General features: G+C 34.9%; 2 protein-coding genes across 3 annotated transcripts; one reads left to right on the forward strand and one right to left on the reverse strand.

Annotated features, from left to right (window-relative positions):
* The first annotated feature begins 16851 nt into the window (after positions 1-16851).
* Positions 16852-46692, forward strand: CHMP2B (charged multivesicular body protein 2B). Its single transcript, XM_027102749.1, has 6 exons — positions 16852-17118; positions 32472-32563; positions 37433-37627; positions 41350-41452; positions 44683-44789; positions 44994-46692. The coding sequence occupies exons 1-6, from the start codon at positions 17085-17087 to the stop codon at positions 45102-45104; spliced, it is 642 nt and encodes a 213-aa protein (XP_026958550.1). The 5' UTR covers positions 16852-17084; the 3' UTR covers positions 45105-46692.
* Positions 46693-50638: 3946 nt separating this feature from the next.
* On the reverse strand, positions 50639-66089 carry POU1F1 (POU class 1 homeobox 1). Of its 2 annotated transcripts, none has more exons than XM_027102497.1 (6): positions 65780-66089; positions 62840-62911; positions 55401-55625; positions 53183-53347; positions 52388-52448; positions 50639-51299 (listed from the first exon to the last, which is right to left on the reverse strand). In XM_027102497.1, exons 1-6 carry the CDS (start codon positions 65919-65921, stop codon positions 51089-51091), a joined length of 876 nt encoding a protein of 291 aa, XP_026958298.1. In that variant the 5' UTR covers positions 65922-66089; the 3' UTR covers positions 50639-51088. The 2 variants fall into 2 exon arrangements, with proteins under 2 accessions (XP_026958298.1, XP_026958223.1); XM_027102422.1 differs by having other exon boundaries at positions 50848-51299; positions 62840-62989.
* Between the last annotated feature and the right edge of the window lie 6000 nt (positions 66090-72089).

The raw sequence follows: 72089 nt of genomic DNA on the forward strand, positions 1-72089 counted from the left end.
TACTTACTTTTGTAAACATCCTAAGTTTCTATTTACTCCTTGTCAATGGTATATAAAGTAGTATAAACCTGGCTTTTGCCTTTATAGAAGGCTATAGAAATCTATATGTCCTTGTGAGTTATGTAACTTTTTTAAGTCTATAAAATTTTAATACCTACTGTGAAAATTTGGTAGGGCAATTACATGTCATAATGTTACATAAGACTTGCACAGTACCCAGCACTTTGTAAGTGCTCCATAAATATTATCTGCCATTACTCTTATTCTTTCATAGTCTTATTATTCCTACTATTGTTCTTCAACTCACTATAATCCACTTTTGCCCATGACCTCATCCCCAGTTATCCTATAGAACTGCCCTTTCTAGACTCACCAATGACCTCCTAATTGTCAAATCCAATGAACTATTTTAAAAGCTTTATCCTGTTTGAGTATTAATATTTGATACCGTTAGATGCTCTTGTCACTTGAAATACTTTCCTTTCTTGATGCTAACATTGTCTGTCTCTCTTTCTTTTTTTTTTTTTTTGCGGTACGCGGGCCTCTCACTGTTGTGGCCTCTCCCGTTGCGGAGCACAGGCTCTGGACGTGCAGGCTCAGCGGCCATGGCTCACGGGCCCAGCCGTTCCGCGGCATGTGGGATCTTCCCGGACCGGGGCACGAACCCGTGTCCCCTGCATCGGCAGGCGGACTCTCAACCATTGCGCCACCAGGGAAGCCCCTCAATTCATTCTTTATCTAGTGGCTTTGCACTCCAGTTTACCTGCCACAAAATTACTGTCTCAAAAATCCAATGTTAGCACTACAACGTGAATGTACTTAATACTATGGAACTGTACACTTAAAATGGTAAATTTTATGTCATGTATACTTTACCAAAATAAAAATAAATTTGAAAATAAAATGCATCGGGAATTCCCTGGTGGTCCAGTGGTAAAGAATCCGCCTTCCTATGCAGGGGATGCGGGTTCGATCCCGGGTCGGGGAACTAAGATCCCACATGCTGTGGGGCAACTAAGCCCACGCCACAACTACTGAGCTCTCGCGCCTCAACTAGAGCCCACGTGCCACAAACTACAGAGCCCACGCGCTCCGGACCCCGTACCATAACTAGAGAGAGAAAACTCGCACTCCACAACCAGAGAGAAATCCGGGCGCCACAACGAAGAGCCCTCGCCTCAACGAAAAGATCCCGTCTGCTGCAACGAAGACCCGACGCAGCCAAAAAAAAAACCCAAAAACAAAAAAACCAAATAAATAAATAATAAATAAATCTTTAAAAAAATCAAATGCTGGAAAAAAAGTCTTCAGTGATTCCAATTACTACAATCTTCTCACTGCAAACAAAATACTTCAAAATCTGGTTCCAATTTATCCCTCTAAGTTCCTCTGATACTGGTGTTTCTGTCACTCTGACCTTCGCACTATTTGTTGAATATTCTCAGACACTTCACTACCAATGGATCTTTGCATATTTTGTTCCCTCTACTCAAAATGTGTTCCTTTTGTTGTCGAATAAAACTTATCCATGATTTAATCCCTAGTCTCTCTTCTGTTTTCTCAGAATCTCCAAGGCAGAGCCAGTGACTTCTTCATAGTTACTCCAATAATAGCATTCTTTGTAATACTTTAATATAGTGCTTATAGCATTATATTACAGTTATTTACTTCTACTTTTCTCCCCAACTAGACTATGAAGACATTAATCACAAGACTTTTTATCCCTAGTTTTTATAGAATTCCTAGAACAAAATTGCTACTTATTATGGGTTGCACAAATGGATGAATGAGTGAGAATACATAGAAAAAGTGACAAATAACATTGTAAAAATCCCTATTATAATCCTTTATTTAATCTAAGATGCCATCAGTTCTCAGAAGTACCATTTTTTATGTGCAACTGAGAAGGAAAAAATTCAGTCAATTAAAATATGACATGCTTTCTTGAAACTTATGTATTTTTTTTTATTTTACACATGTTGAAAGAGCTCTTTTAGACTTATTTAGATGTAAATTTTTTTTAAATATAATTTTATGCATGCATTTAAAGAAAAGTATAATAAACTATATCACTTTGGGGAGGACACATAATTTTCTAAGTCTCAATTTCAATTGGTATGGAATTCCTGAAATGTTCACTTTCAGAGCCTACTCTTTTGAATCTCTTTTTTGACTCCTTCATCAATGAGCATTTTTTCATATTAATTATCATCTTCCATCCTGCTAACTGTGTTTTTGATGCATGGTTATGTCTTACATCTTCACTATTTTCTTCAAGATTTTCATCTAAATTCTTGACTCTCATTCGGCAGTTTTTGATATCTGACACTTCAGTAATCTTGCTAGCAGGTGTTAATAGTTTTCTTTCAGAAACAAGGGCTCATGCCCTTTTTTAAATAGTCCTTAAATAGTTAATTGATTGAAAAATCATGAGGTTGCAGTTGTCCACTCATACTGGTAGCAATAACAACTGAGTCATTATAGTTTGGGGTAAGTTTATGTTTAAGCTATTTCAGTGCATGTCCACTAAATAAATCAAGAAGTAAAATATTGATACTCATTAGGAAAGGTTCCTAGGTGTCTCTTGCAGAAAACATATGCCCAGTCTAATAGCTGTCATTTTCCAACCATCTGTGTGTGTGTGCAGGTGCATGTGCACATGCATTTATGTATGTTCATGAAAATATAGAGTAACATTTTTGAGGAGATAGTTTTCAGAAATATTTTGAGGTTAAAATGCAACACGGAGGGAACATTTGGCCGTTGGCAATTATGCAGAGCTTCATGGTGATACATTGCCTTTCTTCATCCAGCCTCATGATCTTCATCTTCTTAGTGCTTTGGTATTTATTGTCTAATTTGGGGACATGTCAAAGAGCTGCAGGATTCACCAGTTTATCCTGTTTGATTCAACTGAATCACATGTTGTAAAAATAATCCTGTGTTACAGTTGCATTGGTCACACTAACTTCTCATTGATTTGAAAGTTCATTCATCTACGCTGAGGTACGTGGAAATTTCTCTTTCCTTCAGTTACATTGTCTGGTGTGTAATTGCCAATCTTTTTACAAACATCTCAGTAATAAAAATATGCATGTCTTATGTTCTTGGATTTCATTAAAACTTTTGGTTGTTCTTTGAAAGAAATTATAGAATTGTGTTCATTCCTCCTCTGATGAATATTTGCTTCATTAATATCAAATTCATGTCCCACTGCTCTGTTTCCATGCCTTTCTAAGTACAAAATAACTTATTGTTTCAATGCTGAATCACAGAGTAATCATCTTGATGACATTTTCAGCAATGCACATAACTCAATTTAAGTGACAATATGGATAGCCATGATAGAATTCTCATATGTGCTGGAAATAGGAATTACATTAAGACTTAGCCAGCACTGATTTTAAGTTGCCATCAATCATTAGAAAAATTATGCCTTATAAACAACAAAATATTGTTGATTCCTAGGGAGTTCAGCAAGGTGACCATTCCAAAACTTCTCTATTTTTTTGTCTACTCACAGTTCCACCCATTTACTTCTTTCTCAGTAGAGGACTTTACTTCCTCATCACTTAGAGAATCAAGATGTTATAAGTAAGCTATGTATGTGCTCACTTGTTCACTTTTCCTTAAAGCTCATCCAGCCTCTATTTTTTTTTTCTTAAATCTCAGAGGCAAAGATACTCCTTTTCCTTTCTAAAGATAAACCTTCCTTTGATCTTTCTAGCAAATCAGTGACATAGATAAACACCACAGATGATTGTGATGCAGGTAGTCTTCAGCTCAGTTTGACAAACAATGGTGCTACCATCTTTCATCTCTGTCTCCACAAGGAGCTCTCACATTGTTATAAATACACTCATTGGGGAATAGAAGTTTCCTGTTCCTTTTGTGCACTTCCTTCCTTTAAGATTGTCAATATTAGTAAAGAAATGTTTACCTCTTAGATGTTACACTGAAAAGAATCCAGATGCTCTAAACTATTCCAAACTCAGGACAGGATGAAACCCCAAAACCAAATTCATTGCCCTGACTTCAAGGTACATTCTTGACCTTGGTCCTTGGAAGGTGAGGAGATGAGAAGGATGAAAAACATAAGTTATGAATGATGAAAAAAAAAGTAAAAGTACTCATGGGCACCTATTCAAGGTTGATAGGGCTAGGACTACAGACAGCCACGTACAAAACAGGAAGGCATTTCTCACTTTTTCCATAAATATGCTTGGGTCCACCAACTAAAAGAGTTTTCCCGGACCTACACACACACCCCACCAGATGCTGTGAGGTTATATTTCAAGAATCTTGAAAACAATCTACTTCCTTTTATTTAACTCTCAAAATTTTGAAGTGTATTCTTTATTCAATGACTCCACTTTTTTTCTCACAATCATTTGCTCTTTATCTCTAAGCATTTTGACCTTTTGTTCCTAAACTAGTGAAACTGCACTTCTGAAGGTCACCAATGATGATCACAAAATCAAATGGCCTTTTTCTCTGCCCCATACTTTCCATCTACTGTATGTGATTTTCACAGATTTGACTACCCATCCGTGAAATTCTCTTTCCTTCTGACTTCCCTAACACTAAACCACAGATCCTCAACTTATTTATTTGTGTTGTTTATTTTATTTTTCTTGGATGAAGCTCAAATTTCACAAAAGGAAGTTGAGGGAGAAGGGTAAAAAAAAAAGGTTTGTTGAGAGCAAAATCTTCCCAGAAAGTTATACAAAGAAAGGAATTGGAGACACACAACTTCCACCTCCACATTTCTAAGCTCTGATTTTCTTCCATGGAGGGTAAAGGAGTTAAGACAAAAAAGTGTTTATCAGGCAGCAGAGATAGGAAATGTTCTTTCAAGCATGAAGAGAAGAAAGTCAGCATGTTACCTTTCTCTCATATACCAAAGGATGCTAATTTGCTTTTAATAACATTTAGTAATATACATTTAGTAACATGCTTTTAGAAGTCAGCACCGGGGGTGATTCCTTGGTTCACAATGATTTTTCCTATATTTGCAAATAACCCACTAATAAGCAAAAATCGTGCTTAATGGCCATATGTATACTCTAACCTTTCTATTCTGAGTGTCTCTGAATATCTAGGGGTAAATATCTGCTCTAAATTGGAATATAGATTTGGTATCCTTGGAATTCAAAATTTAGAAGAAACACAAAGTCTTGCTGGGCATTTTGCCTGTGTCATGTTAATAAGTGCCAATACCTGGAATAAAAAGGCATTTCTTCAACTCCTAACAGTTTCCCTAGTCCCTGTTCTTCAACTAAAGTAGTTCAATCTTTCAATTAAAGATGTAGTTTGATATTAAATACTGCATAGACTTACAGGGAGAATGTACCATTAGCTGATCCCTCATGTAAGAGATATCAAAACAATGTAGGGTTGGGCTGTGTTTTTCTCTTTTGTTGTTCCTCACAGACTTTGGAATAAAATGCCAAAGTCCAAATCATGCATATTTTGTAGATAAAATTGAGCCATATAAAAATTTTGGTAGGTAAACACTGTTAGAATATATATTTGTTATCGGGTTAAATGTGACTCTCAGAGTTTTATTAGAAAGTTCAACTCACTTGCTTTGTATCTCTTAACCATTTATTTTCCTTATCATCTGGGCTCTGAGAATGGTTATATGTTCAGAGTTACTTTTTATTGTCTATTCTTTACAACACACTTGTGAGTTAGAGAAATATGATTATTCATACCATACAGATGGTGGGACTAAGGTATAATGCCATCTAAAACCTGAATAGCAGAGTCAGAACCAGAATTTATGATTCCCCAAACCTCATGTAGAGCAGTATTTCCTGTGATATCCCTGCCCTCTCTTCACTGTTTGTGAACAAAAGGCTGCATATAATTGTAATCTTTATAAATGCCAGCTACTTTTTCAGAATGGGTTTGGTTCTTTCACTGTGATGGCAATATATTGTTTATTAAAATGTAGATAATGGTTATCAGTAGTACTCAGAGATAAGTTTTAGCTGATTTTGGAAATCATTATCTTCTGTGTTAGGCATAAGTTTAATTATTTCCTCGTTTGATTTCTGTTTGGAGCATGTTCGTTAAAACAAGCAGTGATCTCTGGTGGGGGAAATGTGTTGTTGGAAATAACATGGAGCTAAGCATTTAACCCTATGTACCAGGTTTGGAAACCTGTCAGCTTAGTCACCCAAGGCAAATGATGTTTTGTGCCAGAAACATATGAAAATTCAGATTAAACTTATTTTACTACTGGTAAAGAAAAGGAGTACATAAGGAGGAAAATAATTTGGACTGATACATTTTTGGTCTTATTTATAAAGCAGCTATACATTAATATTAATAAAAAAGTTTTTTCCCCCTCTAAAAACTAGGTATGGGAAGAAAAGATATTGGCCTAATGTATGTATTTTTCCCATGCCTTTTTTTCTGGGGCCAATTTTGGAGTAACTAAATTAGAACATATAGAATAATATTACAGTTGATTTTCCATAAGGTAGAAATCAAAATACATCTTTGCTGTGCTTATCATCTATATAATACCCAAATTAAGATTTCTTAAAGGGTTTTCAAAGTGTAGTTTACCATCCATGTCATTCAGACTTTTTTTCTGTCAGTTAATGAAGCACAGGGGCTAACCTAATTCATATGATTCCCATCTGTCATCTCTGCAGCAGTGATGAAGCCCAAAATGAAATTCCATTCTTCATTTAATTCCTGTAGCTTGATATTAGTCAGGTAATCAAGCACAACTCCTGGGGTCTTGCTTTTTCAGATGAGGAAACTAAGGTCAAGTGACTTGCCCTGGGTCACACAGCAAGACATCATAAGAACAAGGAAAAGATCCAGCAACCTTGGACTTTCTCAGACGTTAACAAGACCACTGAACCATACTATCTTCTCAGGTAATTGCCTTCTCTGACATCAAGTGGGTCACATTTTATTACCTCTATTTTTTCTTTTGAAACAGAATCGTTTTTTTCTTTCTTCTTTCTCTGCTTATTTGAAACAGGCATTTAGAAATGCTATTCTCTGCTTAGTGTTTCTGGTAATTATCTTCAAGGAAACCAGAATACAAATTTAAAGTACTCATTAGCATGCTGATTAGAAATTTCTCTCAAAGACTCAGAAGGCTGGCAGAGACCCCCAGAGATCATCTGATCCAGCCCCCTGACTTCAGGCGTGCTTCCCCTAAACAGTTTCCAGCAGATGGAAAACTATATTTATGACCCTCAAAGGGAGGGTCCCCAACCTCCCTTAGTAACACAACCCTGTGCTTAGATCTGCTTTATTACGTAATGGGTTATGAGCAAAATGCAGAAAAAGAAACTGCCCTCTCTTGTAATGTCAGATATTACTAAAATGACTAAGATTAAGCATAATTTATACTTGTATTCATATAAGTTATCTGACCAACATTTCTGACTTGATTTTGGAAAAGTCTTCCTTGTCATTTGGCATTCTTTTGACATAAAACTTTTTGTTTTATGTCAGACCATATTCTGGAAGAACCTTCGTAATTTTAAACCATATTCTGGAAGAACCTTCGTAATTTTAATTGAGGTAAAATTAAAAATTTTTAATTTTTATTAAATTAAATAATTTAATTAAATAAAATTATTTAATTTAATAAATAAATTAAAGCCTTTTTATTTTTGTGCCTTTTGCTGCTTCTATGAAGAATGTGTCCCACAGAAATACTAGTACTTTCTCCCAATCTCTATTTCACCACCCTAACCTGGATAACCTTACCTTGGGTTTGAGGGAACTGTGAGACTTAAGAACTGTTTCTGACGGCTTAGAAATTAAAAGATGAGCTGGGTACCTGTGTACATCCTGACTTGTTCATGGGAATTGCCTACATCACTTTCTAATTTCTTTAGCAGATTGTAGATAGGGCTTCAGAAAATCCCATTTCCATAATCACAATCCTATTTTGGCATCATTCCTTTCAGGGACTGATCGATCTCAAATTTGACATTTATGCTTCTGATCTAAAATACTTTTGTCTTCATTAAAATCAGAATATACTTATAAAAATATTTACGAGTGCTCTCCTGAATCTCAGTTTTGAATGGCAGAAATAATTTGCTGAAAGAGAAAATTCCTAGCTCAAATGTACCTAAGAGAATGGGGAGCTTATCCAAAGGGCTGGTCTCTCATATTTACACAACCTGTTTCAATGAGCTACATGAATTATATCGTGGGCACTGAAAGTGGTGGGAACATTCTGTTATTTCTTCATAAGCCAAAATGTGTAAATGTATCAACAATGCCTGCAGATTTCTCAGAGACTGCCTTCCAGATTGTCTCTTTTTTCTTCTTCTTTTTGCGGTACGCGCGCCTCTCACTGTTGTGGCCTCTCCCGTTGCGGAGCACAGGCTCCAGACGCGCAGGCCCAGCGGCCATGGCTCACGGGTCCAGCCGCTCCGCGGCATGTGGGATCTTCCCGGACCGGGGTCTGAACCCGTGTCCCCTGCATCGGCAGGCGGACTCTCGACCACTGCGCCACTAGGGAAGTCCTTACTGCTCCTTTATTAAGACATATCTATAGGACAGGACAAGCATTGACTTGAGATCTGAGTCATTGGGGTTCCTTGTAGAACTCCCACTGACGAACTGTGAGCTTCAGCAATTCCTTGTTATGGGGTCCTGATATCTATTTGTAAAATGAAGAGCTTGTAATGGATGACTTTTAAGATCACTCTCACCTCTAAAAGTCTAGCATAAGTGAATGAACAAATGAACAAATAAATGACTGAATAAATTATTGAGCATTCTGGTCTAGTTCTACCTAATTTGTCTTTCTTACAATAAAATTGAGTGTCATTACTCCAATATGCATTTTTGAAATGTATTTAAATTATATGCTAAATGTTGATTGAATATTGTTGACTTGATGTAATACATGTTTATTGAAACCTTTTTTGCCAGACATATGTGGAAGATAAAAGGAAAAGGCTATCAGTCATTTAAATATGTTGATTGTCAACACTATAAATGCAGCTTGAGACCAAAATTAAATATCAATTAAATAAAATTTGATTAAATACACATGCACTATATCCATAAGGAAGAATTTGGAACAAAGTATTAAACCAAGTCCGTTCCAATGAAAAATCCCATGTCAGGATTTGTCCAAATGTCTTTTACTCCCTTTCCTAGAAATCTGCTACAGTTGATGTGAGAAAGCACCAAGAATACTCCCACCAATATATACATATGCTGTGTTGTGCTAGGGGGCACAAATCCTGTCTTGATTTACTCATGTGCAACTCCATTAACACTGTGAGAAATTCAGGGCAAAGTTTAGTTTATTTTTCAAAAAGGATCATGTTTTTACATATTCTAAATAACACACGAACTCTTTTTGACTGTAAAACCAATGATGTGCGGCCATTCACATTTAGGCTACTCATTTAGCTTTTCATTGACTGAATGTCTGACTTGTTTGACTCATTCTCTATGGCAGATATTTTTAAAAGCAAGATTTGACAAAGAGAAAAATGAGGTGAATTTCTAGAACCATAAAAGCATGGAGGCAGAAATTATAGGAAAAATTTGAAATTTTAATGCCAAAACATGGTGAACATGCTAAAATACGGGAAAATGTTGCATACATTATTTGGTTTGAAATGGACAAAAATTATCTATGTGTTTGAGATAATCTCATTTGAATGGTGTCCTTTGTTTAGTCAGATGGAGTAAGTGCTGCCTCTTCTGCACTGAATTTGGAGAAGTTGATAGAGGGGGATCCACGTGTAGATGTTGAGCCCTGACAAGAGATTGGAACCAGGAAGTAAAGGTAAAACAGGAGGTCCTTCTCTAACTTTCCTTGCCCTGAAATCAAACCTTGTATTTCTCTGTGAGCAAATGTGGGAAGTAGCAACCTTAGACAGTCCACACTCTTTGATGTCCTGCCCCCTGAGCACACAAAACCTACTCAGTCACAGTCACATGGTAATTGACAAACAGAGTCAGCATCATTGACTATGAACTCACCAAAGGAGTCTGTCCTCACATTTTCTGACTCAACACCTTGTTACCTATATGACTTTGAAAAGCCTTTTAATTTCTCTCAACTGTTTACATCTCTTAAGAAATAAGAGATTTTTTAACTTTGCCAATGACTCTTTCTGTCCTAAGTTTCTGTCTCTAAAATAATTTTTAATGCTACGTAAGTTGACATGTTATTTTTCCATAGCATTATTAAGTATAAGGCAAGATATAGTGTGTAAGAATATAGTGTGTATATTCTGTACTGTAGCATTATTAAATATAAGGCAGAATGTATTGTGTAAGGTAGTTAGTGAAATAGCAAAACAGCTTATTGTCTGCTCAAATTTGAACCTAAGTGAAACAGGAAACAAAAAAGGGGTTATCCACATTAATCCTTGGGTTATTTATTGACTCAGAACCAGGCTGTCTAGATCTATGTTGTTTATGGGGATGGATAATGTTGGTTGCTTTCAGATATATATAAAGCCTCGACACTGAGTATGTCAAGTTAATACAAATGTACTAAATACACATTATGTCCCTTTGGCATTAAAAATACAGAAACACAGGTAATAGAAGATGCTACTGCATTATTAAGTTTTGACTAAATATTGATATATTTATATTCCAACAGGAAATGATTGAAGCATATGACAAGATAGTCTCTCTGAATCCAAGGAGCTTAGGATGGGATGCTGGTGAGAAGAGACGAACACAAACAAACCTGTAATGGATCCTCCCAATATAATAAATACCAATGTTAGACACATATTCCTATAACAAGTCAACGTCTATAAATAGAATCAAAGACAAGAAAAACAGATTTTTTTTAATTAAGGAGAAGGAAATTGGCTAATTGGGGGATAAGTAAGTTGTGGTGACTGACAGAGTGAAGGTAACCAGAATCAGAATTATTAAACACAAATCGAAGATTTATATTTTCTCTATTACAGATTAGTGAATTTCAGAGTGAAGTGATTACTCTTGAGGAAACATGGAAAGGTAAGATGTAGGAATATTAACACAGAGACCTAATATCTTATAGTGCTTAATATGTGTTTGGCACTACTCTGAGTATTTACATATATTAGCTCATTTAATTCTTTCAACAGCCATTTGAAGGTAGTACTAATATTATCCCTATTTTACATGTGATGAAATGGACATGGAGAGGTTCAATGACTTGCCCCATGTCTGATAGCTAGAAAGTGTCTGAGCTGGTTATAGACCTGGGCAGTCTATGTCCAAAGTCAGCACTCTCAACCGTGATGTTGTATAACAGCCAAACGAGTAAAAGAGGGTGTCCATTAAAATTATAGGCTATGACAGCAAAAGACTGGAGAATGGCAAATATTCTGGTTCTCAAAGAGGAAACTATGTTATAAAATACTTCAGAAAACACTCTTAAATAGATTATTAAATTATGTTTTATTAATACTCGAAAAACAAATTGTTGAGCATGTGGAGTGAATGTTGTTTCCTCTGGAATAAATTACGCCAAACTCAACTCATCTTTTTTATCTTTATGGTTGTTATAACTGATAAAATGTGATATAACAGGCATATTGTACCTTGATATCAGCAGAAGTTTTTCTGTCTTAATAAAGATTACAAAAATCTTCAAAATGATCTTAAAAATGAAAATTAAATAAAATCTTGATGATTTTGTATAAATAGATTCATAGATAGCTACAATGCCTCAGAAGTACTTATAAATGAATCAATACAAAGATGAATGGATGTCTCTAGTGATGCATGAAAACTTTTGTATTTGGGTTAATATTATCCATAATCCAGAATAGGATGAGTGGACTGAGTAGGAATTTATATTTTTAAAAAATGCTAAAAGTTTTACTTGACTAAAAGTTTGACGCATTTCAAAGAACATGATAGTCAAAAATGGTAATGCAGTCGAAGAGAGTGCTATCAGAAATTCCATGTACAGAAAAAGGAAGGTAATAGATGACATAATTTTAGGATCGCATGTAAACAATTATGTTCCATGTGAGTGACTCATGATGAAGGGAAATAATTAGGAGGGCAACCTGGATGGTAAAATTTTGAACATATAATGAATGAATAACAGTTCAATCTGTAAAACGTGTGTGTGTGTGTGTGTGTGTGTGTGTGTGTGTGTGTGTAGGTACACATTCACATATGTATGTGTGGTCCAGACATAAGTATTGAGGTTATGTTGATCTCTTTCTGAGAAACAGATAAGCATCATCAGGATGCTCTGATTCACATTTTAACAGGACCACTCTGTCTCTATATTGTGACAAAAGAAGAGTGAGGTAAGGATGGAAACAGAAAAATAACATAGATCAGCAGTTGCCAACCTTTTTGGCACCAGGGATCGGTTTTGTGGAAGATAACTTTTCCATGGACGGGGGCGGGTTGGGGGGATGGTTCGGGATCGCGATGGGGGAGCAGCAGATGAAGCTTTGCTTGCTCGCCAGCCGCTCACCTCCTGCTGTGTGGCCTGGTTCCTAACAGTCTGTGGACTGGTATCCCAGGGGTTGGGGAACCTTGACATAGATGGTAATGATCTAGAAGAAAGATGAAGGTTACTTGGATTGGGATGATTCAGAATGGTAAAATGCTATCTTTTTTTAAACAACTTTATTGGGTTATAATTGCTTTACAGTGGTGTGTTAGTTTCTGCTCTATAACAAAGTTAATCAGCTATACATTTATCCCCATATCTCCTCTCTCTTGCATCTCCCTCCCACCCTCCCTATCCCACCCCTCTAGGTGGACACAAAGCACCGAGCTGATCTCCCTGTGCTATGCGGCTGCTTCCCACTAGCTATTTTACATTTGGTAGTGTATATATGTCCATGCCACTCTCTCACTTCGTCCCAACTTACCCTTCCCCCTCCGCTTGTCCTCAAGTCCATTCTCTACGTCTGTGTCTTTATTCCTGTCCTGCCCCTAGGTTCTTCAGAACGATTTTTTTTTTCTTTTTAGATTCCATATATATGTGTTAGCATATGGTATTTATTTTTCTCTTTCTGACTTACTTCACTCTGTATGAGTCTCAGGTCCATCCACCTCACTACAAATAACTCAATTTCATTTCTTTTAATGGCTGAGTAGTATTCCATTGTATATGTGTGCCACATCTTCTTTATCCATTCATCTGTCAATGGACATGCAGGTTGCTTCCATGTCCTGGCTATTGTAAACAGAGCTGCAGTGAACATTGTGGTACATGACTCGTTTTGAATTATGGTTTTCTCAGGGTATATGCCCAGTAGTGGGATTGCTGGGTCATATGGTAATTCTATTTTTAGTTCTTTTGAGGAACCTCCATAGTGGCTGTATCAATTTACATTCTCACCAACAGTGCAAGAGGATTCCCTTTTCTTCACACCCTCTCCAGCATAAAATGCTATATTTTTTTGGCTTCCCATATCTTTAAAGGTGAAGCCAATAAGATTTGATGGTATTACCTGTAGGATATGGGACACCATACGCCAAGATATTTGTCCTGAGCTATATTTTATTCATAATAAAATTCCAAAATTTAAAGGAACCTTAGAAACCTTCTAATCAAACCTTTGATTCTTCAAAGGAATTCTTTCTACAATAACCTGCTCCCGCTTGAACACTTCTGTGACAAGGAACTCACTGTCTCACACGGCACCCATCCTATTTTAGAGAAGCTCTGCTTTTAAAAGCTCTTTTTCTTATACCGAGCTAACGTCTGTTCCTCTGTGATGGACAAGTGTGCTATTATGATTTATAAAAAAGAAATATATATTTGGTCTCCCTCCTCATTTCTCGCACAAAACTTCTAAAACTCTTGGGAATTCATAAATGATAAGAGCAATAAATGTATGTTGACATTCATAACAAACACCTTTCAAACACACCTGAGTTTATGTTAATAAGGTGATTTTGGAAAGCCTCTAAGGATGGGGGCTGGTCATGAAGGGAAACAACCATGTGAATAAAGGGTTGGAACTTCCAGTCTCCTTCCTCCAACCTCTGGAGGGGAGAAAGGGGCTAGAGATTGAGTTCAGTCACCATGGGTCAATGATTTAATCAACCATGCCTATGTAAGGAAGTCTCCATAAAAACCCAAAAGGTCTGGGTTTAGGGAGCTTCCAGGTTGGTGAACCAGAACACATCCACATGCCACTGTGCCTGGGTCCCAAACTCCATGGAGACAAAAGAACCTGCATTCAGGACCTGGCCCTATGTATCTCTTCATCTGGCTGTGGATTCCTTTAATATCCTTTGTAATAAACTGGTAGTCTAGTGAATAAACTGGTTTCCTGAGTTCTGTGAGATAATCTAACAAATTAATTAAACCCAAGGAGGGGGGTCATAGGAACCTCTGATTTACGGATGCTTGGTCAGAAGCACAGGTAACAACCTGGACTTGCAACTGGCACCTGAAGTGAGGATGATCTTTTGGGACTGAGCCCTTATGCTGTGGATCTGATGCTATATCTCTGAGTAGATGGTGTCGGAATTGAGTTGAGTCGTAGGACACCCAGCTGGTGTTGGAGAATGGCTTCGTGTGGGGAAAAAAATCCCACATGTCGGAATTCGTGTCAGAGAGTAACAAGTAAATGATAAAAGATGAAAAACCTGGTAGGAAGGCGGGTAAGAGAAAATGATGGAGGAACTGTATTTGTTTCTTCACACAAAACATGGTATGTGTCATTAGGTATTTAACAAATATATTTTTCACTGCCTGAGCAGTTTGGAAGACTATTATTGGGTCATAATGACCATAGGATATTAGTTCATTATTTCTTAATGAGGTTTAAAAAGAATAACATTAAAACATCTTCTCTATCCACTATGCTTATATATATGTCTTGTTGATTCAGTGAGTTTGTATGCGATGATGGTGGTTTTGAACAAATGAAAAATACCATTGTATTCTAATTTATGGTACCTTGGTGTCCTAAGTCTCAGTTATATTTAAGTGTACATGCCCTTCCATAAGGAGTGATCTACAAAATATAAACCAGTAGTTTGGCCAGCAACTAATCAGAATGGATGCCAGTTTGCTTATCAGCTGCATATCAGCCTGCTTCAAACCAGGGGAGAATTAAACTATTTGAGTGCTGAGCTTAAATACTGCATATTTCTATTTTGTCTTTATTGTAACGAGGAAGCCCTGCCTTTAGCTCCTGCTGTGCACTTTTGGAGGGTCTTCCATATGGTTGCTAAGTATTTTGGCATTTTCCCAACTGTTACAATTGGGTCAGTGGGGGGGATTGTGTGGGAGTAATAAAACAAGGGTGACTGCATCAGGGAGGAATACGATCACTAAACACATCACAGTTTATTGCCTCTCAGGCACTCAAGCACAGCTCAATGCTATTCATTACAACAGGCAGCCAGGGCAAACCGCCTTTTTGCTATAGAGCTTACCCCAAGAAAGGCCGGGACTTGGGGGCAGAGGCTGTTTACTGCTTATGGTTTTTTTTTTTTTTTCCTGTTTCCATACTTCTTCACCTTCCCACAATATCTCAAATAACTTGAGAAGGAGTAAGATAATTATACCTTGCATACAACTATGTTATTCTGAGAAAGTTTTCATGAGCAGACTCTTAGCTAAATTTTAGCAGCAACAGCGGGATGATCAGTGGCTCTGAGGGCTTTGATGTCTCAAGAGGCGGAAAAATGGGGAAGGAAAGTCTGACTACCCCAAATACTTAAAAATCCTTGAGACATGATTCTTAAAGACAGAGGTGACTAATAATACTGATACTATTATTGAGGTGTCTTCCTATCATAAATCACATCTTTGTAAAAAAGGTACTATGATTTTCATCCTGTGGAAGGCAGTGCTGCTTAAAGCACTAATAGATTGGGAGAAAAAAGTTCAAAGCAAAATTAAGATTCCAAATAGCAAAATAATATATTAAACAGAGGTGTGTAAACACAGAAAGAGAGACACACACACTCACAAAATGAACGATGAACTCAAGGTCTTGATCCAGAGACAGTATTTCCCATATTTACACTTATACACAGGATTCTTGAAATAATTCATTATGCTTTTCCTTCTACATAATATGGAGCTTTTTTCCACAGTGAATACCAATGTACAGGTATGTAGCATTCTAATAGGTTCACAGTGTAGCCATAAATTTTCCTTGAGCAATTACAAGAAATTGAGATATTAAAGAAATAGAGTTGGAGACATTTAAACCAGTATACAACAAATGTGTATGGATTTTTTTCATGTTTCCAGCCAAGAACATTAAATAAAAAATGTTGCCTTAAGGAAGCTGCTCCCCATTCCCTTCCTCCCCCGCCACTCCCAAGCCTAGAAACCTGATCCCCGGAGACCCACACCTGGTGGTCAGAGCCTCGGGCTCAGGGCCGCAGTGAGCGCCTCGGGTCCGGCAGGGGGCTGCGTGGGTGGCGTCGGAGAGACCGCTGAGCAAGTCAGGGCCCCAAAGAGCGTGAACTCCCGAGACAAACACCACCGGGGCTCGGACCTCAGCATTAACACCAGCCCCTGCACTTATGAATGCCTTGATACAGACAGCAAGGGGATGGTCGTAAATCAACTTGTTCCAGGACGACCCACGCTTGTCCTAGGATTCTGGGGACCCCCTTACTTCCAGCTTCTCCGGGGCAAGAAGAGCGCTAAGTAAGGCTCATCTCTGTCAGCATTCAGCACGGAACCCGCACCTAGAAGCTACCTGACACAGCCCGCAGTCTCCTACGCACTGCTACTACCTCTAGCCTCGCATGATTCGCCACACTGGTACGCCGCAAGCAGGAGAGAGGGCAGCAGCTGAACTGAGGGCACCGGCTGCAGCTTCAGGCGCCGCAGTACGCAGGCGCGCGCGCATATCGCGCAGCCGCTTCCTGCAAGTGACTTCTCCAAAAAGTGTCTTAGTTCGCGGTCACCTGAGCTGAGGGCAACTCCGCTGCGGCAGGGTTCGTGGATACCCGCCCTCCGCGGGTCCTGTCTGGAGACCCCGCCCTCTTCTCTTGCCCATCCGCTCCGCCATCCCGAGCCCTCCAAAGGCCTGTCCTTTCCCTCCGGTTCTTTCCCAGTCGCGGGCCGGACCGGGCCGAGCCGGGCTGCCCGGGCGCGGTCCCTGACCATGGCGTCCCTCTTCAAGAAGAAAACCGTGGATGGTGAGTTCCAGGCCGGGCCGAAGGGGCCCAGCTCTGTCTTTCCCCGGTGTATTTTGCGGGCTTCCGGCCGCGATTCTTTTTGCTGTCCCTGGGGGCGGGGCTGGATCAAGTGGCCCCACAGGTAACCACTTGACCTACCTCGTGCGTCACTTTTCTGTTACCCTATCTCTTCTGACTCGCCCCACCTCAACCTCACCTGGGCAGTCTAGCTTCCTCTCTCTGATAACATAGTCCTTAACAGCCCCGCCCCCAGGTTTCTCCTTTAGCGGGATCCTGAGCATACAAGGAGGCAGGATGCGGCTGACCCTTGAGTGTCATTAGATTTGGTGATTTGATGAATTTCATATTGGTTTCCCCTGCTTGGTTTACTGCTCCTTCAGTTTGGAGCCGTACTACTTCTGGGCATCCAAACCGGAAACCTGTGTTGAGGTGGGGGAGGGTGTAATAGGCTACTCTTACAAAATGAACTTGGGTACGGGCCGGTCTTGCCCTAGGAACACCCCATCAATAGAGACGTGAAAAAAATGCTTCTTGACTGACACCGGTAGAAAAATTAAAGAAATCCAGGGGAAGTGCCTGGATTTAGTTTTCATAGTAGATTTTTCTCCCTTATGATTATCTTTTGCTATCTAAAGAGATATGGTATGCATTATCTGCATAGAAGTTTATATTTTAAGATACTTGCATTGCTTCAGACATTTAGCTCAATGTCATGTTAAGGGGGAAAGAAGTGAATGTACAGGAATATACAAATGGGTATTTATAAGGAATGACTGTAATATGTGTTTATATAACTGTTTAATTAGTCTTGATACTTTCATTGACTCTACTAGGAATCAAATTCATTCAAGTTATTTAAAAATCGTGTTTCTCATTACATGTTGAATCTAGGTTGTTGTTGGTTCAGTCGAAGAATCACTTCTTTGTAAGGGTCTAACTCTGCCACAAAAGGAGCAGTGGTAGCTAGACAGTGATTGGTACAAACAGGGTGCTCAGTCCAGACCTGGGGTAACTCCTTCATTCCTTTGTAGTGACTTTTCCAATGCCAGCACAATTATTTTGTGGAGGATGACAAAAACATCATCTTTACCCTGCCACCCTACCCTTTACTTCAACACATAATGTCATTTTACCCCTAATTTATCACAGAGCATAATAATATTTTTGCTTATTCTGAGTGGGTGAAATTGACCTTTTATTAACTGAGAAATACCACTTACAACACCTGAAATAACTACCAAGTTGGAATAGGAAGTAATACAATTATGTGAAATGAGTTTTATGTGTGTTTTACCTGAGAATCCTATTTAATTTTTAGCATGGCACTTTAGTTTTTCAGTGTTTCAGTACCAGTAATATGATTTTCAGTCATTGTATAGTACTCCAGGGGAAAAAAAGGTTCATTTTTTTTGTTTCAGTTTTATAGAGTGAGAATTTACTAAACAGAGGAAAAGGGTTGCATCTTTCTTACTGTGATGTTACAAATTAAATTTTAAAAATTAACGTTATAAGCCAAACAGCCTAGCTTTAATTGCTTGATATCTGTAAAATATTTACAAAGACATAAATATCAGTTCTATATTTTTAGTGCTGTGCTTTCTGGTGCTTTTGGCAATCTAGGGATTATTGTACTTGAAGTATAGAGCAGAAAAAATAAAGACAATGAGGATGTGCAGTGAGGGTGTTTAACTGTATATTTATTTGAAGTTGGGTTAATTCATCCAAGAAATAATGTTTTTGCTAAATACACTTATTTGCGAGAAAAAGATCCTAAGGACTTTTGGCACGAACTATACTACTGTCTTAAAGATCTGTGTATGAAATTTCTGAATATAAATTTGGCTACTGTGTACATTTACTATAACTACCAAACTGCATACTTGATGTTTTCTTAAATTATCATGTCAGTTCAGATCACTTAATGACATCTTAACTGTCGACCTGTACTTTCATTATTTTGATCTAGATATTTACTGATGTTTTTATTCTTTGTTTTATCAAAAATCAGGTGTTTTGTTTAAAAGGTGACAGCATTCTTCTTAGCAATAATGAGGCTATATATTATGAAATTAAATGTATTCTTATGCATTTCTCCCAGATCCTTAGACTCGTTGATTATTGATCACAAGATCTTTTACTGTATGCTGTCTTTTTATCTGTTTTCAGCAATAATGAATTCTGATATAAAAGAAAATATGTAACTGCTTATAGAGCTGGAGAATAATTGAATCTTTTTGTCTCTTTGGATTGGCTAGAAGAGTTGCATACTATATCATTAAAGAATACTGCACATGTAAATTAAAAAGGGAGACAACATTAGAGCACTTATTACTATCCAGAGTTATGTTTAATTCATTTTTGACATAAAGATGAACAAGTCTCTGCAGTGTATACTTTGTTACAAAAATTAATGAGAATTGTACCTCAGTGCTAAAGAAGAGATTCTTTTGAATTTGAAATTACAGTTGAGTACTTTTACTGATTTATAAGTTATACACACATATATATATATAAGGCGTATATATGGCAATGTGTTTATCTACAGTGTTTTTTTGTTTTTTGTTTTTCTTTTGTTTTTTTCCTAAGTGGACTAATGGTGACCTATTTATTGAAGCTAATTATGAACCTGTGAATCAGGATGCCATGAGGACTTGTCATGAATGCACAACTAAATATGCCTCTTAAAAAGTGAAGTTCTTTAGGCACTATATACTTTTTGTCTGTTATCCTGACCAAAGACAAATTTGAGGTATTACTCTAAGCCAGCACTGTTAGCATTTTGTATCAGTATCTTATTTAATTCTTACAAAACCTATAAGTACTATTATTATCCCCACTTTATAGATGAGGAAACTGAGAGGCAAAGGACTAAGTAACTTGCCCAAGATCACACAGCTACTAAATTCACTTGGGTACGGGCCTACAGCAGAGCCAGGACCTCATCTCTTTGGGTATTATCATTGTTATTTCTTCTTATTGGAGGGCCTGTGGCACAGTTTAATTTTGCTGTTCTTGCTAAGTACATGGAATTCTCAGCTTTTGGTAGGTACCATGTACACCTACCTTTTGTCTGTGAGGCAGACTCTTTTCTCTCAGAGTTAGTATTAGAACTTTAATTTCTAATGGTGGTAGAACTGGAAACAACCCTCCTTTTCCTGACTCTCCCTTAACCCAGCATTTTCTTAGGAAGTATTTTCCAGTCTCTTTTTGCTCTTCATCGAAACCTCTCGAAGGAGTGGTGGTGTCTCCTATCTTCACTTCTTTACTTCTCTGATGCCCCCCATTGTACAGCAGTTTGTTTTACATCTCATGTAATGAATGAGATCTTGCTAAGATCATCAATGACTTCTAGATCACCAAATCCAGTGGTCATTTTTTAGTGATCGTCTCTTGGGCTTATGCTTTGCATTTGATTTTGACAATAATTTCTTCCTTGAAATTTTCTTTCAGCTCGCATGACGTAACACTGTCTTAATTTTCCTCAAATTTTTCTGACTACTCTTTTTCTTTTTCCTTTTATGTTTTTCTTTCATTTTTCCTTTCTTTCTTCCTTCCTTCTTTCCTCCCTCCTTTCTTCCTTTTCTCTCCTCCTTTCTTCCTTTCTTATTTGAACCTGCCCTTTAAATGTTAGTATTTTTCTTGGTTCCATCTTGAACTACCACTATTCTAATTGTACATTCTCTCCCTACATGATCTTATCTAAACTCTTATTATTTTAGATATAACCCAAGTGCTGATGGATCCCAATTGTGTATCTCTAGATATATTTTTCTGAGTTTCAGACCAATATATCCAATAGTTTGCTAAGTATCTCCACCTTGATGTCCCAAATACCTCAAATTAAAACAGATCCCAAACAGAATTCATCACCATCTCCTTCAAGTCAGTTCCTTTACTGGGTTCTCCTCTTCTAGTGTTTGGCACTTCTTGATTTTGCCCTGTACCTTCAATTAATTACCAAGTCCTGTCCCTTATGCCTCTTAAATGTTTGGCACATATGATCTTCCTTGCTCTTATTCAGATCCCATTTATCTTACACTTTACTACATCACTTTTCTGTGTTTCTTTCCTGTAACTTCATAGCCTTTAAATCATTCATCTGTTGGGTTGGCCAAAAGGTTTGTTTGTCTTTTTCTGTAAGATGGCTCTAGTAGCACTTAGTTGTCTTTAACTTCATTCAAAACAATTTTGTTAGATTGTGTGTAATGGCTGTCATATCAGCGTGCATTTAAAAAAAAGACTTACTTTTTACTTTTACTTACTTACTTTTTACTTACTTACTTTTACTTACTTACAACTCAAAGTTGGTGAATTTTTGTGTAGCCATTTTAATATTGAAGATGGAAGAAAAAACATTTTCGGCATATTATGTTTTATTATTTCAAGAAAGGTAAAAACGCAACTGAAATGCAAAAAATGATTTGTGCAGTGTATAGAGAAGGTGCTGTGACTGATCGAACGTGTCAAAAGTGGTTTGCAAAGTTTCCTGCTGGAGATTTCTTGCTGGACGGTGCTCCACGGTCCGGTAGACCAGTTGAAGTTGATAGGGATCAAATTGAGACATTAATTGAGAACAATCAATGTTATACCACTTGTGAGTTAGCCAACGTACTCAAAATATCCAAATCAAGAGTTGAAAATCCATTGCCCCAGCTTAGTTATGTGAATCACGTTGATGTTTGGGTTCCACATAAGTTTAATGAAAAAAAACTTCTTGACTGTATTTCTGCATGTGATTGGCTACTGGAACGGAAGAGATCATGGGGCAAGCGAAATGAACCACCACCAACCACACCAAAGGTCGGTCTTCATCGAAGAAGGTGATGTGTATATGGTGGGATTGGAAGGGAGTCCTCTGTTATGAGCTCCTTCCAGAAAACCAAACGATTAATCCCCACAAGTGCTGCTCCCAATTAGACTTAACTGAAAGCAGCACTCCACAAAAAGCATCCAGAATTAGTCAACAGAAAACGCATAATCTTCTATCAAGATAACGCTAGACTACATGTTACTTTGATGACCAGGCAAAAACTGTTACAGCTTGGCTGGGAAGTTCTGATTCATCCGCCGTATTCACCAGACATTTCACCTTCGGATTTCCATTTATTTCGGTCTTTACAAAATTCTCTTAATGGAAAAAATTTCAACTCCCTGGAAGACTGTAAAAGGCACCTGGAACAGTTCTTTTCTCAAAAAAATAAAAAGTTTTGGGAAGATAGAATTATGAAGTTGCCTGAAAAAATGGCAGAAGGTAGTGGAACAAAATGGTGAATATGTTATTCAATAAAGTTCTCAGTGAAAATGAAAAATGTGTCTTTTATTTTTACTGAAAAACCAAAGACACTTTTTGGCCAACTCAATACAAAGTTGCCTGTGTGATTGATATATATGAAATCCAAATCTTACTATGCTACTCCTAGGTATATATCCATTTATTGAGTCTCTAGCACTAAAAGGATCAAGTGAATGCTCTTTAATAAGGTATGTATGGCCCTGCTTGATCTGGTCCTTGTCTTCCTTTCTAGCCATGTCATTTTACTCTCCAAGAACACTTCTCATATTCATCTGCATATACCATACTCTTTCTCACGCTGACATATTTTAAATTATGATGACTTTTTGCATAGAATTCCCATCTGCTTCCCGATTTGCATTCGCCAGAATCAAAGTAGATCCTCACGCACTTCCAAAGTTGGATTATGCTTTTTCTAAGTTTTTCCTTCATTCCACATTTGCAAGGTTGCAGAGAGTCTTCAGCATAAATGAAAATAGCTGCAGCAGTTTAGAATTTAGAAAGTAAATTCCAAAATAGTAGCATTTACTAACCAAAAGTTGTGTTTCCAGTATCCAGAGCTTACTATAATCTACATCCATATTATCGCCACTCACCTCGAACCTTAGTACAAGTTTAGAGATAATTTGAGTAATGTTACTGACAGTAGAGGAACAAAGCTTCTTGGGTTTTGCCTCATTGGGGTGGTATCCATGTATGCTAGTTTTCCAGAGTTCAGAACCTGAGAAGTTTTGACTAAGTTGGATAAATCTGTCAAGAGTCAGTTGTGATGCCACATTTTTTATAGCTCAAGAAGGAATAAAATTTACCATCTATATAAATTAGATCCCCTTCAGAAACATTCTGCTTTCTTCCAAGTAAAATACAAAATTCTTATGGTGCTACCTACAGTAAGTACCCAGATCTTTCCTAGCGTGTTCTGTGTTCCCAGAGTGATTATTATTATGAATATTTAAAAACTCAAATTACTTTCTGTTTGGTCCCTAAATTCTTGGCACACCAAAGAAAAATAATTGAATAAGGAATTCAGGAGCACCATTCTCTCTTCTGAGCATTTTTCTGAGCAAAAATTGTTCATACTTTTATTTATTTATTTGTTTATTTTTAGGAATGTAGACTATTCTCTTTTTATTTTGAACAATTTCAAATCTACAGAAAAGTTGAAGTGACAGTATTCAATGAACACCCATTTTCGCATTGCCTAAATGCACCAGTTATTAACATTATGCCACATTTGCTCTCTCTCTCCCTCCTCTATGTTTGTATGTCTTTATATGTACTTATATACACACATGTGGGTTCTTGTTGAACTATTTAGGGTAAGTTATAGACATAATGAAACTATCTCTGAATAGTCCACCAAATATTTTCCAAGAATAGGATGTTCACCTGTATAACCACATGCCATGATGACTCTCAAAAAATGTAATAGTATACAATAACATTATTTAATATGGAATGTAATTCAAAATTTCCTCTATTGCCCCCCCCCAAATCCATTATTGCTGTTTTTGTTGTTGTTGTTTGTGTGTGTGGGAGAGTGGTTACCTGAGTGATGAAAAAAGATTTCCCTACTTATGTGGCATTTGAGGGAAAAACAATGTTGAGAAGAAATAGTCATGTGATGATCTGGTACGTGAACCTCCTAGGCATAGAGAACAGCAAGGCAGGAGGTCCTTTCAGAAGCCTAGGAACAGATATTTCTGTAGGAAAATATCTTTCCTCTGTATTTCTCCATCCCAAGCATGATACCAAAGACTGGTATTTCTTTTCATGCTACCATTTTTCTACCTTCAAGTCCATCCATATATCTGTGAGACTGTTCTTTCAAAGGGTCATTCCCTCATTCCCTTACTTATCTAAGCTGAAAACTGCCCTTTGACGGTTTTCTGAAGCTGTTATTGATGATGATGCCAAAGGCTGTGTCTTTGAGAACCACATAAGACCCAAAGATGTGCCAACAGCTGACATCTCAAAACCTTCCTTCAGCTCTTGAAAACACTGATATTTTAATAATAATGAACAAATTCATTTCAATGAATTCCTCAGGGCTTGAGTGACTTTTGAGACTTTACTGGTGGGGGGAAAAACATTCCTTATTGCTTCCTTTTATCCTACCTTAGGGCTGGACTCCTATTCTCTTCTTAGTGTTCTACCTCTTCCTCCCAAGTGAGTCCTGCTGAGTTTTTCAACTTCAACCTTGTTCTTAAGTGGATCTATGTATAGAGTAAAGCTGTTGGCATGATTCTCTACTGTCTTTTCTGTTTCCTATAGTTTATTTATTTTTGTTTTTATTTTTTCTTTTTCATGTGTTTAAAACTGGTTAATTAAGCTGATACCTTTTCTCCCTGATTTCTCATATATCATGTCCAAAGCCTGAGAAACAAGTTTGCTTTGCATATCAAATTCTGATTTCTCCTCACCCACTCTCTCATTGTCATTGTCCTTCTGCCTCTGAGTAAATTTGGCTTTTAGAGCTGGTATTTTCTGGTTACTGGCCTTTAGTATTTGTTTCTTACCCCTTAACCTTTGAGTTTGGAGCATTTTTGCAGTTTTTTTCTCCTCATCAACCTAAGAAAATAGTATAGCCCCAAATGGCCAGGACCCCCATCCCCCTTTATTGTTCATTGGTGAGCTCCACCATGACTGCTTTAGCTGAACTCACACTCCCAGCTCTTCTGTTCATAGCCACGATCAGGGTTTATCTAATATCCATTGTCCCACTATACCAGTGCCAGAGTACCCACTATTTCCATTGATACTAGCTTGCAGAGCTTGCACATGAAATCTGAAGAGGAAGCTCACTTTCCTCTTGGATCTTGATTTCCAAAACCCAGTTAATGGAGGTGGTAAAGCAGGATGTGGGAGCATTTTGTGCTCCTTTCTCAACCCATGTGATCATTAGATTCAGGGTAATTGGTAGGCAATAAAGTTGCATAAATCAAAATGATTTTTCTCTGAAGAAATACATTTAAAAGCAGAAAAAATATATTAGATTAAAAAGTCCATCATGACCTTATAGTAAAGTGGCAAACCCAGTACATGGTACGCGGATGCTGTCTAAGAGAGCAGCTTGAATCCAGCTGAGTGGTACAGTCGGTGAGTTGTGCCTTAGCGCTCATGGGGCAGTAATCCTGAACTATCCGGAAAGCTTGAGACAGGCCCCCTCCCTTTTCTCAAACGATAGGCACTTTAGAGGATATTACTCACAAATTAATGAATGTCTGTATTTGCAGTCGGTAACCACTTTTTGCTTTAAGCCTCAGATGTGCAAATAGCATGTAAATGAGCAGGGTCTAGAAGGACAGCCATAGTTCAAGTTGGGCCTTGGCCTCAAATCCCAGTAGAGAATTCTAATGAGCTAGACCACATGAGAGGCTCTTTTAGATTTTATTTTTTGGCTTTTTTCTTTCTTTTTTCTGTAAGCAGATAGGCCTTATTGGCTCAGAACCAAAGAGTACAGAATGAGCTTTTCTGTCTGTATCTTCTTAAGTCCAAAATTTACATCAGTGATCTTATCACTCTAATGTATACATGCCTTCTTTTGTTCAGTTAAAAAGAGCCTGAAAGGCTTGAGACAGGCTTTAGCTCCCAGAGTGGAGCGGGCCTGAGTGGCTTTTTCTCAGTGTTGTGCTGGGTGTGGGTGAGGAGAGGGTGGTGGGTGGGGGAGTTCCCAGACCCTTTGGATCTCACCAAATGGTAACAGAGAGAGCACGCCACAGGCACTCCCATGTATTTTCACATTGTGCAAGTTCCCTATAGCCACCTGTTACGAAACACTTCACAGTGCCCCACGAGGTAGAAGAAGTGCTGGCATATGAGAGTTCAGGGAGTGATCTTTACTAGAGGAGGAAATGGGATGGACAGGGAAGCACAGGTTAGGCAGGGCCAAGCACTCTGTCTCTCCTAGGTCAGCAGTACCTGCACATATTTCTGTCGTGGTCATAACTCAGAAGGAGAAAAGGGGACAGCAAAAAATTAGAAACATCTGATTATTTCAGTGTTACATTTTTCCATCGTAGAAAGGTATCTATTGTAGTTCAGATCTTACTATGATAATTTGTTAAATTATCAGCCATCTTTCTTGATAACCAATAGATTTTATTATACATTTTTAAAGAAATGTGTTAAATTATGACTATAAGGCAAATCCTTTTACATTTTGATATATATGTTTGTGCTGCCTTAGATTACCTAACTACTAGATTGGTATAGTTGTTGACACGAAGTAAAATGGGAATACAGATAGGTAAATAAAATAAAATGCATTCCTTGCTTTTAAAGAGCTTGTAATCTTAGGAATCAATCAGACCTACTAAGAAATAAATATGATTGGAAATAAACTTGGCCTTAAAAACATTAAAATTGTCTCAGAATCTTTCTCATGTTATTCCTTCTGAATTATCTAGAAGACCAACTGGGGGTTTAGTGTAGGGATTGTTTTTAAAGAAAATTAAAGAGTAATTTGTTTTATAAGATATACCTGTCATCTCATATGAAAAAATATTTTACTGTCTTTTCCTACTTACCTTAATATGTTTTAAAGTGTTATGACTCTGTTTTAGTATAACATTAGATGCTCTTGGTTTATAGCCTAGAACTGTTTAAATATTAATAGGTCTATTAACAATAGGCTGTGGAATATGCAGTAGTTAATTTTCTTTATTTTCCTTCTCTTATATACAGTGACAGTTATGGTACACATAGTTCCATAAAATTAAGAAAAGTGAAGTCAAACTATTTAAATTATGTTTTGTTAAAATTTCATGTCCTACTTGTTTTTCAAGAAAGATGGCTATATCTGTTCTTTACTCTGATTCTCTGACACCAACTGGGTGTCTCCAGCAGTTCAGTTCAATATTAACACTAACTGTCTAGAGTTAGCACAGACCCCACACCACAGGTTAAGGGCTCTGTCCACAAGACTGTCCTCACTTAAGAGGCCAGTCACAGTCCTAGATTACCACCAGTACTTCTGACCGACCAGCTATAAATTCTAGTGTCACCACAACTCCCTCTTCAGGTTTGGTAATTCACTAGAACAACTCATAACTCAGGAAAGTGCTGTACTTAGTATTACCATTTTATTACAAGGATGCAACTCAGGAACAGCCAAACGGAAGCAAGTTATTATGCAGGGGGGGTGGGGTGAGGGGTGCAGCTCAGAGCTTCTCTGCCCTCTCTGGACATGTTACCTTCCCAGAACATCAATATGTTCACGAACCCAGAAGCTCTTCCAATCTCTTTGTTTAAGAGTTATTATAACCCAACCTCTGGCCCCACTCCCCTCCCCTGAGGGATGGGGCTGAAATTGCCCACCTTCTAATCAAATATTTGGACTTTCTGGTAACCAGCCCCATCCTGAAGCTATCTAGGTGTACCCCTCTCTGAGTCAAAAGATGTTTCTATCACTCAGGAAATTCTAAGGGTTTTAGGACCTTTGTGCCAGGAACTCAAGCCAAAGACCAAATAATGTATTTTTCATTATGCCACCCAACTAATGAAACAAATGTATGTGGATAACATTCTAGATCTTAGCAGTCAAGGCTTTCAGTAGTGTTTCACAGTGCTTTGCACTGTGCCAATTACCTGGTCACAATTCAACTTATCAATACAGTGACTTCTCTTTCAGCCCAGTACTTTTGTAACTTTAGGAGACCGTCATCATTATTTTAATATTTCATCTTATCCTAGTTGAGTTCAGGGAGTTTTTAGTATACAAAGGGGCTGTACTCTAAAAGTTCATTTGTAATTCCATAGTTTTAAATTTAGGGCATATTTTCTATTAAAATAGTAGGATAAGTGGTGAATGTTTTCATACCAATCTATTGCCTTGGGCAAAATAGGGAACTAAGACCAAAAGATAAAAATTTGGAGGGTTTAAATGTTGAGGATGAAAAGGCTAATGACTGTTTTGAAAGGGGAAATGAGCGCTTTCTTTGTTATTTTGTTTAGTATGAATCTGTAGATGTCAGAGGAAAAATATCATGTGTTGTGGACCTAATTATGTCCCCTTAAAATTGGTATGTTGAAGCCCCAACTCCTAATGTGACTGTATTTGGAGATAGGGTCTTTAGGGAGATTATTAAGGTTAAATGAGATCATGAGGGTGGAGCCCTAATCCAATAGGACTGATGTCCCTATAAGAAGAGGAAGAGATACCAGGGATGGGCACACACAGATAAAAGGCCATGTGAGGACACAGCAAGAAGGTGGACATCTGCATGCCAAGGAGAGAGGGCTCAGGAAAAACCAACCCAGCCAGCACCTTAATCTTGGATTTACAGCCTCCAGAACTAGGAGAAAACAAATTTCTGTTGTTTAAGCACTCAGTCTGTGGTGTTTGTTATGATAGCCCTAGCAAACTAATAAGGCATGTTATTTTAGAATAAGATCCCAACCAATGCTCCATGAAACATTTGTATCTGAGAAATTTTAATAGAGATTTCTCAAAAGGGATCCTTGGCTTAATAAATTTGGGAAACAATCTATCACATATTCTCCCCTTAAAGATTGACAGTGTATATTCTTATGTTAAATGTTCTTAGAAGCCTTGAAGCAAAGAAATCGGTTTATTTTTTTTTCCAACTTGAACATTTCCCAGATATATTTGTCTGTAGAATATCTCCTTCCCTCTTTTTTAAATGAAACATGTTTCCCATCCAGAAGAAAGTTGGTGGAGGGAGAGAGCTCCCTCTCTTTTCTCCTCCCATATAGATATTTTATGGTTTCATATTCTTATATTTAAGGAACATATAGAATGTGTTCTTAGTAAATCCTGAGCATGAGATGTCCACCAATATAACTTCATTGAGAGACAGAGTAAGAAAAGGAGGAGAAATAGATGTCTTGTATGTAGGATATAGGAGCTCTGGCATCTTATTTTAACTTTTATTCAGAAAGTCATTGTAGTTGATTAGTTATATTCTATATAATAACATGAAATGCTTTTCATTCTGTTTTAACAGTATTTTTATTGATATGGATCTATATTTATAAGGATTATGTCTCTGATAACTTTACTTTTTGTTTTCCTAAAAGCTTCACAGTGTAATAGCATATTTAAAATCAGAGGCCTTGGAATCAGAATGGCTGTATGTGAATCCTACCACCTTTTCTCCCTGGGGCAGATTACCTCACCAAATATCAATTACCCCCTCTGAAACAAGTGAGATAATAGTACCTACCTTCGGGGGTTGTTGTGAAGCACTTAGTATGGTGCCTATTACTCAGTGTAATTCGTTATTTGTATTCTGAGTAAAGTATCATTAAAACAGAAATGTATAGAATATAAGTTGTGATGCTCCATCACTAGAAAGGATAACGGTTGCTGGCTTTGCTGCTGTTTTAATTGAGATGAAAGTCCCATGACATTAATCATTTTAGAGTGAACAGGTCTGTAGCATTTAGTACATTCACAATGGTGTATAACCATGATCTCTAGTTCCAAACCATTTTCATCACTTTAGAATAAAACCTTATATCCATTAAGTAGTGACTCATCCATCCCCCCTCTCTCCAACTCCTGGCAACTATCAATCTGCTTTCTGTCTTTGTGGACCTATTCTGGATATTGCATATGAGTGTAATCATAAAAGACCATTTGTAACTGGCTTCTTTCACTTAGCACGCTTTTGAGGTTTATCCATGTTGCACTATGTATCAGTACTTCATTTTTTTAAATAACTGAACAATATTCCATTATATTATATGTATATACCACAGTTTGTTTATCAGTTCATCAGTTCACGGACATTTGGGTTGTTTCCACCTTTTGACTATTGTAAATAGTGCTGCATTTGTGTAGAGAGTATTTGTTTAGGTACTTGTTTCAGTTCTTTTGGGTGAATACCTACGAGGGGAATTGTGAGGTGATTTGGTAATTTTATGTTTAACTTTTTGAGGAACCACCCAACTGTTATCCACAGTGGCTGAAATAATTTACATTCCTACTGGCAGATAAACACTTATTTTCCTTTTACTGATTATAGCGATTTTGGCAGATGTGAAGTGGTATCTGGTTTTCCTAATGACTAATGATATTTTGCATCTTTTCCAAGTGTTTATTGGCCATTTGTGTATCTTTGGAGAAATGTCTATTCAAGGCCTTCACTCATTTATTGAGTTGTTTGTCTTTTGTTTTTGAGCTATCAGAGTTTTTTATATATTCTGGATACTAGACTCATATATAATTTACATATATTTCCTCCCATTTTCTTTCTTTCTTTTTTCTTTTTTTTTTTTTTTTTTTTTTTGTGCTACGCGGGCCTCTAACTGCTGTGGCCTCTCCCGTTGCGGAGCACAGGCTCCAGATGCACAGGCTCAGTGGCCATGGCTCACGGGCTCAGCCGCTCCGCAGCATGTGAGATCTTCCCGGACAAAGGCCCGAACCCGTGTCCCCTGCATTGGCAGGCAGACTCTCAACCACTGCGCCACCAGGGAAGCCCATATTTCCTCCCATTTTCTACACTGTCTTTTCATTTGGTAATGTCCTTTAATCACAGTTTTTAATTTTCATGAAGTCCAGTTTATCTATTTTTTTCTTTTGCTGCTTGTGCTTTTAGTGTCATATCTAAGAATCAGTTGCCAAATCGCAAATCATGTAGATTTTCTCCTGTGTTTTCTTCTGAGTTTTATGATTTTAGCTCTTATATTTGGGTCATTAATCTTTTATGAGTTAATTTTTAAATATGGCGTGAGGTAGGGGTCCAATTTCCTTGTGTGTGTGTGTGTCATGTGGATATCTAGTTTTCCCAGTGCCATTTGATGAAGAGACTATTCTTTCTATTGTGGTGGTGGTGGTTTTAAATCTACCTCTTTACTAAAAAGGTACTCTAGTGAAATGATTAAGATAACTGATTCAGGAGACAACACTTGGATTCCTTGGGCACATTATTTAAACTTACTAACACTTAGTTTTCTCATATATATAAAATAATAGAAAAAAACAACTCCATGGCATTATTGTGAACATTATACTGTATACTGTATGTAAGCACTTAGCAAGATTCCTGACAATGAGGGAACAGTTTTGGCAAGCATTACTATCCATATCTGTGATCCTTTGAAGAAATCACTATTTAGTAACAGTTAACCCAAATGATTGTCAGTCTCAGACTAATATTTTAATTCTTCAAAAGGTAAGGCTAGGACTTCCCTGGCAGTCCAGTGGTTAAGACTTCGCCTTCCAATGCAGGGGGTGTGGGTTCGACCCCTGCTCGGGGAGCTAAGATCCCATGTGCCTCACAGCCAAAAAACCAAAACATAAAACAGAAGCAATATTGTAACAAATTCAATAAAGACTTTAAAAATGGTCCACATCAAAAAACAATCTTTTAAACAAAAAGGTGAGACCGGTGGATCCAGATGAATTGAGATAAATGAGAAAGACATTAACAATGACTGGACACTTCCAATATATCAGGGCATTGTGTATGTTATTTACTCCTTAACAACAATCCTAATTTTGTAAGAAACCTGAGGTTTAGAGTGTTAACTAACTTTGCAAGGTATCATCATATAATTATCAAGTGGCAGAGGTGCGATTCAAATCCAGGTCTGCTTCATTGGAAGGTCGGCTGCTTCACTCTGTTATGATGACTTAGTGTAGAAAAAAAAGATTTAATAAACACATTGCTTGTCTTCCTTCTTGGAATTTCATGTAATACTGGAGTAAGGAGAGATAAGAAGGGTGTGTGTGTGTGTGCATGTGTGTGTGTGTGCACGTGTGTGTGTGTGCATGTGTGTATGCATATAACATATATATATATATGCCATATAAAACATTGTATAATAATCAGTTCTCTAAGGGAGTATTTTACTGTGATTTATATATACTTTTGGCTAAACTATAGCATATTTGCACTTCTGTACTTTTTTAATTTGTTTTAACATTTGATTAATTTTTAGTATATTGAATTGAAACAAAAAAAATTAACATCTTGTAATTTAAGGTTGTTTTTTTTTTTTTTTAATTGAGGTTTCTGAGTCCAGTATTTTAAATGGTATTGAAGAAGATTTTACAGCTCATACATTTAGGTTTCTTTTGTGGTTCTCTTAGATGTAATAAAGGAACAGAATCGAGAGTTACGAGGAACACAGAGGGCTATAATCAGAGATCGAGCAGCTTTAGAGAAACAAGAAAAACAGCTGGTAAGTAAAACATTAAATTTCAGTTTAACTTTTCAAACAAATTTAGAAATCAGTGTTGGAATAATTAACTAACTAGGAAAAAGACACGACAGGTGGTAAGTGATTTACTTTACTAAGAAATGATGTTTAACGTCTTCCTGCAATTTCTGCTTACCTTTGTTTACTGTGTCATTCTACTGACTTTTATCAGGATTCTGTGTATTCTGCTGATTATATTCTTCAGTTTGTGAAAGACATGAATGCCTAGGAAGAAATACTGCTTAAAGCAGCCACCTTCTTGTCAGTTAACAGCAAAGATAAAATAGTCCTAGAAAACAAGAGAGTGTTACAAGAAAATAATTATGTTAACTCATAGGTGTCTTACTTGATATTTTAACTGTTATTGGGTCTGTGATAATAAATGTACTTTTTTAATAGATTGGCTATCTTTCTGTATTTTTATGTTATGCTTTTAAATGTATATTGCTTAAAATTTTTTTTAAAACCAGCATGTTTGAGGTATACTTGACATGCAGTTGACTGTACATTTTTAAAGCATACAATTTGATACATTTTAACATATGTATTAACTCATGAAACCATTACTACAGTCAAGATAATGAACATATCCATCATCACCAAAAGTTTCCTTTTTCCCTTTGTAGTCCCTTCTACCCATCCCTCCCTGTTTCCCTCCATAGTTAGGCAACACTGATCTGTCATTGTAGATTAGTTTACATTTCCTAGAATTTTATATAGATGGAATCATAAAGTGAATTCATTTTTATATGGCTTCTTTCATTCATAATTATTTTGAGATTAATCAGTGTTGTTACATGTATGAATACTAACTCCTTTTTATTGATGAATATTATTTCATTGTGTGGACATTTCACAGTTTGTCTATCCCATTCACCAACCAGTGGACATTTGGGTTATTTCCAGGTTTCAGCTATTTTGATAAAGGTTGTTATAAACATTCAGTTGAAGTCTTTGTTTGAACATATGTTTCCTAGGGGTGGGATTGCTTGGTAGATCACAGGTTAAATGTATGTTTGACTGTATACGAATGCTAAATAATTTTTTAAAGTTGTTGTTCCCACCAGTTATATATGAGAGTATATATATAACTATAATATTTTCTGTTCCCACCAGTTATATATGAGAATAAAATTGTTTCACATCCCAGCCAATAGTTGGAGTTTACAGTCTTCATATTTTAGCCATTCTAGTGGTGTTTAGTAGATTGTCATTTTAAATTGCATTTCCCTAATCACTAATGATGTTCAGCATCTTTTCATGTGCCTGTTCACCATTTAAATATTTTCTTTGCCAAAGTGTCTATTGAAATATTTTACCTATTTTTTTCATCAAGTTTTCTAATTATTTAGTTGTGAGAGTTCTTTATATATTCTGAGTGCAAGTGCTTTATTGAATATATGTTTTGCAGTTATTTTTTTCAGTTCTTGGCTTGGTCCTTTATTTCCCTAAGAGTGTCTTTTGAGGAACAGAAGATTTTTATTTTGATCAAGTGAAATTTATTTATTTTTTTTCTTCTGTGATTTAGTACTTTTAGTGTCCTATCTAAGAAATCTTTGCTTAACCCTAAGTCACTAATATTTTCTCTGAGATTTTCTTCTAGAAGTATTATAATTTCAGTTCTTACATTTAGGACTGTGAATCTTACTGAATTAAATTTTACTGTGTTGTCAGGTAAGGGTAGAGGTTCATGTTTTGCATTTGGATATTCAGTTGCTCCATCATCATTTGTTGGTGACATCTTTCCCTATTCAAATACCTTGTCATCTTTGCGGAAAATCATTTGTTCAAATACACGTGGGCCTCATTCTTGACTCTATGCTCTTCCATTGACCTATATGACTATTCTTTTTTTTTTTAACATGTTTATTAGAGTATAATTGCTTTACTATATAACTATTTTTAAGCCAATACCACACTGTTTTTACTAACACTTAATAATTAAGTCTTAAAGTTGTATAGCATTAACCCTTAAGTTTTGTGCTTCTTTTTAAAATTGTTTTGGCTATTTTAGGTGCTTTGTATTTCCCTATGAACTTTAAAGTAAATTTGTCAATTTCTACAAAAAAGGATCAGATTTTGATTGGGATTACATTGAACCAATTTGGCATCTTAACAATGTTAATCTTTCAACCCATGAGCATGCTATATCTCTCTATTTATTTAGATTAAAATTTTTCTCAGCAGTATTTGTACTTGTAATTATACTAATCCTGTGCTTCTTTCATCAGATTTCTGATTTTGTGTTGCTGGTATTTAGAAATACATTCATTTTTTTGTATATTGATCTTTTATCCTGTAACCTTCCTAAACTCACTTATTCTAGTAACCTGTTTGTGGATTCTGTTCTATTTTATTATCTCTTTCTACATAGACAGTCATGTCATCTGTGTAAATAAAATTTTTCATCTTCCTTTTCAATCTTAATGCCTTTTTTTTTTTATACCTTATTACACTGGCCAGGACTTCCAATGTTAAAAGTGGTTTATAACCTCTTTTTACTGATTTTAGGGGAAGACATTCAGTCTTTCATCATTAAGTATGATATTAACTGTAGGCTTTTTGTAGAGGCCCTTTCTCAGGTTGAGGAAGTTCCTTTTGTATCTAGTTTGTTGAGAGTTTTTATCAGGAATTAATTTTGTCAAGTGCTGCTTTTTTTTTTTTTTTTTTGCATCTGTTGAGATGATGATTATGTAGTTCTTCTTCTTTAGTCTGTTAGTATAGTGAATTATGTCATTGATGAATTCCAAAGTTGAATTCCAAAGCTGAATCAAGCTTTTGCTACTGGGATAAACTTCATTGGTAATGATGAATTTTTTAAAAATACTTTTATTTCTATTTGCTGAAATTTTCATAAGAATATTAGCATCTCTGTTCATAAAAGCTGTTAATTTGTAGTTATCTTTTTGTATAGTGTCTTTATGTGGTTTTGACGTCAGAGTACTGCTGACCTTAAAGCATGAATTGGCAAGTGCGCCTTACTGTTTCATTTACTGGAAGGGTTTGTGTATTTCTTTCTTAAATGTTTGATAGGTTTCATCAGTAAAGCCATTGGGAGTGAAGTTTTCTTTGTGGATAGATTTTAAGCTACACAAAAATCTATCTTTGTGGATAGATTTTTAAATTCTAAAATTTTCAATTTTTAGAAAATAGATATAGAATGGATCACGCTATCTACCTTTCTGAATGAGATTTGGTAGTGTGTATCTGTCAAGTAATTTGTCCATTTCTACTAAATTTTAAAAGGTAATGACATCGTGTTTATAATATTTTTTATTATTCTTTAACATCTTTAGGATATAAAGTGATGCCTCCCTTTACATTCCCAATATTTATCGTTTGTGTGTTCTCTCTGTCTGTCTCAGTTTTTTTCCCTCTTCTGACTGGCTAGTGGTTTATCAATTTGATCAATTTCCTGTAAAAAAACAGCCTTTGATCTCATTAATTTTCTGTATTTTTTTCTTTCCTAGTTCATACATTTCTTGTTTATATTATTTCCTTCCTTTTGTTTACTTTATGTTTTATTTGCTCTTCTTTCTACTTTCTCTATTTTGAAGCCGACGAGATATTCATTTTTTTAATGTAAGCTCTAATGCTATACGTTTCTAAGAATTTTTTTTAAACTGCAGCTCACACGTTTTGATATGGGGCATTTTCATTTTATTAATTTAAAATATTATCTCATTTCCCCTCTGATTTTTTTCTTTAACTCATGACTTATTTCAAACCACATTGTTTGATATCTGCTTCTGTTTTTCCTTTCATATTTTTCTTACTGCTTTCTAGTTTAATTTTACTGTAGTTAGAGATCATACCTCATATGATTTCAATCCTTTTATATTTGTTGAGCCTTGTTTTCTGTTACAGAATATGGTATATTTTGGTGATTTTTATTTTTAGTGTACACTTGCAAAGAGTGAATATTCTGCTGTTGGCGATGGAGCTTTTAGTAAATGTTGCTTAGGTCAAGTTGGTGATAGTGTTTTTGTAAATCTTCTGTATCATTACAGATTTTCTGTCCACTTGTCCTAACAAGTACAGCAATATACTTAAGAAAGGAGCTGTTGATACCCCTCATCCTAGTTATGTATTTGTCTGTTATGCCTTTCAGTTCTATCAGTTTTTGCTTCATAAATTTGGAAGTACTGTTTTAGGTGCGTACACATTTAGGATTGTTTTGACACCTTTATGTATTAATTCCTTTATTATTATTGAAATGCCCCTTTTTATTCTGGTAAGTTAAGTTTTTTTGATCTGGTTAATGTAACCACTCCAAATTTCCAGATTTTAGTAAGTATTTATATAGAATATATTCTTCTATCCTTTTACTTAGCTCTATTTAGCTTTGTTTTGGTAATTAAATTTGGTTTCTTGAGATAGCATATAATTGCCTTTATGTTCTTATCTAATATAACAGTCTGCCTTTTATTTGAGATGGAGACGGATCTTTTCACCTAACATAATTGTCTATATTACTAGCTTTAAATATACCACTGTGGTCTTCTATTTTGCTATCTCCTACCAACTCTTTGTTTGATTTTTTTTTTTTTTCCTTTTTTTCCTACCTGCTTTTGGGTTGAGTTTTTAAATTCTCTTCTGGGCTTTATGTGAGTACTGTTTTGTAGACTTGTTTTGTATTTCTGGATGAAGGTACTAGTTCTCTCTTTTCCATGTAGACATGTAGAATAAATTTCCCTCTCATATTACTATTTCTGTGACTTTATACTAGCCTCTTTCTTTTTTCATAATCAGGGTGAAATGGTATATTGTATATGTTCAGTCTGTTCGTCTTAAATCATTGAGGACTTCCCCTTAATGATTTTGTTCCCCTCTTTTTATTTCCTCTCTTAGGAATTAGAAATTAAGAAAATGGCCAAGATTGGTAATAAAGAAGCTTGCAGAGTTTTAGCCAAACAGCTTGTACATCTAAGGAAACAGAAAACAAGAACTTTTGCTGTAAGTTCAAAAGTCACGTCTATGTCCACACAAACAAAAGTGATGAACTCCCAGATGAAGATGGCAGGAGCAATGTCTACTACAGCAAAAGTAAGTGGGAACCTTTATATCCATAGCTTTATGATTTTATCTGAGATACTTAAATGTCAGTATTCAGATTAGATTCAAATTAAATTTAAAGCACCCTCTGATATATATGTGTTACAGAATCTTTCTAATTTTTAATAAAATGAGTTATAATACTACATAATCCAGATAAATATTTCTAGATTTTTTTATTGATTTGTTTTAATATAAAAATTTTTGTTCCAGGGCAGTTCCACTGTTGCAAGATTATATGTAGCTTCTAAATTTTTAAAATTGACTTAAAACATCATTTTAAGATTTTTGGCCTTATTTCATTATGCCGTAAGTTTTGGTGTAATAATTTGAATAATAATTTTCTCTTGATTCATTTTCATGAATGTGTCAGAAGGACACATGAGTATCGTGAGAAGAAGTTATCAGTTAATTTTTATCAGGAACTTAAGTTTAACTTACAGTCTTTACATTAAAAAAATTAGTGTTTTTACTATAGACCTTAAAGGACTGTGAGCCTTTCAGACATTTAATAAGTAATGAGCTCTTTGATGTATATTAAGAATTGTGAGAAATCAGAAATTCCAGACAAAGGCTCTGCCCTCACAGATCTTATGTAGTTCAGTCGGGGATGGGAGGAGGTTAAGATGTGTCTGACAAGGAAACTCACTATACATCAGTCTATGCTAGGTTTCAGTAAACTGCACAGATCCCTGAATAGTACTTACTGTACATAAGATGGACACATTCTATTTCCATGTGTTCTGCAGTTTAAAAGGCAATCATACTTGATCTGAAAGACTTTGCAGAAGACCTACGTCTTAAATATCAATAGGCTTTAAATAAAGGGAAGAAAGAATATGAATGTGAAGAGCAAAAGGAAGAAAAGTTACAGAGGAGAGAAAGTACAGGTTTATATTAGGAAAATAGTACATAACAGTTGATTCTCATTATTTGCAGTAGTTATGTTCTATAAAGTCAGGAATACTGAATTAGGGAATATCAAACCATTGTTCCTAGGGGAAATGCAGGCTTAGGTTCCTGTGAGCCTTTGATCACAATTTTTGTCAACCAGTCTATACCTAACCCTGTTTTATATGTTTCTGTTGAAAGACACCTTACTTATCATAGTTGATCATTAACATTGAACTCATGGTCAGTAGCACTGTAACTCATGCCTGAAAAAAGCTTATCTAACAAATGTATTTTTTCCACATTTGTATTTTTTCCAATTTTTCCACATTTGATCCAAGGCACGTCACAGGCTTCTTGCACTTAGAAACGCTAGACCACACTTCAGTACATTTTAACCCTCAACCAACCAAAGGCACAAAATAAACCGCAAAGAAAACACTAATTTACAGTATTAGTGCTGAGTCAAGATGGCAGAGTGTCACCTTGCTTGAACAAAGCTGGAAACGTGTGTTGGGTGACTCAGATGTTTTGCAGCTCTGCGCATGTCCACAAGTGAGCACAAAAGTACTGCAAGTGTTCACTTGTTACAAATATATTTTAGTGAGTAGGCAAATTCAAAACTAAGGAATCCAGAAATAATGAGGATCAAGTATAATTGCCTTTTAGACTGCAGAACACATGAAAATAGAATGTGCCCATCTTATGTACAGTGGCACATTTGTTCCTTAAAAAAACAATATTTCAATATACCTTCGTTCTGTTAGTTTTTACTCTCTAGGAATCTTAGTCATCTTACAGTGAAAAACACAGTTAAAGGCAAAAACTTTTTTTTCCTTTTTTGGTTTTACCAAATTGACAGAACTAAATGTCTGTCTAATTTGAGGAAAAGGTCATATCTGAAGATCACACACCTGGACTGGATAACGTTTCAATAATGTTGAGGAGGAAGACTACTCATTTTGCAATTTTCTGCATGTGACAGGGGAGGAAAAGGTACCTAATGTGGTCCTGCCATATAGCAATGTATGAATTAGTTTTCACTTAAATTTCTCAGAAATTTATTAATTCAGGAAATATTTGTTTAGGTCCCCTAAGTAGGAATTACAATAAGTGATGGAGATGAAATGGAAAGTAAAACCAGGCAAGGGCTTAACCTGTAATAGGTTAAAGTCTATTTAAAAGGCAGCCCATTTGAGATGTAGTTTAGTGCAGTGATTAAAACAGAAGCTTTGGAGTCAGATTACTTGGGTTCAGATCTCACTTGGTAGCTATGTGACCTTAGCAAGCTATTTCACCTTCCTATACCTTCATTCTCCATTTGTAATGGAGGGGAAATGGTAATACCTAGCACATAAAGACTTGTTAGGTTTAAATGTCAATTAACTTTAAATATTGTATGTAAAGTGCTTAGAACAGTGCCTGGCACACAGAAAGCTAATATATATAGGCATTAGCTGCTCTATTATCACTGTCAGCATCCTTGTTGTTTTTAGTATATTTTTGTAACAGTAATGTAATTTGCGAGTAAAGTAATGTAATTTACACCAATAAATAAAATTTTATCTATAGTGAGTAGGATTTAACAGGGGTATCTGTTCTAACCTAGGGTGTCAGGGACTACTTCCCTAAGGAAGTTGTATGTAAACTGAAATCTGAAGTATTGATAGTGAAAGCAAATAAAGAAGAGCATTCCAGGTGAGAGACAGTATATGCAAAGGTCCTGTGGCAGGAGGAAACATAGCACATTTAAGGAAATATTAGATCAGTGTGTCTAGAGGACAGTGGTGTAGAATGAGACTGGCTTGTTAATCAGAGTTCAGATGGTGCTTGGTATCACAGGTCAATTATGGAATTTGGCTTTTAATACTAAAAGCAATGCAAAGCCACTGGAGAGTTAGGTATGTGTAGGCTGGTGGGGGTTGGGGGGCACAGTGTCATACTTGCAAAGATTACTTTGGCTGCAGCATGCATAAAAGACCGTGTTTGCTTTGTATCTTTGAAACTGACATATTTCATATAATACACACATATAATATATACACAGACACATATATAATAATAAAATATTTTGGCCTTACTAGGTGGCATTAATTTCTTTTAACAAAAGTAGTTGTGAATATAAAATGTAAGAGAATTCTTTTCATGTATTTTTGCAAAACTCAATGTTTTGAACATTTCTTGAAATCATGGTTTAAAATGAATTAATAGGTTAAATATCTATGCTAGTATATCCTTTAATTTAGACATTAAAACTTTTGAAATTTTTTGAAAAAATTAAACAATTCTTTTTAATTTAGACATTACCTGCTTGCCACATTATAGGCAAATGTAGTTTTCCCATTTGAGTAGCAGTGGATTTTATGTTGTCAGTGTTTTTTTTTTTTTTTGCGGTACGCGGGCCTCTCCTGTTGCGGAGCACAGCCTCCGGACGCGCAGGCTCAGTGGCCATGGCTCACGGGCCTAGCCACTCCGCAGCATGTGGGATCTTCCCGGACCGGGGCACGAACCCGTGTCCCCTGCATCGGCAAGCGGACTTTCAACCACTGCGCCACCAGGGAAGCCCCAGTGTTTTTTATTATATAATTTTTTGCCTACTGTTCAGATGAGGTTTTTTGCAGTTGTCTTTATTATATAGATGTTAAGCAGATGGTTTCCAAATGAGCATTTCATTTTTTTTCTAGAATACTAACGCTATTATGTTTGATTATGGTAGAATATCTTTAAAAAACCTGCCTTTTATTGATGTGCTCCCTTTGGACTTACTCCATAGTAAAATTTTCATAATTATGTAGCTAACGTGAATCTTTTCATATATTTAGACAATGCAGGCAGTTAACAAGAAGATGGATCCACAAAAGACATTACAAACAATGCAGAATTTCCAGAAGGAAAACATGAAAATGGAAATGACTGAAGAAATGAGTAAGTTTAATAACTTGTAATGAAATTTACAGGTTTTTCTCTTTGAATTAGCAAGTTTATTTACTAGCAACCTCATATTCTCATCCACGAAGGCACAAATGATGAGAAAAGAAATGATACAGCTCCCTTCTAGATAGATGACTATATTGTAATTTCATTGTATTTTTATATAAGGCTCAAAATTCTATTAACATTTAACTGAAGGAAAAATATAAAATATGTGATGCCATACTTCTATGCCATATTGGCCTCAGCAGTCTTACTTTGTTGATTAGAGGACCGAAACCAACTTGTGAATAAAATAACTCTTCCTGGTATAAGTTAGATAGTTTAAGAGTTGTGTTGATTCTTTCATACTATAGAAGATCTATAAATATATATAGAAGATATATTTTTATTTTTTCATACTATAGAATATCTAATGTATATCTATCTATATATAAATTTAATGTATATATTTCATGCTATAGAAAATCTATTTATATTGGAGGTAGAGATAACGGAGTTCTTTCTTTTTTCTTTTTCCCTTTCCAGAGTCTAAATTTAATATTTAATTTTCTTCTTTTTGAGTATAAACTACAGGCTGTGGTGGAAATATGAGGAATAAAATGAACAAAGCTATAAAAAAAATTTATCATCACACCACCCAGATATAGTTAGGGTTAACATTGTATATGTCTTTCCTATATTTCTCCATATCTTATAAAATGAGATAATATAACATGGACAATTTTGAATCTTACCTTGCCTTTAAAAAACAGTAGTATAACATAAACATGTACTCATTACCTTGAATTTTCTCTGAAGTCTATTTTTTTAATGGCTTTAATATTATGTAACATCAATATACCCTAATTTATTGAACCATTCTTACATTGGTCAATAAGATTGTTTTAAAATGTTCAATGTATTTGATAATCCTTTGATAAATATGTTTCTTTGTCTGAATTTCTTCAATGTTCTTAGAGTATTAACTTTTATAAAGCTTTTGATTCATACTGCCAGACTTTTTCCAGAAGGACTATACCCATCTTTATTTCACCGATAATAAATGAGTGACCCTTCACAACACCCTGGTCAACATTGAATCATTATTTGTATGATATGTCAAAGCTGGCATCATTATTTCGCAAAGATATTTTCTAATTGTTTTACAACTATGTCGGGATATGCCAGTTTAGTTCTGCTTATCTGCTAGCATTTTAATTTAATGGCATTTATTGCATAAAATAGTATCTAATTAAATTACTAGGATTACTAAATTTACCTTTGTTCTAGTATTCTATTTCAGAGTATCTATTTTCCTTCTAAGGTTTAATGATACTGTACATGTATCTTTGATAGTTCCAAAAATTGTTTACTTTAGTTTTTACTTTGAACCTTTACTTTTAAAAATATAATTTTTCGAAGACATCATTAGTGAATTTTTAATGACTGAGGGAATTGTCATTTATATAATGATCACGGTATCTAATATGTTTATGTGGACTCCAGTGGTGACACAGGTGTGAGCAGATCTTAACAGAGGGATTAACTATTCCATTAAGCTATAATGAAGAGAATCATAAGCTTGTACTTAAAACTTGTATCTGTCACAATTCTTGTTTGTGTTTTAGTAATTTGAAAGTGAGTCTGAAAGAATAGTAGTTATTGGTGGTTACTTGTTTTTTCAGTAAGGTATTTTAACATTAGTATTTTCACCCAAAGATAAATTCAAGGTTTAAATGGACATGTCTTTGTCCAATTAGAATTTATATTGTACAGTGTTGCTCCAACGCTTGTTCACATTTAGATTTTGGAAACAAGATCTTTGGGAAATTTTTATTACATCCTGATTACACCATTCTGGTGTTTCTCCTCCATCCTTTTCTTTCATTTTTTCTGCAAGTCGTTTTGCATTCAGGCCCTTATAAACTCTGACCTGGACTCCCTACCTCCCTTGTTACTTCACTATAATCTGAGTATCACTGCTAAATTATTTTTCTAGAAGCTTACCTCTGAGTGTGCTGATCATATTCCCACAGTGGCTTCTTTCTGACTACAAAATAAAATCCTACATTATAAATCAGAAACAATTTTCAGGTCAAGCCCCTTTATTTTGTCAGTGCGAATACTGAGGCTCAGAGAGGTAAAATGACTTCCCCCAAAGTTGCACAGGTACTAAGTGGAAGAATTGAGATTGTAATTAAAGTCTTAACATTCATTTTCCTTCTTTGGAGATGATATTCCACTTTTCTGGCCTTTAGCTGTTTAGCTTTTTCCAATTGACTTTATACTATTAAACTAACACAAAAAATTAAATTATCAAACCGTGCTCATACAAATCAGAGATCTTAACCAATATCAAGCTTTAGTAGCAATGTCAAGGATACAAGCTATTAAGATGTACATGCAAAACAAGGAGAGTGGTGGACGTCCCAAATGACTCTCCAAATCTTTTCTTTCCATATCAGACATAAGCTCTTTGACCTAGCATAAGAGATGATGTGTCCAATAGGTTTGCTTATCATCTCATGTTGAAAAGAGCATTTTAGGAAATATATTAAATTTATACCTCAGATGGTCACCTACCTTTTATGTTATTTTCTAGGGAGTCATGGATATAAACCCATAGATAGTAGCTATAGCAATACCAAAGCAAAAACAGCCTGCTAGGAGCATTCCATAAACAAGGACTCTCTTGCTAGCAAATATTAGTCTGTTTACCAGGAGCCCAATTCGCAGTGTGCTTACAGAGAGATCAGACTAGGTTACTTGTCTTCCTTTCTCTGGGGGCATTCCCCGGTGATCATGTTAGTAATGATCACAGGCCAGTTGCTTTAATTCTTTCCTTCTCAACCATTTTCCATTTATACATCTTAAATAAACAGAGGAACTTACTCTTTCTTATATATATTCCCTATTGTCTTTGCTCACACTACGCTATCTCTGTTTGGTTAAATCCTATGTGTTCTTCAAGGACCATCTCACATTTTACCTCCCCCCAGGTGGATATACTCTCTTCCCTTTGAAGCTTTATAATCATTTACCTTTCCATTTATCACAAACTGTTTATTTTTTTTTTCTGTTCTACTTAAGTGTAAACTACCTAAGATCTTTACTTTTCTCCATCTATTCATAAATTTTATTTGTACTGTGTAAATTACATAGTTGGGCCTTTTTCTAAAAATATAAACCTAACCTGAAATCTGTTTGAAAGTAACTGCTTTGTTTCCTCCCCTCCTCTCAAGTCAATGACACACTTGATGACATCTTTGATGGCTCTGATGATGAAGAAGAAAGCCAAGATATTGTGAATCAAGTTCTTGATGAAATTGGAATTGAAATCTCTGGAAAGGTATGAATGTCTTATTCTCTCAGTTGGAAATATTTTCTCTATCATTTGTGTCACTTAATTGTTTTAAGTTTTCCTTTATGTTAGGTTGCATATTTTTAATATTTGTTTGAAAAGTAAATTACACCGGTTTGCAGCACATCCTTTATGTCCTATCCCAAAAGTTTGATAATACACATTTTTTCTCTTTTTCTCTCTTTAATATAGATGGCCAAAGCTCCATCAGCAGCCCGAAGCTTACCATCTGCCTCTACTTCAAAGGCTACAATCTCCGATGAAGAGATTGAACGGCAACTCAAAGCTTTAGGAGTAGATTAATCAAAAAAGCCATTATATTTTGCCTATTATAATTATTTAGTATAAACCAGGCACAGTGCAGATTCCTTTTACAAAACACATTTATTTTGCAAAAATGAAGACCATGAGTAAACAGTTGTTTCCTAACCCATGGCTGTTTTGAATCTTTTGCCAAAGAATGACAATGATGCAAAAATGGGAACAGTTTGGATTTTAATTAAAACTGTTTAGGAGTGATGATGTGTAAATGTTGACTTCTGCATGGCATAGAGAAATTATATTCATTACTTAGCGTAGTTTATGTTCTAAATCTTTTTCACTGAATACAAATCTTGTTAAAGCCACTAGGCACCAGCTTAAAGAGACCTGTAAAAGTATTAAAAGTATATCATTAATTCTGTATCTGTTAACTTGTCCTTTGTAAGCGATATGTGTTATGACCATAGGTGGTTCACCTGCCAAATTATTTTTAAATTACCTAAAAGAAGAGTGCTATTTAAACATCTGTCTTAAACAAAAACTGTTATGAGCTTTTCTTTTCTTTTTTTTTCCTTTGGGAGAACATTCTAGTTGGTAAGTTTCTTACCTTTCAAAATGTGCTTGGCACCTGCCTTAAATAGCACAAACATATTGTGCACATCTTTAAATCATTTTAACTGACAGAAAAGAATTACATTTTAAACTCAAATTGAAGCCTTTTACAAAAATTATCCAGGCTCTTTTTTGTAAAGCTTATAAAAGTGAATTAAATATAATTAGCAAAAAGAGACACTGAATTAATAACATTTTTTAGTAATAAAACAATATATTTTGATCTTTCTTCCAAGAACTTAGATTTTCTCCATATGAGTTATAATTTAATCTCCTTAGTTTTGAACTGTATTAATGTGTACACTGAACGCTCTAAATTGAAGCCATCATTCTCAGTTAAATAACACTACTATGACAGTACTCAACCTAAATTTTAAAAATTAGCATTTTTTTCTTGGTAAATAAACTATAACTTTGTCAGAAATTACTGCCTGAATGTGTATTCATGTATTAGCTGCATTTTTTAAGGTAAAGTTGCTATGGTATTTAATGTATGGATAGAAAGTGAGAATAAGTGAAGAAGTGGCAGATTAGTTAGAATTTAGAATTAGGTTAGCTTTGAAAAATGATGTTGTCATATATGGGTTCTAGCACATCCCACCATAAAAACTCTTCTGGAGGAGATCAGATAGCTGTAACCTGGTTAATTTCGGATAATGGATATTTTGGACTAATATGGAGAACATCAATACATTTTAGGACTAGTAGACATGTGGCATATGGATTGGTGGGAAAAACAAAAACCTAAACTTTACAGTTTATAATCCATAAACCATTTTATAATGTTCAAAGATAAGATTCCGTTATTGATAATATTAAATGCAGTTACCGTGAACATTGATGGGTCAAAACATTTTACTGGATTATGGAATGTTAACCCAGAACTTGTTTTGATTCTTGGATGTACATAATAATGCTAACTAACTTTCTTGTTTACTTTCTTGTTTACATGTGGGGGGTTTTGTTTTTAAAATTATTTTGTTAAAAAAAAAATCCCAATAAAGGTTTATTGCTGTTATGCTTTTTTTTTCCTTTAACTCTATTTTTGGTTTCTGCTAAAGTTAAAAGTTTTATGCATATCTGGTAATTTTTCAAAAGACTGATTTTTATTACTTTCTTGGAAGGAAAAATTAGATAACTCTGCTACTTACATTTTAGCAATAATTATCTTTTTAAGAATTAGCAGCTGATACAAGACTGATGTTTGTGAATGGAGTAAGTCTAAGAATTGATGGTTTTACATGACATTTATCTGACAGTTTCTTTCCTAGAACTTCCAGGGGATAACCATTTTTAAACAGATAGATAGGTCTTAGAGCTTATTTTTTAAATTTCAGTCAAAAATGGATGCCACAGAAGACTTTGGGATCCAAAGGAAAAAGTAGAGTCATTCTGATTTGGCTACATTTATAAAATGCTCTAGTGGCAGTTTTCACGAACAGTCACTATAAATTTGTAATGTTACACTATCCTTTGCTAAAAATAAAATTTCCTTTTAGACCCTTAAGATTAGGAAACAAGGATTCTTACACACTGAGTTTAATGAAAATACTGATTTTTTTTTTTAAACTTGATTTCCCTGATTTCCTACTTTTGGCAAAAGGATTTCTTTAACAGCTGTAGTCAAACAAAAGTTTGCCAGTAGAAAGAGCAGAGGAGTATAGCAATTTCTCTGTTACTGAATGGGATGCAGCCCTATGTCCTAATCTATTACTGGATGTAAAAGTCATGGATGGAGGAGATTGCTGAGTCTCAGAGAAGTAGAATGTGGTACAAAAATGTCAATACGCAACTTAGAAAACATAAAATGACCATCTGTCACATGACTGTGTTGCACAGACTGTACTCTGTGCTCTGAGAGGAGCACCTGGTCGTGGCAGGGATAGTGGAAATGGGCTCAGGAAATTAACACAATATTGAAAATCAACTATACTTCAATAAAATAAATTTAAAATTTTTTTTTAAAAGATAAGTGACCTTGTAGACCAGAGTGGGGAATCTAGTAGCCTGTGAGCTTTATGTTATTTGACCTGCACAGTGATGTGTATTTTATTCTTTGTAATGAATGCCTTTAGGAGAAGCCTGCCCTTGCCCCTTGGCCACATGTGCATTCCTTACTAGCCCAGTAGCGACACTTCTAGCCTGATCCCAGTGGGCCCAATTTAAACATGTACCCCTATTTCAGACACTCCCATGTTAAAATAGTGTATGTGCAGATCTGAAAAGAGACCTGTGATGACTTTCTCCTTTGATGCCATTACTCTACATGAATAGGGTTTTGCAGCTACAAAAAAATAGATCTTTTCCAATTTCCTTTCTGTAGAAGCTGAGTCCCATAAAGGTATTTAAGACCATTCCTGTAACTTAGTTCCTACACACACACACACACACACACACACACACACACACACACACACACACACACACACACACACACACACACACACACACACACACACACACACACACACACACACACACACACACACACACACACACACACACACACACACACACACACCCTCTGTCCCCAAACACTGAAAGGAACTCTACTGAATTCCTGAAGATTTATTCCCAAATGTATGAACATGTAGATACTGCACAGCAAATCACATTTGTCATTTGTTTAATTGCAGTTTAGGATTCTAAATAACATTAACCATTTTCTATTTTTTAAAAAGGCCAGTATCTGTTAAAATTCTATCAATATAGTTAGAAAATATAGGCTCAAAACTCATTTATACAAATGAGTTAATAGCAAATACCAGTGCATTTACAACCAATGAATAGCTAAATAACTAAGGAATTGCTATTTCAATATTAAGTATTGATTCAAAATATTTTTAGGGAGGAAAATTGGTTTCCAATGCTAATTGTATCTAAAGTTGCAAAGAATGACCTTCAAAATGAATGTCTGATAATATGATCTAAACATACATCTGTAATGATGAGTAAGCATGTATACATGCTTTTTGCTATATAATGTCAGATAAAACATTCCCAGCAGTTTCATATTTTAAGTGCAAAATGTCTGGGTTTTAAGTGCAAAAACTATTCTAGATTTATACTGCATCACATTTGCTTCTATTTGAAAGTTTCAAAGGCATGCATATATGTATTTTTAGGTGTGTATATATGTATGTACATTTTGCCCTGCCTTTTGCAAACTAAAGAATCACTCCCCCAGCTAATGTATGCTTTAAGCAGGTGAATTATCAAGAGAAAGTACTTGTAAATCCACATAGCTGAATAATTTGGAATTTACTCTCAAATAAGAAAAACCTTTATATATGTATAGTAAATATATATATATAATATATTAAATATACAGTTATATATATTATTTAACACCTCCTGGGTGCTAGGTGTGTGCTTAAGCATGGATGATCAGGCCACTGAAAACTATTTCTTTTTAATTATTGGGGTATGGTTGTTTTACAATGTTGTGTTAGTGTCTACCATACAGCGACATGAAGTAGAGTTCCCTGTGCTATACAGCAGGTTCTCCTTAGTTATCTATACATATCTGTATATATGTCAATCCCATGAAAACTAATTTTTTTTGTTGTTCATGATATATCAAAGTTTCTAGCCATCCGGTTAATGCTGATTATATGTGCACAAACATAATCTACATAGATTATGACCTGTAGAATGCTTGGTCTTTATTAATATTATAAAAAGCAAGAGACAGGACAGTATAGTTTATTTAGTAAGCATTCTAAATAAAAAAAATTTAGTCTAATTGTTCCATAAAATAAGTTAGATAAACATTGCCAGCAGATTGACATTCAAAATGCAAAACAAAGTCATTATTTGATAGTGCTATCACATTACAGTCTACTTCTGCCTACAAGTTTTAAAGAAATGCATTCTATTTTTAAATTGAAGTATAGTTGATTTACATTATTATGTTAATTTCAGGTGTACAACATAGCGATTCAATATTTTTACAGATTATACTCCATTTAAAATTATTATAAAATAGTGGCTATATACCCTGTGCCGTACAGTGCACATTCTTATAAATTAAATAAATATGTCCCTCAAGGTACAACTCTCTGAATTGAAAAGCTCAATATAGTAAACTTTTTTTATTAATAATAAATCATATTCTAACCAATTACATAAAAAATGATCATCTTTTCTGATAGGACCCCAGATGATTTTCTAGGTTGTGAGATTTCAAAAATAAGTTATGTTATTAAATTAGACTCCATTCAAGTTTGTAGCCATTGTTAAGGGCATACCCCTTTGTTCATTTAACAAAGACTGCATGCCTCTTGTGAGCACAGGCTTTCCCAGACACTGGAGAAACAACAGCAAACAAGCCAGCCATCTTCCTTGCACTTTTACAGCTTACAGAAATAGCAGTGTGGGGCTCAAGAATCAATAAAGCATGTTTTCTAAAGCTAAACATCAAAAAAGCTAATGTCTGGGAAGAATAAAAAGAACATAACAATATTTCTACGAATTTCTTTTGAAACACTTCTTTGGGCTCTATGCCCTAAATGTTAACTTCAATGGTGTCACTTCTAAGATTTATTCCTAAATGCAAGAATAAAATGTGGTTCTTAAGTGCAAAACTTTTAGTTCAGGACTTCCCTAGTGGCGCAGTGGTTAATCCGCCTGCCAACGCAGGGGACACGGGTTCGAGCCCTGGTCCGGGAAGATCCCACATGCCGCGGAGCAACTAAACCCGTGCGCCACAACTACTGAGCCGGTGCTCTACAGTCCGCGAGCCACAACTACTGAGCCCATGTGCCACAACTACTGAAGCCTGTGCATCTAGAGCCCGTGCTCTGCAACAAGTGAAACCACTGCAACGAGAAGCCCGTGCATCACAACAAGAATAGCCCCCACTCACCGTAACAGGAGAAAGCCCGCACACAGCAACAAAGACCCAATGCAGCCAAAAATAAATAAATAATAAAATAAATTAAAAAAAAAATTTAGTTCAAACAAACTATTAGAGCTGATGGTAAGCAGGACATCAGTTAAGGAATTTTCTAATTGGATCTTCTCTGGTGATACTCTTTATGTGACATTACTGACTAAAACATTAAAAAGCAAATACACAGCCTTTGGAAAAGGAAACTTTAAACTAAAAGACCACTCCCCCGTGTGTGTGTGTGTGTGTGTGTGTGTATAAAGAGAGAGGGAGAGATATATTGAGAGAGAGAATCACTGTTTTATTCCTATTAGTCTCTGGCTTAAAAAGTACAACGTGGCTTCTGAGAATAATTCATCAATATAATTTAAATTGTATTTATTTTTAAAGTAGAAAAGAAAAGCTTCTGCAAAAGTTACTGATAGGATTTTTTTGAAGCTAACCAAAAAAGGAATTTGTATTTTGGCTGGAGAAGAGAAAGGAATGAAAAATAGAAAAACTGGCTATTACACAATAGGAAATCTTATCTGCATTCAAGATGCTCCTTAGAAATAGTAAATAAACTCTGATTCAGACTTGTTTTCACCCGTTTTTCTCTCTGCCTTCGGTTGCAAAACCAAACCCTCACTACTTCTTTCTCCAGGTTCAGTTCTTCAGCCATCCGCAAGATCTCTTGAGAGGAAGGTTTATTCTGTTCTCCAAAATGTCTCTCCAGAGCGTCTTTAGCAGCAATACTGGGAGGTGGGGAGTTGACAGGAGAGAAAAGGAGATAGGATATTTTTAGGGATGTTTTTGGCAGATCAAAATTGTTAGGTTGAATTTCCTAAATATTAACATAAAAAGGAAATTTAAAGACTCCGAAAACACCTTCAAAGCTCTTCAACAAAGATAAATGTGCAGTTTGTTGAACATTTGGATGCTTGCTAGTCTTACGTAGGCTACCTATACCAGAGTCACAGGAAGAAGTAGGGGAACTCAGACATTGTGTTTATCCCACTTTGTGCCACAAGAGGGCACTGACTTACTGAGAAGGAAATAATTCTGTAGGCATTTCTAAATGTCCCCCAGAAATCATTTATTTACAATAAATGAAATGTTTTGTGTACAACTAACCCACTAAAACAAAAACTGTATTTTAGCAATTCCTCTGTGAGCCTCATGGAAATTACAAAAAGATCAATGAACAATCTGGCTTGAAATGCAAGGAGTTACCTTGAACTTTAAGCAGCCTAAATACTGATGACTAGTTTTGTTATTTGTAATAACATAGATACCATACTGCCAGAGCAAGACTTATGTCACCAGGGAACAATAGAGGGCTTCCCTGGTGGTGCAGTGGTTGAGAGTCTGCCTGCCGATGCAGGGCACACGGGTTCGTGCCCCGGTCCGGGAAGATCCCACATGCCGTGGAGCGGCTGGGCCCGTGAGCCATGGCCGCTGAGCCTGCGCGTCCAGAGCCTGTGCTCCGCAACGGGAGAGGCCACAGCAGTGAGAGGCCCGCGTACCGCAAAAAATAAAATAAAATTGACAATAGAAACGGTCACTCTATTTAGAAGTGATTGTCCAGTTTCTGTTTTATCCAAAACTTGCATAGTAAAACTGTTCTTGAATCAAACAATACATATTTTTCCATCAAATTTTAAATTTCCAGCTATATCTCACCAGTAATTTATTAAATGTTATGCTTTTTCACCTATCTTATTTTCTCAATTGACTCTATTCATTTTTATGTTATATTGAATCTATATTATGCTTAAATGCTCATTCCATTTGTAAAATATCTTTTTCTTCTCCAGTAACTCTTAATATCTCAAAAGTATACCTGATAGTTGTTCTCCGTTTCCTTTTTCTTTCATTTGCACCCACTTTCTCATTGTATAAAGCTGTGATGGGGAAAAGATGAATAATTACAAAAACAAAGTAAGTCTTTTTATTTTAACTATCAGATTTGGATTCAAAATTTTCTTTATAAAACAATGCAAAATAAAATTACCACACATTTTTGTTTTAAAGTTTTGCGGTCTACATCATTTTAGATTACAAGCCCTAGATTAAAATGTTAACACAGAAATAAATATTAACTTAGCAAAAACAATTGTCTTTTAAATCATATCCCTACTTTTGGTTGGAACACTTGCTCTGAATGCTCTCAAACCTTGCTCTTTATCCAGCCTTGACATTAATATAAGTAGATAATTTTATCACAATAAATTGCTCATCTAGCAATTGCTTGTGTGTGCAAATGCTCTGGCTACACTTATATTAGGTTATGAAAATGATTCATGTATAATTACTACCGTATATAGCCCAGAGGCAAAACAATCTGGATGTGTTAAAAAGAATCATTTTACCACTTCACACCTATGCCATATTGTCTAGAAGTTCTCCTTATACCGTTTATTCTCTCACAATTTACATTCCCAGTAAACTTATTTCTACACTCGCTCTGGCCTTGCTTTTTTTAGTGTGATGAAACAAGATATTTATTTTTCACGTCAAAGAGAAAAAGCAAACCCAAACCAAACTTCAAGCCTCTCACTTTAGCATTAATCCAACCAAGGGAAGGCATTGTGTTCAGGTTAGAACATCACTGAGTCTCCAGAAACAACTTTAGTACCTCCTACTTGCTCGGCTTCCTCCAGCCATTTGGATAATATTGCTTTTAGTTTGCATGCATTTTTGAAGCTGAGCTGCAGGTTTTCAAATCGGCAGATAGTCGTTTGACTGAATTCAGAGCCATGCACAGCTGCCAGGGCTTCCCCAACATTTGTTTGGGTGTATCCTGTGAAAAAACAACAAAGGCCATTAACTTGTTTTTCAAGAAGCATTCATTTTGGTCCATTATTGTACAATTTTGTGTATCTTTGTCAATTACCACTTTTAACCATATATTTGTTGGCAACTTAGAATAACAGTAAGGTTCAGTGTAGAATTGTTCAGTATTTCAAAAAAAAATTCCTTCTAGTTAATAAATTACTTTTTTAGAAGTCAAAAGAATTCAGGTAGGAACATCTGCCATTCATAATATTTAGCCAGATTGGTTAGATGTGTCATAAACACTTTAGAAGACATTTAAAAATTCTCTCTTAATCATTTTTATTAAACATCTGATGATATATACTCAAAATCTATAGTATATTAAATATAATGCATAAAATACATGGTGGTATATCATAAATATTTTTATCTCAACTTTAAGAGTGAAAGATTCAACATGTTGAAGATAAAACTAAGAATTGTGTTTACTTTCCCTAAAACTAAGAATTGTGTTTACTTTCCCTAAAAACATGTTTATTATGAGACTTTGATCACACAATATTTTATGTATACCTCCAAGCATATTTATGATATCATTCAGTAATACTTCTATCTCCAGGCAAAAAAGTTCTCATAGATTGTCTCAAACATTTTTAGAATACAAGTTGATATAAGCCATCAATATAGAATTTGAAACATTCACAGCAATATAAGTAGCAAATTGAAAATGAATGTTATAAAGATGCCTACTGCGTGTTTATGACAAATAGTTACTACATATTAATTCAGGGCCTAAGGCTATATACCTGTATGCACAAAATGATTACATATGATGCCCATCAATAAATATCATTAAAAATTACCAGTGGCTCATTTCACAAATGCAAAAGTTTGCACCATCATTTCAATCCATTAAAAAATACATTTCATGCATTAAAATCAAGGTTAATTATTATGGTTATTTACATTAAAAACACTTTTCAATAGAAAGTAAGCAAAGGCTGAGAACAGACAGTTCACAGAAAAGGAATTACACATGACTGTCAAACACATGAAAGAACATCTTTCACTCTTCACTCATAAGAAGAGAAATTTAAAATGAAACTACCATGAGGCACCACTTTGACCTATCTGATTTGCAAAGATCCAAAAGATTTAAGCATCTTTTTCCTTCAACAACTATTTTTTTATTCTATGCACCAGTCACTGTTCTAAGTGCTGAGGATATGCCCCTAAGGAGAAAACAAAAAAGAAATAAATAAACAAAAAACAAAGTACAAAAAACTCCTGCTTTCATGGAGCTCATATTCTGAAGGGTGGCAAAAGAGACACCTATGGTGGTAGTAAAATTTGGTATAACTTCCACAGAGACCAATTTGACATCTATCGAGATTCCAAACACACATACTCTTTGATCGGGCAATTTTGCTTTTAACACTTTCCCTTCACATGTATTTATATAGGTGCAAAATGACATTTATGAAGTTAATTATTGTGGTATTGTTTTCACTAGCATAAGATTAAAGGCCATACAAATTACATCAGCAGGAAACTGGTAGTATATTCATAAAATGGAAATTGGCAGATGCATTACAGAAAGCTCTCTAAAAAACTAATATTGAAAGCTCTCCAAAACAAATAGTTAAATGAAAAATATCTGTATGAAAAAATATATGTATCTGCTTGTATGTATATGCATAAAATACCTCTGGAAGGCCACACAACACTGATAAACAGGAAAAACAAGCAGAAGGGATATATTTCACTTATACCTTTTTAGCCTTTGAATCATACAAAGGTATCTCTTCAAATAAAATATAGGTAAAAAAGGCACTTCAAAACTTATCTCTGAAAAAGAGTACCATTAATTTAGAAATCTATGTATTTTGGCTACTAAGAATTTACAGGGAAATGAAGGTTTTTGTGGGTGTGTCATCATTCAATAACTTACATCCACAGTAGATATGTAGAATGAGAACTGTCTTGGACTTTTGAGCAGAGTGTAAGAGACTGAACAGTAACAGAGTAAGAATTTGCAGAGCAGGTTGTGTGCCCCACTGCTCATAACAAGCACATACCTAGCTTAATTCTTCTCACTTTAAATTCATTGGCAAACTTTTCAAGTTCTCGGATTTCCGGAGAATCCATGTCTATTGGTTCTTCAGCCAACTTGCTTTTCCGCCTGAGCTCCTGCTTGAAATCAGCGGCTGTGAGGTCCTCTGCCAGGAGAGGCTGGTGCATGGGAGGAAAGCCATGACTCAAGGTGTGGTCGGGAAACTTATAAAGACAAGGGGCTAAGCTCCCTGTAACAGCAAGAAAAGGAAAGGACCGTTTGTAATTATCCCCCATTTCTATACATGCAAGAGTTTGGCCCATAAGATTATTGTGACAGCCAGTCTCAATTCTGAAAGGTTACCTGACATTCAGTCTTCTGAAATAGAAGAGTAACTTAGTATAAATGCGATGATTTATTTTCCACCTTCCTGGGAGCAGCAAAAACAAAGATACTGCAAAGCCAAAGGGAAGAAGCAGGGACTTGCAAATAATTAAAATAGAAATAAGCAAATTTCACAGAAGTATGAGTTTTCCATCATTTTTTTCTCTTAAAAGACATCTATTCCTGGGAATCTGAGGTTCAACTTTAACCAGAATGTACATATTCATCTCTGTTTTCTTAATTCATTGAACAAATAATCTGTGATGTTTGTTATAATCAGGCACGTGGTTAAAGGCTATTCTGGGAAGTTTTTGTAGGATTGAAAAATTGATTTTACATTATTAAGAAACCCCACTGTTTTTTCAGTAAATGCTTAATTTAGTAAAGGCAGGTAAAAATAAAATTATGAGAACACAAAATGCATTAATATGTTTAAATAGATTCGACGTTAACAAGCGACAGACATTAACAAAAAGTAATTTTTAAAGTTCTATTAAAAATTCAGCAACAAGAGTTCTTGAAAAGTATAAAATATAATGGAATCACTTCTTGACAATTATTTAGGAAGCAAAAATAAGTGGCAAGGAAAGGTGCAGTTCTAGATATGATAGGTAATCACCCATAAATGATGAAGCATTGAATCCACTTAGTGAGTTAAATAAATCACAAAAAACTAAAAGATTTAATTTTTTAATTGCTTCTAGATTTCATTCTTCATTTGGAAAGAAGAGTCTGCCTCAGTTGTGGAGCGTGGGTGAGAGGATGGTATAAGCCAAACTCCCACACATTTTATTTTTGTTTTCTTCATCAGTACTTTACATTTTTATTCATAGAGATTTAACTTTAATTTATATTAAATGACACCTGTATAACCAAGACATTTTGATGTAAATAAAATATGCAATAATTAATAATCTTTCTTATGAGTACAAGTATTTAAACTAAAAATAAATGACTACAGAATACCTGCAGTAATCATTCTTAGAAACTTACTGAAAAAATACATCGAGTTTATGCTACCTATAATTTCTCTATAAATACATTCACAAGTCAGACATGAGTAATAGTGTATTTTGCCAGGATATATAAAGCTTACATTAATATATCAACACATAATGAGCAAAGAATAGTGTAAGTCAGCAAATTGTTGGCTTATATTATTTACATGAGAATATGTAATTATATAGTGTACTCCAGTAGACTATATTACTTTTCTGAAGCAAGATACACACGCAATTGAGAAATTAAACAAAATAGCATAAAATAAATTTAGCCATTTCACAGATGTAAAAAATATACAAAAGAAACTATTCCTGTCTAGAGCAATTAATGTTACTTCTAAAAATCAAAATTATCCAGTTTTATTCTTTTTTTAATATCAATTTTTAATTTATTACATAACTCAATTTGTTTATTACCTTTGGGGTTCATTTTTAGCTTTCTATTAGTTTTAGATTTCTGCTAGTTGAACTAAAAGAAAGGACTAATATATAAAAAAGAAAACTGATCACTTTTATTTTCACATTTACTTAATATTTATCTCAAGACTTTTCTTTTGCTTTGCTTTCACAGTTGAATCTTACACATATGAAAAAATCTTCACTTCTTTCGTCATTCAGAAAGAGCAATGCCACTTAATACACTTAATGATGAAATACTCTGAGAAACAGTAAAAACAGACAAATCAGGCTGCTGTTTTATTTTGCATATTTAATGTATTTTAAGGCACTTTGGATAACTCATGTAATCTGTGTCAAATTATTTTTATTTCACATAAGTAATTTGTTGCATATCGTTTACATGAGATGCAGAAAGGTCTGAATTTGTTAGCAATCTTGATCACTCTTTTCAATTTTTCTTGCTGATAATAGTTGCACTGCTACAAATCTCCATGCTGTGTTCATTTTACATTTGTCATCTTCTTATCCTTATATAAACAAATGAAGTAGAAAAGATATGTATTTTTTACCCACAATTTAAAATTTGAATGAAAACAAGTTAAATAACTCTCCTTGGGTGCTATGATGAATTCACTACACAGTTGAAACTAGAAGTGAATTCCAATGAACATTGCAGTAAACCACATCAAAATAATCAGTCCATTTTTCAGGTAGTCTGTACTCAGGGAAATCAAATGACTTTAAGGATTTCTGCATCTTAAACATATTTGGCTACATTAAACAAACGCTTTCAGACAAAAGTATTATATTTATTTAATACAATATTGGAAGTGAGCCATCTCTATTTCTGGAAAATTTTAAAGCTAGTTTATACATTATAAATACTCTGGATAAATGCACATTTAACAAATAAATTTGAACATGAGTCCATAAGAAGTACACAGAAAATACCATGTTCAAAAGTCTTACTTTTTGAACATGGTATTTTCTGTGTACTTGGATGCCATCATAAATATGGCATCCAGAGGAAAAAGGAAAGCACAATGTGTGACATGTTTTTATTTTCCGTTAATTGAAAGTATCCACAATTATCTACAAGGACACGGTTTTCCTGGAGCTAACCTTAAACAGAAATTCATGACAGTCACAAGCACAGCCAAACAACGTGTGGTTTCTATCATATGATCCTATATTTGGCGGAAAATGGGGAGTGATTGGTATGGTATACATGACAAGATATTTTAAATTTTTTTCTAAAGCCTGGATTATTGAAAAGTCAGATTGGGGAGGAGGAGAATAAGATACATTGAGTCGTGTGCCGCAGAAGTTTCATGAACAATTTCCAAAACATTGCTAAAGCAAAATTGTCTATAAGCCTAGAACAAGTGCACACCTAAATAGCTTGGAAGTGTTTGTACATTCTTTACAGCCCAAGATGTATTTTCACACTGCAGATTAATCCACCACAGCCTTTCTGAACTGCTCTGCATGTACTTCTGGGTGGCGGAGGAGGGAGAGGAACAGAGGTGAGTCTTTTAAAGCAGGTGATGGGGAGGCCATGGTCTTGCCTTGCGGGGACCTGACTCAAGGTTCTGTGATACAGGGCAGGGGGCTCTTCTGCATCACGTGGCTCAGCCAGATGCTAACTGACAACATCTCTGAGGTTATGAAGCTTTAAAAGAACAAACAGGGGAAGCAGAGGGACACAGTAAAATACACCCACCTTGCTGTAGACTGGAACAGCAAAGTACATTTGAATATCTCCATTTCTGTTTGTTTTTTTTTTGTCCTCATGCATGACAACGTGAAACAAATCATAAATTTGAATTGTGATTTTTTTTCTCTTTTGTGCATTTGTACATCCTATTCATGTACAACAGGGTCCTTTTCCTGGTTTTATAAATTAGGTTGATTTGGAGCATAGCCATGCCTGTTTGTTTAAATATTGCCTGTGGCTGCTTTACAATCACCGAGTTGTGTAGTTGAGACAGAGGATACAAAATTTAGGGAAAATACATAGAGTCAGTGCTACTGAAAGTCCTTTCATGATCCAGAGGCAAAAGATGGTCAGAATTACTCCTTCCCTTATTGTCAACACAACCAGAATAAGTTAGGGAAAAGTAAGACTAAATAAAAGAAAAAATGAAACAGAAAAAAAAAAAAAAAAAAAAAAAAAAAAAAAAAAGACAACTTAAGAATGAAGAGATGGGCTCCGAAGTAGACTATCTCTCTATGTCACTGTCAAACAGATTTCTGTTACCCTTTGCCTTAGCCCAGGTGTAAAGGGCACTTGCGGCCATACTAGTCTTTTCTCTTATTATCCACTTCTCATAAGAAAAGAACATCCATCTTCTTGATGAATTCTCCAATATCAGCTATTTTGCTTTCCTGATAAAATTAATTTTTAAGCAAGGACTCTTACAGCACATCTTGGGTGGCCATTATGTCATAACCTTGCTGGATTTAGCAATCATTGCCATGTAGCTGATTTGCCCAGTTTCCACAGGACGGTGGACAAAGTACGCAGCTCATTAAGCTTGTTTTCTAACTTGGACCCAGCTTTAGAAACTGGAGAAGAGACACAATGTCAGATACCCAGGAATTAGAGTTTTGAAGGGTTTTTGTTGTTATTTTGCTTTATTTTGTGTTTTTCCAGAAGAGATTTTTGAATACCATTTATAATTCCCTGTTTCCTATTATCTATACTGTAGGCTGTTGAATTATCTAAGTTCTCAGGAGAAAAGAGACAGAAGAAGAAATGTAACTGGGAATGTATCTGAAGAGAAGATCAAGGAGAAAGCCAGGTTGAGTTGGTACAAAGTTGCCACAACTCAACTCTGATAGACCTCTGGTACCCACTGCAACTTGGATATGAAGAGACTGACACTTGGAGATGCTGACTTGAACAAGGTTTGTAATTAGTTCCTGGTGTGGCTAATTCATTTCATCCAATCAGTCATTCTCTTTGGTATGCCCACACCTGGTCTATGAAGCACAGTGAATTCATCTGATGATTAAAGTCCTTCCTACCAACCTTAACAAAATATTAGCTATAGCTCTTGTCTTCCGATGGGTTATTAATTTAATGAAATGCTCAAAATAAATGTAAGCATCAGAGTATAGTGACAAAATAGCCGTATTCAAATAAAGCAATTTCACACCATTTGAAATATGGTTCTTTCTGCAGCTTCGCTTTTATGTGGAGTATGTGACAATGCATCTGTCTTTGTTGTTGATGATTAAACGCTTCTGTGGATTGTGTGGAAGCAGCTGATTTGATGAACGCCTTGAGACTTCTCAGAAAATTCAAATGACATTGCCAGGTTTCTCTTGTGTTTTTTATACCTTTTCTGAATTCCTGAATACTTCTGAATTCTTGTGTTTTACAACTCAATTTGTGTAGCTTCTCTGGGGATGACGGCAGAAAGGTTCAGATTCTCTGAGATCTAATCGGCCATGATGCAAAGGCTAATTACCAAATATATGTCAAAATAGTGACATTGTAACAAATTATAAAGCACACCATATTTTAATGATATCCCTCTCAAAAAATATTCAAATATAATCTCTATGCTTGCTATGGTGAATATTTCTTTCAGTGACAAAATATATTTAACTTTGGTTTAAGACTACAATACCTCCAAATCTTAGGGCAAGTTTTCTCGTGATTATCACCAACCCAGGCTTTGAATCATTTTAAAGGGCTTTTCCAGGGGCCTCTCCTTTTTAACTTTTAATGAGGAAGAGAGTTTGCTGAGCCTGCCAGGGAAACTTGTACCAGCACAATCTGAGCTGCCTGTGAACTCTCAGTGTGAACCTGGGCCTGTTCTCTCCAATCCTGGAAATTGGAAGGGTGTTAGATTTCTCAGGCCAGCTGTGAACTCCACAGACACTGGCCTAGATCTGGTGAGAGGGAGGTGGTAGCAAAATCCGTCTAAAAGTATTTGGTCTGTGGCTGGTTTTATCTTTGTGCCAACCTCAATCCATTCCTGCCACTTGCTGGGTATAGAGGGAGCCTATAGTTGTACCGGCGTTCCTGGAACTTACTGTGAAGGAAGAGCAAGGCCTTTTTCCTCCAAGAAAGGGCAGCATGTGGCCATGAGCTTGTTATTTCCAGTCTCCATAATCAAAATGTGGTGGAGGCCACAGAAAGAATTCTGCCTGCACCTCTAGTGGCTAAATGCATATTATTCTATTTTATAATGAAAATAGTTCATCATCAAGGGCTGTTCTCATTAACCATGAATACTGATTAACTACTATGTATATGAATCATAAATGATCTGTTTTCAAAGAGGAAGAAAAAATATGGCTTTCGTTATTTCTTACTTATTAAAGAGAGACATTAGGATTTACAGGTAACCATTAAGAACATCAGTTTTCATTTTATATAAAGGTGAGGATACTAGTTTATTCAGAATGCTGCCTAATAGAAGGTAAAAGAAGCTAATTTGTTCTGGAATATTTTATTTTAAAGTTTTAATGTTGTATTGAGTCTTAAACTGAGAAATTCTGAGAAATGAAAGGTTGGTGAACTAAATTCTTTGTTCAATTTTATTTCAAATGTATAAGCATAAATCCATATTTGATGTTTTATCACCTACTCTGGATAACAAAACACAAGAAAAGATTTCCCTAATATGTGATTTCTCTATCCAGAGTTTCTCAATATCACACAAGCGTGCACACACACACACACACACACACACACACACACACACACTCACATTCTCCCATAGATCCTTGGTAGTTATTGTTACCCACAGTATTTCTCTCCCTGCTGCAGAAATAAATATAAAAGATTAAGGGATACCCCCAAAAAACTTCTGTGCCCAGCAAAATTGTTTCTATGGCCATATCCTAAAATTAAGTCATGAATTTTGTAATAAGTGGATCTCTTAGGTCATATTTTCTTTTCCTTAAGAAATGTGCTATCAATATCTTCATGCAAGTATCAATAAACAAGTAGTTTATCTTGATCTAGTGATGTTTTACTCATTCAAAGGGAAAAAAGATACGTAACTTCAACTATTTCAATCTCATCTAAGACTCAGAAGCATCTCAGACAGGGCTGCCAAAGACTCAACTATTGCTAAAGCAGCTGCAAATCACTCTTAGCCTTCAATGTCTTATTTATCTTTATGGACCAAATGGCCAGAAGAAATATTGTGGTGAGGAGAATGCTCTAGAAGTTGGTCTATCTGCTTTGGTAGCCACGTAAGATTACTGAGCACTTGAAATATGAAATACTAGTGCAGCTGAGGAACTGAATTTTAAATTTGACCTTATTTTAGTTAATTTACATCTAAATTTAAATAGACACATAAGGCTAGCAGCTACCTTATTATTACTGTAGGCAAGCCCACTAATGGCATAAACAAGTGACAATGAGCAGTTTGGCAGTAGAGAATTAAAATAAAAATCACACAAAGCAAACACAAGAGTTAAGAAGCATAGCAGCTCAGAGCTGGGTAGAATAGGGGCAATCAGGTATAACTATTATGGTCTCTGAAGACATCACAGATCAGAGAACATTTCAATAAGCGGTGGTTTTACCAGCATTTCCAAGGTTAAGAGATCTGAAATTCATGATATACTCTGGTCAAGATTCCCTCAGACCCAGGAAATCCATCCAAGTGTCCCCAAACTCAACCTTATATGTAAGGACAATTTTTCTTACCTGCCATCACTCCATAGGTCGATGACTGGTTTCCATAATGACAGGAAGGAACAGAATAATGAAGTCCTGTTGCTGTGTTTCCCAATGTTGTCACCAAGAAATATGTGCACAAACATTTAGGAGTTTGGATCAAAGACAAAATAGACGGGACTGGTAAGAAAATGTACGAGGATTCAAGACACATTCATTTCATTTCAAAAGTACACGTTTAAGCTATTCTTAAAGTTATATGCCAATAATTTATTCTCATTTGGGGGCGGTTCTCTGATGAGTAGGTTAAAACTAGAGGTTGAAATTTGTCTCAAATAATGAGATCATGAATCATCAAAGTGGACTAGAGCCTTCATTAATTATATCCTGTGCTCTGTGTTGGGGTGATTGACCAGTTTGAAACTTGGATAATCGGAAGTAGCCGAATTCTCGCAGGTTCCACTCAATATAGACATTGCAAAGAACTGACGAGAGGATGCTTTCTTAAAATTCTTGTATAACATAGTATAATACTTGGTCTTTTTCTGGAACAATGAATACAGAAATCAACTCCTGATCAGTCTTTACTTCTGCTTATTCACCTAACAAATTTTTTCTATCAAAGAGGAAATGGCAGAGCCACTAGCCTTTTACTGGATATAATAATAAAAAACCCCACTAAGTTCAGAGGCTTATGAAAAGCCTGTGACAATGTACGATGTATTTAGGCTGGTGTTGAAACCTTGAGGTTGTAGGTTTTCTTCATGCACACAATTAATTCAACAAGTCTAATGATGAAGCGGGTCAAAAAATAAGTTCGTTGATTGTTGAGTAACTTGAGATTTATAAAGGTTGAACCTAGCATATAAACTTAACCTCATTTATAAATAGTTATAGGTTTCATTGAATTAATGTATATGTTGAAAGTATAAATTTGAATTACTAAACTTTTATCAAGCTTTAAAGATGAATAACAATGGACTACTGACAATAAAATCACTAGCCAACGTTTTCTTATGTATTTTATTTTCGCTTTTTTTTCATGATATCCTGAATGTAGTGGTGGATTTTCATAAATAAAGTTTTATCTTCTTGAATAATATGAGATATTATAAAGAATAGATTTAGAATCCTTTGAAAATATATGGTCTACCGATTAAAGACAAAATTTCTTCAGAACGTAAAACATATTTTCTCTAACTATAACTCAATTTTTAATATTTTAAAATATCTGCATAAATTTTCATTTTACAACTGACACAGAGAGAGAACTGAAATCATTTTACTTTATAATGATTACTATGCATTCCAAAATTAAACAAATAAACATGAAACGCATTCAATATCTAAGTGCTCTTCTCATTATAATCACTATTTTTAATTCCTTACTTAGAAAATTAGATGTATATGATTACAATTTGATGGAAAAATTATAAAAATCAATGTTATTGTTATTTAAAACACGTTAGGTCACTTTTATTGATTATGAATGTTTTTACTTCCAAGGTTTAAATACCTTTTGTCTTTCTGATGTGGGGAAGTAGTGTAAAAGGGTAGGCTAACTTACTAAATACACTATTTATTTATTTTTAAATTATTTATTTATACATAATTATTTATAATTATGTATAAATTAGTTATAAATATTTATAACTTAGTTATAAATTATTTATTTATACATTATTTACTTATTTTTAAATAAATAAATAGGGTTTTGACCTAAACTTGCTTAATTTTAACCTCAATTCCAAATTTTACTTTTATTCTAGCCAAATACTATCCACACACAGTAGATTAAGCAAACAATGCATTTTCCTTCTCATCACCAACCTATATAAATGCCTATTATGTAAAATATACAATTAGCTATGTGATGGTTGTTTAAATTTATTTATACCACACCTCTTTGATAAAAATACTTTATTACATTTTCCAAAAAATATGTTTGAGGATATTTTCATTAGTACATTTTAAATTAAATTCTGAGAATGTTTAGTATATAAAAAATCACTACATTAATAATTTTCCCAGAGTCTAAATATATGATCTCTAGATACTTTAAAATTCAGCCGAAGATTAATGCTAAACTTACGTATAAGTTTGAAAGCTGCTTAATTATAACAAAAGATAAGGCTAAAATACTTTAAATCAGCATATAAATGTATCAACTCAAATTTTGATTTTTAAATGTATAAAATTTAGTTCATATTTAGATTGCTTTTAAAACAAGTGGAAAGTGCTGTTAAACAGAAGACATTTACTCAACTCAAGACTTTATAAATCAACTTCAAAACACTTTGTTACTGCATAAAACATGGACACATTAAAAAAATATACTTATTTGCTTGGTTGTGTTTGAGACAATATATTTGAATTCTCAAGTTTAATTTTCATTTAAGAAAGTTATATAAGAAAATATAAAAACTTTGAAGTCTCTTCAGAACTCAATTTTGAGAAAATTCAACTCAGTCCATGGGCTCTAAATATTATATTGCCTCTAGATTTGATTTCTGAGTTTTTAATTATGCTAAAAATTAAAGTATGTAAAGTAATACTTTAAATTAAAGTATTTAAGTAATTAAGTATTTAAACACTTAATTCTTTTATTCTTTGAAACCCATTGTTGTTGGTATTTGGAATCATTCAGTTGTGTTTACTGTGAGGTGTATGACTGTTTTTAGACATGGTAGTAAATGTAATCTAAAAACCAAATAAATCTCAGACTCACTGTTTACTTATATAGAAAACAGATCTCTTTTTATAATAAAACCAACAATAATAGAAATTACTACACTTACTAATATTTCTTGAGAATTTTCTTAGGCATTTTGACCTCTTCAATATCCTGAATATTTAACTTAACACCAATGAAAATAAAAGAAGCAATGAGATTCTAAACTAACAAGATTCAAAGCGTCCACCCTGACATGTTAGGCCCAGCCACACGTAGACGGTTATTGGAGTCAGTACCTGTGGACATCACGTTGGTGGCGTGGTTGGAGACTGGTAGGCACTCGGCAGCGCTGTGATGCATTATCAGAGGCAGAGTTGCAGAAGACTCAGAATTCAGAGGTATAAAGGTATCAGCCGAAGTAAAAGGTTGGCAACTCATTCCCACAAAAGAGTAGAAAAATGAGGAGAAGTCTGCTCCTCAAGTCAGAGTTTTATTATATCACCATCTCAAAGGGCCGTTTCAAATCTCACTACCTGCATATATACATCAGGGAGGCTCTGAGCACCAGGAGGACGCGTGCTGGTATTTATACTGCAGGGAAATCCCTTTATACATGTTAATCGTCTTTTCCCAGGGGTATTGCTTCATCAATCTGGACAGTCTTCCTTCTTACCCAAACATAATCCATGCCCAAGTGGGGAAGCTGGTTCTTGGGTACAGACTGAAGGCCAAGGAGAAATATGAAACTTTATTTAACAACTTCAGTAATTCAGACCTTTTAGAAAGGAATCAAGAGCTTAAAAAAAAAAAAGTGCCCTCAAAGAAATAACACTACAATGAATTGAAAAACACTAGGTGTGTTTTTGCTACTAACAAAATGATAAATTTATACATATGAGATATTTTTCTTTTTTTCATAACCTCATTAAATCTGAAAAATAACAAAACGAGAAGTACACGCTACCTAATTTTAAGAAGCAGAATTTTAAAGTTTAAATTGAAAGAAGCATAAAAGACTAAATGTGAGAATGAATATATTGCCAACTAGTGATTCACACTCAATATAATTCTGAAAAACAATTGAATTTTTACTATATCACAAATAGAAAATGATAAAATATTAAATAAAATTCTAGTAATTTGTAGAGAAGATGAACATTAGTGATAGTATCTTTCCCTTGGTTTCAATTTATTCAACAAGAACATACACTTAGTGAGCTCTTACTAGAGGTCAACACTATTCTAGTCACTTTCTACAGTTATGTCAGCAAATGTCACATCTTTGTGAGATCTGTACCATTCTCACTAACCTTGATTGTGCCAGAGCCTCTGATCTTTGCCATTCCACTCCAGAACCTGCACTGGGTGCAAACTTTCCACACAAAATATATTGACATTATAAGACTATGAAAAAAATAATATACTATAAACAATTGATTCAAAGATAATTATCAGTATAATGATTTCACAATGATCATGATTTCTACATATAAATGAATGAATGCAATACTGCCTTTATTATGTATACTAGGGATAATATAGGAACCAGAAGTAACCTGACAGGCAGAGATATTACTGACATAAGCAAGGACTTATGCTCCATTAGATATTTTTGAAATTTTATATTATGGAATATTTACCTTGGAATTGGTTGCTTTGTGCTAAATTTAATGTTGATATTGATGAGAATACACTTTCAAAAACTTGAAATTTGAACGCTTGTCATTAACCAGTAAATATTTTGTAGGAAAAAGATGTTATAAGGTTGCCCAAATCATGAGATATTGCCTGAAAATATTTATTGTAAAAATGACATATTTTCCATTCTGAATTCTCTTTGAAGCTCCATTTGTCTTCTCTAATGAGAGAAGAAGGTTACAGATAATCAAACGTATTTATTTTACTTTTGCAGAATTCTTGTAATTTTCAGACTTCACCTATACAAAAAGTATTTTTTTGATGTGTTTATAAAGAGAATTTTTTTATAAAGAGATTTGCTAAGAAAATTAAAAGTTTATAGGGCATCAATAATTGTAAAAATAAACTAAATGATATTTAGAGAGAATAGTACTTGAAAATTGCCCCTAATAATTTTGCTATAGTTTGAGTCATTGGAATATGTCGGTAAAGTATATGAACCAAATGATAAAGAGGAGCACTGTAAAACTTGCCTGGAAGAGCAACAAAGAACTTCACCAGTATTTGCCATCTAAAATTCTAAAATTGCAATTTTAGACATAATTTCCTTAATAATGGTTTAAAAATTTTTAACTATTTATGCTATGAAGTGGAAACCAGACTGTTACAGTTAAAACTGTGTAAAGCCAGGAAGTAGATGTTCCCATTATAATCTTTACTTAGCACTGTAAATTATTAATTTATCAGATTTTTAAATGAGTTTTTGTACACAGTTTTGCTTTTGCATAGTATTGAACTATATAGCTCTATTACAATTTAGCCATTTATTGTTGGGTGTTTGTATTGCTTTTTGCTTTTCACTTTTATAAATAACAGTGCAATTTTTTGTCCAAAATGGTTTTTTTACACGATGCATTTTTACAATTTATCTATATGATTTTTTGAATATCCCTCCTTATGATGGGTTCTTAGAAGTGGGATTATGAGTTTGTCTTATGATATTTTTAAAGTTCTTGAAAACATTCTTTAATTGCTTTTCGAAGGACTTTTTTTTTTTTTTTTTTTAGAGCAGTTTTAGGTTCACAGCAAAACGGAGCAGAAAGTACTAAGAGTTCCTACATGTACTCTGCTCCCACACATGCACGGTCCACCTCACATCTGCACCAGAGCGATACATTTGTTACAATTAATGAAACTGCAATGGTACATCATTATCATCCAAAGTCCACGGTTTACATTAGAGTTCACTCCTGTGTATTCAACTAGTTTGAACAAATATTTAATGACCTGTATCAACTATTGTAGCATCAAACAGGATAGTTTCACTGCTCTAAAAATCCTCCTTACTCTGCCTATTCATTCTCCCCTTCCTCCTAACCCCTGGCACCATTGATCTTTTGACTGTCTCCATAGTTTTGCCTTTTCCAGAATGCCATGTGGTTGGAATCATACAGTATATAGCTTTTTCACATTGGCTTCTTTCACTTGGTAATATGCATGTAAGTTTCCCCCAGATCTTTTTAGGGTTTGGTAGCTCCTTTCTTTTTAGCTCTGAATAATATTGCATTGTTTGGATGTACCACAGTTCATCCATTCACCTACTGAAGGACATTTTGTTACTTCTAAGTTTTGGCAATTTTGAATAAGGCTGGGGTATACACCTGTGTGCAAGATTTTGTGTGGACATAAATTTTCAGCTTCTTAGGATAAATACCAAAGAGCAAGATTGCTGGATTGTATAGTAAGAATATGTTTAGTTTTGTAAGAAACTGACAAACTGTCTTCCAAAGTGGCTGTACCATTTTGTATTCTCACCAGCAGTGAATGAGAGTTCATGTTGCTCTACATCCTCCTCAGCATTTAGTGTTGTCAGTATTTTGGATTGTGATCATTCTAGTAGGTATGCAGTAGTATTTTATTGTTTTCTTAATTTACTATTCCCTGATGGCATATGATGTTGAGCATCTTTTCATATTTATTTGCCATCTGTATATCTTCTTCAGTAAAGTGTTCAGATCGTTTGTCCATTTTTAAATTGGGTTGCTGTTTGTTCTTATTGTTGAATTTTAAGGGTTCTTTGTATATTTTGGATAACAATCCATTATCAGATATGTCTTTTGCAAATATTTTTTCCCAGTTTGTGGCTTGTCTTCCAAGTTTCTTTTTCAAACAATTTGTTCTATTATGATTTGGTTTCAAATACCAGGAACAAGTTGAGCAAAAAATAATTGTTTATTATTAGGTGATACAGAGGATTCTTGGAACTCACAGAGGTCAGGCCATAGGGAAGGACTGAATAGGAAATGAAAGCCATCTGCCACATCTCTCTGACTCTCCTATCTCCTTTACTCTGTGTCTCTCACTTTTTAACTCTCTACAACACAACCTACGTTGAGTCCATCTATGGCCACTTCACAGATCTCCAGATCACACCTTAAGCTCTTAACCAAAGAGACTATTTTGCCATTTCTCAGTCTACATTTATGAGAGAAACATTCTGATTGGCCATGGCTTTTGTTGTGTTCCAGAAGCACAACGTGGTTCCCTGTGTCCACATTTGTGAATGGATTGGGTTGCATTGGAAGCGTTCAGGCATTTGTAGACAATGAAGGATGGATTGCTACCTGGGAAGACACCCTTAAAATGTGACTGATGCTGTTCTGCAATTTCATAATAGCCTCAGTAGAGTAAAACTTAAACATTTTTGTTGCTTTCTCAATGGTATTAATAAACTAAATTTTAAACACTTAACTCTATTAGTCACTTAAGACAATAGCATTTTATTAATTTAATTTGCATTTTTATTGTTAATATGTTATATTTTCATATTTATATTAGCTATATGTATTTGTTTCGTTAATAAAAGATGTTATGTTTTACCTTTTTACTTAATATTTATTTTTATTATCAATTTGTACGTGTTTTTTAAATATATTAAAACATTACTTTAATTATCATTGTTTACATCATTTCATGATTAAATTTTTTAAAATTTCTTGTTTGTCTTTTAAATTTATATTGGATATTGACATATATAATGTTTTGTCCATGAACTAAATATGTTGATCTTTTCCTTTGTGCATTTCTTAGTGATTTTAAGTTTTAAAATTCTCTTTTGTCTAGAAGTTTTGTTTTCGTTTTTGTTGTTTTTTATTTTGGAGCCTTAAAAAATTCCTCTTAACATTTTAAGCTGATGTATGCATTATGTTTCTAGAGTTGATTTATTTAAAACTTTTTTCTACTGAGATATAATTGATATACAGCACTGTATAAGTTTAAGGTGTACAACATAATGATTTGACTTATATACATAATGAAGTGATTACCACAAAAAGTTTACTTAACATCCATCATCCCATATAGATGCAATATTAAAAAAAAAATGTTTTTCCTTATGATGAGAACTCTTCGGACTTACACTCTTAACAACTTCATATATAACATACAGCAGAGTGAATTATCTTTATCATGTTGTACATTTCATCCCTAGTATTTACTTTTCTTATAACTGGAAGTTTGTACCTTTTGACTACCTTCAACCAATTTCTCTTTCCCCTAACCCCCACCTGTAGTAGCCACAAATTTGATCTCTTTTTCTATGAGTTTTATTTGTTTTTGAAGTATAACTGACCTACAACACTATGTTAATTTCTGGTATAGAACATAGTGATTTGATATTTCTATACATTTCAAAATGATCACATTGATAAGTCTAGTTGTCATCTGTCACCATACAAAGATACTACATAATTATTGACTATATTCCCTATACTATATATTTCACAACTGTGACATTTATTTTGTAACTGAAACTTTGTACTTCTTAATCTCCCTCACCTATTTCTCTCCCTCCACTCACCTCCCCTCTGGCAACCACCTGTTTTTCCTCTGTATTATGACTCTGTTTCTGTTTAGTTATGTTTGTTCATTTGTTTTGTTTTTTAGATTTCACATCTCAATGAAATCATACAGTATTTGTCTCTCTCTGCCTGACTTATTTCACTTAGAATAATACACTCTTGATCCATCCATGTTGTCACAAATGGCACAATTTCATTCTTTTTTATGGCCGAGTAATATTCCACTGTATACATACACCGTATCTTATTCATTCATCTATTGATGGACACTTAAGTTGCTTCCATATCTTGCCTATTGTAAATAATGCTGCAATAGAGTTCATTTATAATTTCTTAGATACTAATGAAAATTATAGCATAATTTGAAAACTATCAGATAAATAAGAAGAAAAATCCACTTCAAGTTAAGGTAATAATAGAAAATATAGCAGACGTCTTGGTGAGGCACATTTGTTAGTTTGGTTCATTCACTGTAGCTTCTGTTCAATTAAGTAAACAATTATTTTTTAAAAAATAAACTGAGTTTTGACAGAATAATCACATTTTGACAAAAATATATAAACCCAGAAAAACTGCTGTTACGTTATTAGGAAATAATACTCAAATCTATTTGTCTCCAGATAATAGAAGTGAAATCTTTTTTTCTTTTTCACATCTTTTTTCTTAATTTTTCTACATTTTTGCATGAGTTGAGAAATAAAGTAATAGTTCAGCATGTAGATAGATTTTGGAGCCAAAATCTTTGGGCTTGAGCTCAAGTTTGACACCTTAATAGCTATGAAGTGACAGGAAAGTAACTTCACCTTACAGTGTCTCAGTTTACTTTTTCTATAAAATGGAGATAATACTAATAAGTTCTCTATAAATGTTAAGAATTATTAATATGTGAATTTTAAAATAAACATTTATGCTTATTAAGCCTATGTGCTTTATGGTAATTATTTTCTTTGATCCTCACATTAATCCAGCAACCTAGGCACTGTTTTACAGACTGGGAAACTGAGGAATAGAGAGGTTAAAGACTTACCAAAATTCATACGGTAAGTAACGGAGATGGTATAGGAATCCAAGCCATCCATTTAAAGCCTAAACAAGCTACATAATATTG

The sequence above is a fragment of the Aethalodelphis obliquidens genome, unplaced genomic scaffold, assembly GCF_003676395.1.
Source record: "Aethalodelphis obliquidens isolate GAN/ISIS:26980383/991018 unplaced genomic scaffold, ASM367639v1 scaffold1, whole genome shotgun sequence".
NCBI lineage: Eukaryota > Metazoa > Chordata > Mammalia > Artiodactyla > Delphinidae > Aethalodelphis > Aethalodelphis obliquidens.

Excerpts from the sequence above, each read along its gene's own strand:
- CHMP2B (XM_027102749.1), top strand. The coding sequence starts at position 17,085 with ATGGCGTCCCTCTTCAAGAAGAAAACCGTGGATG. Across the intron at positions 37,628-41,349 it reads CAATGTCTACTACAGCAAAA|ACAATGCAGGCAGTTAACAA; the intron begins GTAAGTGGGAAC and ends TCATATATTTAG. Across the intron at positions 44,790-44,993 it reads GAATTGAAATCTCTGGAAAG|ATGGCCAAAGCTCCATCAGC; the intron begins GTATGAATGTCT and ends TCTTTAATATAG.
- POU1F1 (XM_027102422.1), bottom strand. The coding sequence starts at position 65,921 with ATGAGTTGCCAACCTTTTACTTCGGCTGATACCTTTATACCTCTGAAT. Across the intron at positions 53,348-55,400 it reads AGTGAGAAGAATTAAGCTAG|GATACACCCAAACAAATGTT; the intron begins GTATGTGCTTGT and ends GTTTTTTCACAG. Across the intron at positions 52,449-53,182 it reads GGAAGCCGAGCAAGTAGGAG|CTTTATACAATGAGAAAGTG; the intron begins GTACTAAAGTTG and ends TCCCCATCACAG.